Genomic DNA, 72,089 nt, shown 5'->3' on the forward strand with positions numbered 1-72,089 from the left:
TGTCCTGTACCAAGTCAGGAATATGGCCATTGTTATATTATAGTTCGTTTCTGTGTGTGTTACAATTTAACGTTACGTCGTTTGTTTTCTCTTATTTTTGAGTGTAAATTGACATTGCGATAAGACGTGTCACGGTACTTGTCTATCCCAAATTCATGTATTTGGTTTTGATGTTATATTTGTTATTCTCGTGGGATTTTGTCTGATGCTTGGTTCGTTTCTGTGTGTGTTAGTTACATTGTAGTGTGGTGTCGTTGTTCTCCTCTTATATTTATACGTTTCCCTCAGTTTTAGTTTGTTACCCCGATTTTGTTTTTTGTCCATGGATTTATGAGTTTGAACAGCGGTATACTACTGTTGCCTTTATTTATCTACAACTGTTCATTATTTTTTACACTATACAGCAGTTTAAAAATAAAAAAAAGTATTCTTTTTGTGGAATTTTTCATTATAAGTACCAGTGGCAATTCTCATTATATTATCTTTTAAATCTGTTATTCAGTTTCAGAGAAGGAGATCTTTGTTTATATTTCCTTTAGGTTCCTAAGTTAAACTATGTCCTGATGTAACACTCATCTTTGGATTGGGACCAAAACACATAATATGTATTAACATAATCTGATTATTCGAGCACAATATCAATGCAGTCTGTGAAACAGTTAACCGAGAAGTTGTGTGTACGGATATTCACTTCCCATAGACTTCTTTGTTAACTTTAATGACATCTTTCAATTATTGTAGAATTGTATTGCTGCTCTTTATTCTTTTTAATTTGTTCGTTGTTGGTTTTTTGTCCCATGAACACACTACAACATTTCATGTTATTGAAATAAAATAATAGGAAAAACTGCAAATACTTACTTAAAAAATTAATAATTGAGTGTAAAGCTATACCTACCTTTCAAAGGAGTAGGTCCGGTAAGGACCGATTTTGGCCTCAAATTTCAGGTCCATCTGACGAAAGATTTTGACCACTTTTTAAATACTAAAGTGTCTATTTTATTTGAATTAATTAGTTTATGGGAAAGATTTTAACTGATTTAGTCTTTAAAAACGATCCGATTCAAGCTCAAATATGAAAAATCTACCAAATATGGCAAACAATGTCACTTTTCAGATGTTTTTTGGAAAAAATGGAAGTGGCCGCATCCGTGTTCATCCTCAGCCTTTATATATGTTATGTATTATCATCAAATACAACTTACAATTCAATATTAAGGATGAACACGAATGCGGCCACTTTCGTTTTACACGAAACCCGTCTAAAAATTTTCATTAATTTAGCATGACTTAATGGTGCTAGTACCGGATATATATGCATTGTATTGTCAAAAACAGCCCATATTTATGTAGCAGAAGCATATTACTGTCCAATAAATAACTAAAAGTTTACATTTTAACAATTTTATAAAACTGTTATATTTTGGGGCCAAAAAGGGGTTTTACTGAACCTACTCCTTTCTTCAATGTTCTACTGTCACCTTTCATACCAGTTCTATCTCTATCATGTATTTTATCTGTTCATTACAGTTTTTAGTTGTTGATCTATAAGACTTTATTTTCCCCATAGACTTAGTCTGTGTGTTCTGGTGGGATCCATTTTTAGATGCCTATAACAATAGATACTGCATCAAATATTTTGAATGAATTTATAAAAAAGTTGTTTTCCCAACATGCATTTTATGGTTTTATTTATGGACGTAACACTTTATAAATTGTCCTTTGAAAAAGTACATCATTTGATAAAGATTGTATCGATGATTTACAAAATGCTGTCAAGTGGTTCGGAGAAATTGACACATACGTTGGACATAAGGACAAGATTTTTTTCAATATGTGAACACATTCTACTAAGGAAATGTCACCAGAAGTGCAAGTCTGTCATCATAAAGGATAATGTTTATGTGATACAGTAAAAACAATAAAAATATTGATAGTAAAATTGTGCAGGATGTATAATTTTGAACAAATGTGACAGTGAGATTGTTCACGTTTGATCGGAAGCCTCATATAGACAGAGAGTGCCATGATCTCTGCAGGTTAAGAACTATTGCAACAACTCTTTGAGGGGCCGTGAGGGGCCGTCGGTGGCCTTCTTTTCTGAACCTGCAGAGGGGCAAATTCCTGTCCCTATTGAATATGCTTTCATTGTCCAGTGGCAGTCCCAGTTTCTTTGACCTTCTTTCACCCCAGATGACATCTATATATTACAGGACGTACCAATTGTACTCATCTAACAATTGTTTTCAACATGCATGTAATATTTGCCACTGGACATTACGCACATTTTTTAATACATGTACTTTATGAATATATTATTTTATTTAGGAATCTCAGTAGGATTATTTTTAACTATTAGGATAATCCTCTTGAAATAAAGATTTTTTTATACAAAATATAGCTCAATAATTATGTGTCGGTTTAATCGTGTGTCGTTCCAATATGTGGTCGGACTAATAGGGCGTCTAGCTATTTGGCAATAGGACTAATGTGGCATCGGAATCATGGTGCTGCCCCCACAGAGCTCTATGGAGCTTTGAACCAACATAGAATAAATCAATGACCAATAAAATAAATATTTATCTAAAAAGTATATATGTACATGATCTGTTCATATAAATTTCACATGCAGTTTTATTTGCAGTAAGAAAACCAAGACATGACCGGTCCAAACAGGAAGATTTAGAAGGTAAAAAAAAAATAAATGTGCAACTTATAAAAGGTCTGGATGTGGTTTGTTCATTTCTGTATTGTGTAATATTCTATATCATTTTTCACTATTTATTATAAATTTTGCCTGTTATTCTCTTTTCTTTATATTCAAGTACCACACTATTATCGATTATTCATTGCTTCTTTCTACTTTATAACAACAATGAGAATAATATGAAAACCCGCCATTTTGAAGTTGCATTAACTCCGTGAAAAAAAGGACATTGGAAAATTGTTTCTTGGTTTATTCTCGCTTGCCGTTTGGGGCAAAATTTATGACTTTCTATCTCTTTAGTTTGTATATTATTATAAAAGAATATATAACACAAATTTGCCGTCTTAAAACAAATATGTTGAACATTGCGTCTGTTATTTAATCTCCTTTAAAGAGTAGGAAAAAAATAAGATTAAATAATATAATCTACAGTTATAAGTGTAAAAAAAATGAACTAAGTCTTAGAAGGTAGATGCATGATTTTTTTTTATTAGTTGTTAGTGGCTTTGAACTAGCTGTCAGTAACTGCAAGTACTCTCAGATCTGTATTTAGTTACTTTTTTTGTTGGGATATATACAAGTATCCGGCAACGTCCATTATGTTTTTGTTAGATACATTTCTATTTGTATTCATCTGATGAGTTAAATAAGCCTTATTCAACTGAATTTTATAGTTTATTGTTATGTAGTACTGTTACAACTCTGTCCCGGGTTTAGGGTGAATACCCTAACATGTTTATCATTCTGTATATATGTGCCTGTCCGAAGTCAGGAGCCTGTAATTCGGTGGTTGTCGTTTGTTGGTGTGTTACTTATTATTGTTCTTTCTTTTTTGTACATAAATAAGAACGTTAGTTTTCTTGTTTGAATTGTTTGACATTAATTTTGTCATTTCGGGGTCTTTTATAGCTGACTATGCGACATGGCTGTGCTCATTATTGATGGCCGTATGGTGACCTACAGTTGATTTCTGGTCATTTGGTCTCTTGTGAAGAGTTGTCTTGTTTGCAATAATACAACAATTTTTTTATAAACAAATATATATATTTAAATCTAATGTTCTGTTGCCCCTTGTGAATCTCGTTTGAAACTAAATTCTTGAAGGTAAAGACATTTCTTTTTGTATAAATGTCAACAGAATACAGAATCAACATGCATATGAACCAAATGTAGATTTCAACACAGTGACACACTGAGAAAAACATCATACATTGACATTGTTAATATGCCTGATGCTATCTGTGATGAAGCCCGAAGGTCTAGCATGTCTAGGGAGCCTGTAAAAGTTAATACAAAATTCCATGTTCATGGAGGGATAAAAGTTCCATTCTTTCAACTTTAGAAGCAATCTCTATGACTCTACCAGACTTGCATTTTAAACGATTTTATTTAATGCATTTTCTTAATAGTTACACGAAGTGTGTATTTGTGTTCTGAAACTAATTATTGATAAAGCACTCAAAAAAGTGCATTGAAATAGGCCTAGTTTTTTTTTTTAAATAGAAGACAAAATATCCCGGCAAAATATATGATTTGACCAAATGTTCACAAAATAAAACTTGTGATGGAAGAAGACATACATTTGTAAAACATACCTGAACAATAGCAATCCGTATATGATTCGAAAAGGATCTGCATCCATCTCTGACTAGTCGTAACAATCGTCTGTTTCTGTAACTTTAAGACTTTCTGCAAGTGGCTGCCATATTTTCTCTGCTGTTGTCTCAAAATTGAGCTATAATAGCTTCTCATATACGGCTAGCAGCCGTAAGGATTAGCCTCAGTGGGTCTCGTTATTGAAACCATATATGGTATGAGTGCCAATGAGACAACTCTCCTTCCAAGTCACAATTTGTAAAAGTTGACCATTATAGGTCACAGTAGGGCCTTCAACACAGAGCCTTGGCTCATATGGAACAGAAGCTTAAGGGCCCCAAGAATGACTGGTTTAAAACCATTCTCACAGGAAAGTGGTATAAAAGCATGAACTGAACTGCTCTATTTTTAATGTTCCCACCATATCTGAGTCTGTAAGTCTGTACATCCCTAAATTGGTTTCTGTTCTCTAACTTCATTTTGCCAAAACAAAATGTTATAAAACTTATACCCTATGCTTATTACAACAAACACAAATCAAGGCTTCTCTTTTACCAATCTAGAGTTATAATCCTTTACACATGGATAGAAATTCTGATTTTTTTCGTTTTTTGTCTCTAATCCAGATTGCATCAAACAAATGTTAAATGTCATTCATACACAGTGCATCTTTCCACAAAACTCAGATGAAGTTTAAATTTCAGTTGCCTCACTTTTATTGTTCTTAATTTATTCTTATTGTCATTTAGATTTGAAATACTTCTTAAAGTTCTTAGAATTAGATACCTTGGATAAGGGTTATGCTGTCTACTACAAGATATGCATTTTCTATTAAATTTATTATCTCTTATTTAATGGATTATTTGTGAAAAAATAAAAAATAAAATATTTTTTAGGTGTAAAGATTTTCTGCAGAAATAGCATTTCCAGCTATGTTTTTTTTATATTGCTGTACATGCATTTGGTAAGTAGTTTGACTTGTCTTTGCATTCATTTTACAGTTCAATGTTTAGTCAGTGGCTTTACTTATATGTAGATAAAACACATTAGTTTGGTTCAACTCAAACAGGAGAAAATTCATGTACAATTTTCTTATAAACATTTTCCTGCTGTTAATTAATCCCCTGGTGATGGAAGTATGGTTTTTACAAATAGCTACATGAGGGACAACTGATCTCATTAATATTTAACTGCTGTTATAGAATCCTATGGTGATGGAAATATTATTTGTACTAACAGATACATAAAAAGGCTTCATCTGAAGGAGAATACATTTATTGTAGGTTGGTTCAATTCCAATGGGAGACAACTCTTGTATTATTTTACTTATTAACATTTTCCTTTAAGATATTTAATCCTACAGTGATGGAAATATTATTTTTACTCACAACTAACCAGTACATAAAAAGACTTTATCTGAAGGAGAATACATTTATTGTAGATTGGTTCAATTCCAATGGGAGACAACTCTTGTACTATTTTACTTATTAACATTTTCATCAAGATATTTAATCCTACAGTGAAGGAAATATTATTTTACTCACCACTAACCAGTACATAAGAAGTCTTTATCTGAAGGAGAATACATTTATTGTAGATAGGTTCAATTCCAATGGGAGACAACTCTTGTACTATTTTACTTATAAACATTTTCCTTTAAGATATTTAATCCTACAGTGATGGAAATATTATTTTTACTCACCACGAACCAGTACATAAAAAGTCTTTATCTGAAGGAGAATATATTTATTGTAGATTGGTTCAATTCCAATGGGAGACAACTTTTGTACTATTTTACTTATTAACATTTTTCTATGTTATTCAATCCTACAGTAATGGAAATATGACTTTTTACCAACCACTAACCAGTACATAAAAAGTCTTCATCTGAAGGAGAATACATTTATTGTAAATTGGTTCAATTCCAATGGGAGACAACTCTTGTACTATTTTACTTATTAACATTTTCCTTTAAGATATTTAATCCTACAGTGATGGAAATATTATTTTTACTCACCACGAACCAGTACATAAAAAGTCTTTATCTGAAGGAGAATATATTTATTGTAGATTGGTTCAATTCCAATGGGAGACAACTTTTGTACTATTTTACTTATTAACATTTTTCTATGTTATTCAATCCTACAGTAATGGAAATATGACTTTTTACCAACTACTAACCAGTACATAAAAAGTCTTCATCTGAAGGAGAATACATTTATTGTAAATTGGTTTAATTCCAATGGGAGACAACTCTTGTACTATTTTACTTATTAACATTTTCATTTAAGATATTTAATCCTATGGTGATGGAAATATTATTTTTACTAACCACTAACAGGTACATAAAAAGTCTTCATCTGAAGGAGAATACAATTATTGTAGATTGGTTCAATTCCAATGGGAGACAACTCTTGTACTATTTACTTATTAACATTTTCATTTAAGATTTGTAATCCTATGGTGATGGAAATATTATTTTTACTAACCACTAACCAGTACATAAAAAGACTTTATCTGAAGGAGAATACATTTATTGTAGATTGGTTCAATTCCAATGGGAGACAACTTTTGTACTATTTTACTTATTAACATTTTTCTATTTGTTTATTAATGTTTGTAGGAAGGCTGATCCTGTATAAAATGGGATTTATCAGCCTGTGTTTATTAATGTTTGTATGAAGGCTGATCCTGTATAAAATGAGATTTATCAGCCTGTCCTTTGTTAATGGTTGTTATGAAGGCTGATCCTGTATAAAATGGGATTTATCAGCCTGTCCTTTGTTAATGGTTTTTATAAAGGCTGATCCTGTATAAAATGTGATTTATCAACCTGTACTTTGTTAATGGTTTTATGAAGGCTGATCCTGTATAAAATTGGATTTATCAACCTGTACTTTGTTAATGATTTTTATGAAGATTGATCCTGTATTAAATTGGATTTATCAACCTGTACTTTGTTAATGGTTTTTATAAAGGCTGATCCTGTATAAAATGTGATTTATCAGCCTGTACTTTGTTAATGGTTTTTATGAAGGCTGATCCTGTATAAAATGGGATTTATCAGCCTGTACTTTGTTAATGTTTGTATGAAGGTTGATCCTGTATAATATGGGATTTATCAGCCTGTACTTTGTTAATGGTTTTTATAAAGGCTGATCCTGTATAAAATGGGATTTATCAGCCTGTCCTTTGTTAATGGTTTTTATAAAGGCTGATCCTGTATAAAATGTGATTTATCAACCTGTACTTTGTTAATGGTTTTATAAAGGCTGATCCTGTATAAAATTGGATTTATCAACCTGTACTTTGTTAATGATTTTTATGAAGATTGATCCTGTATTAAATTGGATTTATCAACCTGTACTTTGTTAATGGTTTTTATGAAGGCTGATCCTGTATAAAATGGGATTTATCAGCCTGTCCTTTGTTAATGGTTTTTATAAAGGCTGATCCTGTATAAAATGTGATTTATCAGCCTGTCCTTATGAATGGTTTTTATAAAGGCTGATCCTGTATAAAATTGGATTTATCAACCTGTACTTTGTTAATGGTTTTTATGAAGATTGATCCTGTATTAAATTGGATTTCTCAACCTGTACTTTGTTAATGGTTTTTATGAAGGCTGATCCTGTATAAAATGGGATTTATCAGCCTGTCCTTTGTTAATGGTTTTTATAAAGGCTGATCCTGTATAAAATGTGATTTATCAGCCTGTCCTTATGAATGGTTTTTATAAAGGCTGATCCTGTATAAAATTGGATTTATCAACCTGTACTTTGTTAATGGTTTTTATAAAGGCTGATCCTGTATAAAATGTGATTTATCAGCCTGTACTTTGTTAATGGTTTTTATGAAGGCTGATCCTGTATAAAATGTGATTTATCAGCCTGTCCTTTGTTAATGGTTTTTATAAAGCCTGATCCTGTATAAAATGTGATTTATCAGCCTGTCCTTATGAATGGTTTTTATAAAGGCTGATCCTGTATAAAATGTGATTTATCAGCCTGTACTTTGTTAATGGTTTTTATGAAGGCTGATCCTGTATAAAATGTGATTTATCAGCCTGTCCTTTGTTAATGGTTTTTATAAAGCCTGATCCTGTATAAAATGTGATTTATCAGCCTGTCCTTATGAATGGTTTTTATAAAGGCTGATCCTGTATAAAATTGGATTTATCAACCTGTACTTTGTTAATGGTTTTTATAAAGGCTGATCCTGTATAAAATGTGATTTATCAGCCTGTACTTTGTTAATGGTTTTTATGAAGGCTGATCCTGTATAAAATGGGATTTATCAGCCTGTACTTTGTTAATGTTTGTATGAAGGTTGATCCTGTATAATATGGGATTTATCAGCCTGTACTTTGTTAATGGTTTTTATAAAGGCTGATCCTGTATAAAATGGAATTTATCAGCCTGTCCTTTGTTAATGGTTGTTATAAAGGCTGATCCTGTATAAAATGGGATTTATCAGCCTGTGTTTATTAACCCTTTCTCTTTCACACCGGTACAGCTTACCGGTGAAGCCAATTTCAAGAATTTTTGGGTGCATTTAGACTTGTTCCGTCGCCATTTGCTGACGTACAGATGTGGTCAAGGGCTCAAATTAATCCTCAGATAACCAGCAATGCGATTTAAGGTGCATCAAACCTCTATCATTATTAGTTAATAAACAAGTCGCCCCTTACTGATGTGTAATCCTTCTGTAAAAACCATTTATTTTTCTTCGAATTTTGAGGAAAATTCTCAAAAAGAAGGGCAAAGAAAACTGCTCTTTTAAGAGGATTTATGACTTTTCTCAATAACTGTGCAGCGAGTTTTTGAAGAATAGTATTAAACTAATAGTTCTAACTTGTACACTAGTTGCAAATGTAATTTTTATTGTAGCAGCGCAATCACAAACTTGAAATGCGCTAAAAATCCGAAGTCATTTCTAAAAGATATTACGAGAAAAGAGACAAAAACCACTAAAATATTCTAAATTATTTTGGCAAAGTTGAAATAGATGTAACAAAACATGGTTTCGTAAGTGTTGAAGTGTGCTAAAGTTGAAAACAGTTTTGTTTGAATAAAGGAACATGTATATTTCAATGAAAAAATGACATTTTAAAGAGTGGATTCCTCCCAGATTTGCGTAAAAATCATGCATTTGGCAACAAAAAAAATATCATCTGAACACATAATTCCAAAAAGAAAACAAACTGGGTGAGAATTTTTATATTATTTTTTTTTTAATTTCTTCCGTAGTAGTAGACTTAAGTACTTAAATTTCAATAAAATCATTACAATGTCAGTGGCGCAGGGGTACGATGATCTATCCCAAGGCGCTAAGATTGAGAGTTCGAATCTCACTGCCGGAGGTGGAAAAACAATTTCCTATATTAAATGTAACTTAACTTTACTTTCAATTTCAAAAAGAAAACCTATGGAATTTTTTAAAAAGAATGTGTGTGCCAAATTACCCCCCCCCCCCTTTTTTTACCCCCTTTGCTCCATCGGGCTCGGTCAAGGGTGTCCCAGATCAAGCTAGCATTGGTAATTCAATGAATTTTTCCTTGTAAAAACAAAGTTTAGGTTGCTGATTGATTGAACACGAATTAGACAAATAACTAGGGTCCAATTTTGAAATCGGACAAAATTGCCGTCTAAAATTAGTTATTTTGAATGTTACGGACATCTATATTTCAAGGCCTATAGCACTTTATGCGTCTATTTATACCACTATGATAACTTATATGGCTTCAACAGACTCGAGGCATTGTGTTTCCACCAAAACCTGACCCTATTAGCCCACCAATATGTCTCTGCATGACTATTTGCCCAAGGATTTCGTATCTTTTCACCCTTTCTCCAACAGTCACGTGATTTTGGGAAATATACCACGTGACCAAAAATTGACGAATTATCTTCAAACTTAATTTTTTGAAATATTTTACCAATTATCTTTCATTTGAGCCCAACATGGCATGTGTATGACCATTGATGCGAATGCAGTATTCATTTAAACTTCAATAATGTCTTTTCGATAAGTAAAGGTCTAAAATGCCTGAAAGGGAAAGGGTTAATGATTGTTTGATGGCTGATCCTGTATAAAATGGGATTTATCAGCCTGTGTTTATAAATGTTTGTATGACGGCTGATCCTGTATAAAATGAGATTTATCAGCCTGTCCTTTGTTAATGGTTGTATGGAGACTGATCGTGTATAAAATGGGAATAAAAAGAAATGCATGCAATGTTTTAAAACAACGAATTTAAATACCCACGAAAATGCTAGTTTTCTGCAATCCACGAAAATTGGTACCCAAGTAGAAAAATGAATCCACAGTACCAAGTTTAAAAATTAGACAAATTAGTAATATGGCAACTTGACTGAGGAATATACATTCGTATTCACATGACCTTAAATGAGTTTTAAGCTGTGTTTAAGAAATGACAATTTTGCTGTTGATCCAAGGGTAAGGACAACTACACATGAGCTGCACGTTCAACAAAAACTCTGCATTCTGATGGGAAGTAACTGACAGTGTGCTCTTCTTCTTGTCGACTTGTTGTTTTCTTTATATTAGGCGGACTTCATACAAACGCCCGAGCAAGAAAGAAAAAAAGTAAATCATATCTTCCAGGGCTTATATTTCCTTGCTGTTCACAAGGAAGCTATCAAACCACGAGTTCCAAGTGGCGAATTGGAAATAAGCCCTCCGTTAATTCCGTTTGTTCTTCTTCCTGATATTGACCTATCTTCTTATACTTATATTCTGGTTTGCATTTCCTACACAAACAGGACGGGTGCCGTATGTGGACTAGGACCTGCTTACTCATTCAATAGCACATGAGATCACCCCCTGCGTTGTTTTGTTTTGTTTTGTTGGTTTTTTTTTTTTGGGGGGGGGGGGGTAAGTCCTCGGTATTCTATGATTTGTTGTGTGTACTGTTGTTTGTCTGTTGGTATTTTTTTTCTGTTTCAGCCCTGGCGTTATTAAAAAAAAGCTTGTGGTATGATTGCCAATGAGACAACTCTCCACAAGAGACCAAATGACAGAAAAATTAACAATTAATCATACGTCACAGTACGGCTTTCAACAATGAGCAAAGCCAACACTGCAATGCTTAGTCAGCTTTAAAAGGCCACGAGATAACAATCTAAAATCATTTAAACGAGAAAACCAATTTATGTACAAAAAGGAACGAAAAACAAATATGTAACACCGCAACAAACGGTTTATTCTTGACTTTGGAGATTGAAAACCACTTTTGGTATATTAGAACTCTGTAAATTTTTATTGTGCTTTGATTTAGTAATTACTTGCTTTAATTTGCTGTGCACATCGTGTATAATCACACCATATGTATCATATAATGCCAAAAAAGAACTAACGAAATCGCTAATTAAGAAATTAACTAAGCTGTGCAATAATAGTTAATAGCATTTTTTTCGTTTGTTCTAAATATAGTTTTTTACATGAAATATTTGCTACTAGACATCAATCAACAGGCAATAGTGAATTATACAATGCTCGAGTGCTAAATGACCACAAATTCAATGGTGAATCACTGGGAAAACTTACAAGATTAAAGATTACATCTTTATGTAATTTATACGTGTTTCTCGTTTCTCGTTTTTTTAATATAAATTAGACCGTTGGTTTTCATGTTTGAATGGTTTTACACTAGTTAGTAATTTTGGGGCCCTTTGTAGCTTGTTGTTCGGTGGGGGCCAAGGCTCCGTGTTGAAGGCCGTACATTGACCTATAATGGTTTACTTTTTTTTAATTGTTATTTGTATGGAGAGTTGTCTTATTGGCACTCACACCACATCTTCCTATATCTATCCATAAAACGATTTTTACAATCATATTGATTTAAAACAAAAGATCAATGATTCATTAATAAAACCGCTGTAAGCAAATCTAACTTTTTATTGTGCCATGCTTTTTGTTTTCTGGTGTCTGTTTATTTGAATGCAAAAGTCATTGTACAACGTTTACAATATATTGGACATATCTCTATACGGAGCATTACATCTCTCCTCCGGGTGTCCTAGTATAGTCATCTATAGTTGTTTATATTCACTTATTTGAACTCCTATGGTTATATATATATATATATCAAAATTTACTAAATTTTATCATCGGTACAAGTACATGATTCGTAAATTCACATTAAATATTTCTGGGTAATATTCCTAACAAAGCACAAAACTTTCGGCATTCACCTCAAAAGCTAACAAACCTTCAAATTTTGTTTTCGGAAGTGATATGGTTACAATACTGCTGTCACGACTCAGGTCTTTAAGAATTGTGTATTTTGGTGTTAATTTTGATTCACTAATACGGTCTTTGCATTGGAAATAAACACATTGATTCTAAAAACCAGTGGTTGGCATGATGCGGGTTATGTTCCTCTCATATATTTTAAACAACTAATGATGAAGACAAGTTTGATTGATGTCTTCGGCTGGTATGTAAGTAACTGCATGTAGTCATTTGTTGATTTATGTATCATTGTAATTTTGCTTAGTTTTTTTAGTAACCAATTATGACATCGCACTCGGAGTTTTTCTGAGCCTATTGATTATGTGTTTTTTAAATATCATTGGCTAGATGTATAGGGGATGGTTGAGATTTCAAAATCAGGTTTAACCCTGCCGTATTTTTTGCGCCTGTCCCTAAGCAGGAGCCTCGGTTTTTTTAAGTTCATTTACATATTATGAATTTTAGTCTCATAAATCATATTTCCCAGCCGCACTATATAAACTTGATAGATAAACCGATAGTTTGGATGAGCAATTTATAAACTTTGTCATCACTAGGTTATCACATAATTTCTATTTTACAATGGTGTTGCTATGAAGAAGAAAAAAACGACTGTGCCATGTCAATAGTCAAATACTTTACAAAATCTTTATTTCTATCCGGCAACTTGTATATGTTAGCCACAATACGTGAAACTATATGTTTTATGATTTTAAAATCCTTAATCTTAATGCTGTGAAACTGAAGTTAATGTACAGAGAGATTCTTTTTTCTGATATAAGTTGATAATACGTGGATGATGAATAAATGACAGGAAACTCAACAGCACCGTAATGACTATTATATTGTAGTGATACAAATTGGTATACATGTACCTGGGATTATTATACTAAATATAATAATAGTCCAAGAGTATACACTGGTTTGTTTTTATATATAATATTAATATAATAGTTGCATGTATACATAATTTTGTATATCATTCTTATAATAATGCAGTGCACGTGCATGGTGGCCACTCTTCTGTAAAAAAAAAAATCGATTTTTCTAAAAGATTGGATATGTGAAGCCATTCATATTTTCCCGAAGAAAGCAATTACAGAGTTAACGGTCCTTGCCAGGAGTGTCGCAAAAACGTTCTTGGGATATTCTTGCGCAACCTTTAACACAATTGTCGGTACGTGTGCAATATTTTTTTTACTTTTATATTATATATATATCTAACGAAAAAACATTTTGATATTTATATTTGTGATTTTTTTTAGCGTATCCATTGAAAAAATGAATTTGAAACAAGTGATAAGTAGTAATGTTATCTTGCACTAGATAATGTTCTCGGATCTTTAATTTTTATAGATTGGTTGAAAACCCAAAACTAATTTGCATAATGTAAATTTAGTTGATAGCAATACATCGGAATGACCAAACGGTGATCTCGATGTAAAAAGGCATTTTAAAAATTACAATTCATATTCCGCTTCCAAGTACCAGACAGTTCATTTAGAAAAACATAAATTTTGAAAGTGTTCTCATCATTTTCCTTTACCTTACTTGTCAACATCTGAAAGTCTGAATAGGTAAAATACGAAACCGTTTTGAATGTAGAAGTCTATAGTTGCCACCTATTCTGGGTATAACAAAGGTTAAAAGTTTAATCTTTCAGTTGCAACAGTCTTTGTAGATGTACTGCCTTGAGTATAGTCTGGATTCAAATTTAGACCGGAAATATTCAAGAAGGGAAAATTCTTGAAAATGATATTTTTTGGTGCCCTCTTAGAACCAGTTCATATTCATAGTTTGTAGTACCTGCCCAAGGCCTATAGATTGTATCATGCCAAGTATCATGTAATCTATAGCCCTTGGACAGGTACTACAAAAAGAAATAACAACTTTTATTTGTCCACGTAACTCAGTGATGGTTGCATAGCAACCTATTCATAAATTCAAACTTGCAGTGTCTGCTTTCTGTCAAAGAAATTTTTCTCTGTTTTTTAAGGTATATTATGTTTAAAAATAACATTATATCTTAATCTGTATAAGGGTTTCTCTTTCCTTTAAGTTTAAACATCGTAAATTATTGTATTATGCTTATCATCCATACTATTGCAGGCGTTTCATGCATGATATAGCACAAATAACCGTTACATTTAGCGTTAGACAACACCATATTATTGATACATACCAGCTAGTTTGTTCCATGCATGACTTTCAGACAGGAACTTTGCGTAGAAACTACCTACCAACATGGATTTTACAGAGCAACCATACTATTGTAGGCGTTTTATGCATGTTTTTGCAAGAATAACTGTTACATTGAGTGTCTGACAACATGTACATGCTAGTTTTTGAGATACATCTTACTATATCTATTTGCCCCCATTACTTACATTTAGTTTTTGAAAACATGTTATTAATACGAACAAACTGGTTTGTTCCATGCAGCAGTTTCAGACTGGTATTTTGCTTAGAAACTACTTAACAACGAGTGTTTTACATATCAACCATACTATTTCAGGGAAATGAAGTATGCATTTGCATATAACACTTTCATTGTATGACAACATCAAAATATTCCTACATACAAGTTACATTGCCTCTTGATAAGTTTTGATTCAAACTTTCATCTGAAACTTCCTAGCAAAGTTGATTTTGCATAGCAATTAATTTTTGTTATCTCTTTTTGTGTGTAGAAATCATATGATTTATTTCCACATATCAAAGGTATTATTCTTTTATATAAGCTGCAGTAACTTTCCTAATGCCAATGTGTTTATCTCAGGATTTGGACAGCATACTATTATAATAAGTGCATGTTTGTAAAAGAAGATGCATCGTTTCAGCATTGCCTTTCTTTGTATGTCTAGTTTTTGTACAGATGGGTAGAGTAATTGTGATTGTTTGTTGTACATTATTTACTGCAGTAATTTTGGAAAATTCTGTGTATTGTTTCTAAAGTAAACTCACAAAAAGGATAAGTAACTGCAAACAATCAGTCTCAACTTTTTCTGGTAAATAGTTTTTCCTGTTAATTCTTCAAATAATAATTATATTTTACACAAATTCTATATGATAAATAAAGTGTCACATTTTCTATGTTTTCAGCTGACAACACTCTGTTGATTATAAAAATGAAATATTTCATCTCTGTTTCATGACACATTTTTTACGAAATAGATGTCATCCTATTTTTCACAGATTTTATTTGGTACTAAAGAAGAAAATCACAAAACCATAAAATGTTAATAAGTAAAATAGTACAAGAGTTGTCTCCCATTGGAATTGAACCAATCTACAATAAATGTATTCCTCTTGAGATGAAGACTGTTTATGTACCTGTTAGTGGTTAGTAAAAATAATATTTCCATCACTGTACATGCTGTAGGATAAAATATTTTAAAGGAAAATGTTAATTGGTAAAATAGTACAAGAGTTGTCTCCCATTGGAATTGAACCAATCTACAATAATTGTATTCTCCTTCAGATGAAGACTTTTTATGTACTGGTTAGTGGTAAGTTAAAAATAATATTTCAATCACCAGTGGATTAAATATCTTAAAGGAAAATTTTAATTAGTAAAATAGTACTAGAGTTGTCTCCCATTGGAATTGAACCAATCTACAATAAATGTATTCTACTTCAGATGAAGACTTTTTATGTACTGGTTAGTGGTTAGTTAAAGATAATATTTCCATCACCAGTGAATTAAATATCTTAAAGGAAAATGTTAATAAGTAAAATAGTACAAGAGTTGTCTCCCATTGGAATTGAACCAATCTACAATGAATGTATTCTACTTCAGATGAAGACTTTTTATGTACTGGTTAGTGGTTAGTTAAAAATAATATTTCCATCACCAGTGGATTAAATATCTTAAAGGAAAATGTTAATAAGTAGAATAGTACAAGAGTTGTCTCCCATTGTAATTGAACCAATCTACAATAAATGTATTCCCCTTCAGATGAAGACTTTTTATGTACTGGTGAGTGGTTAGTAAAAAGTCATATTTCTATCACCAGAGGATTAAATAACTTTTGGAAATTATTACACCAAATATTTATGTATCTTAATATTGGTCAACATGTTTTTTGTCTGAAAAATCTTGTAACAGGGTACAAAATTGAAGATGTTGAATATTATGTACTTAATCATATTATAACAATTGTTTGCTTTGTGATTTATAAATGCTTTTATTTATCAGAAAAGAGAACCAAATATGTGAATATGATGTCAGTCCTAAAAAACGAAATTGATACACTAATTTTAAATCATCCGGGAAATTCCTTTTTGAGAAAATTTCAAAGAAAAATTTTAGAAATTTGATTCTCTGTCTGTCTTGTTTACATTTGATTGACCTAGATCTTTGAGAATCACAAAAAGTTCATTGAAATAAAAAAAAGAAAAATTTCTAAACAAAATTGCTCTTTAATTTTTTGTTTGAATATCAGATATAGTATATTATTCAATGGTTAGTGTATTTGAATGCTAAGATACTATCTAAAAAACAATCATAATTCGATTATACTGACCTCTTGATCTGATCGAAACCATGCTCTCTTACTTTCGATTAATCAGAAACTAAAAGCTAAACAAAAAACGGTCAAAGTTCCGTTTTCTTTTTCATTGTTAAGTAAAGTAATGCACACATGTTGTAGACAGCTATTACTCTGTAAATTGTAACTAACACGCAATACTATGTAGAATTAAAAAAAGTTTGCCAATGAAATCCTCTGGTTTTATTGGTAATTAACCATACAGGGCAGAACCTTACTGCAATCGTTGTAACATTAAGGGGATTTGTTAACAACTATTATAGTGAAAAAAAGTATCTGAAGTTAAAAAAAAAAAAAAAAAAAAAAAAAAAAGGGATTAAATAACTTAAAGGAAAATGTTTATAAGTAAAATAATACAAGAGTTGTCTCCCATTGGAATTGAACCAATCTACAATAAATGTATTCCTCTTGAGATGAAGACTTTTTATGTACTGGTGAGTGGTTAGTAAAAAGTGATATTTCTATCACCAGAGGATTAAGTAACTTAAAGGAAAATGTTTATAAGTAAAATAGTACAAGAGTTGTCTCCCATTGGAATTGAACCAATCTACAATAAATATATTCTCCTTCAGATGAAGACTTTTTATGTACTGGTTAGTGGTAAGTTAAAAATAATATTTCCATCACCAGTGGATTAAATATCTTAAAGGAAAATGTTAATAAGTAGAATAGTACAAGAGTTGTCTCCCATTGGAATTGAACCAATCTACAATAAATGTATTCTACTTCAGATGAAGACTTTTTATGTACTGGTTAGTGGTAAGTTAAAAATAATATTTCCATCACCAGTGGATTAAATATCTTTAAGAAAAATTTTAATAGGTAAAATAGTACAAGAGTTGTCTCCCATTGGAATTGAACCAATCTACAATAAATATATTCTACTTCAGATGAAGACTTTTTATGTACTGGTTAGTGGTTAGTTAAAAATAATATTTCCATCACCAGTGGATTAAATATCTTAAAGGAAAATGTTAATAAGTAGAATAGTACAAGAGTTGTCTCCCATTGTAATTGAACCAATCTACAATAAATGTATTCCCCTTCAGATGAAGACTTTTTATGTACTGGTGAGTGGTTAGTAAAAAGTCATATTTCTATCACCAGAGGATTAAATAACTTTTGGAAATTATTACACCAAATATTTATGTATCTTAATATTGGTCAACATGTTTTTTGTCTGAAAAATCTTGTAACAGGGTACAAAATTGAAGATGTTGAATATTATGTACTTAATCATATTATAACAATTGTTTGCTTTGTGATTTATAAATGCTTTTATTTATCAGAAAAGAGAACCAAATATGTGAATATGATGTCAGTCCTAAAAAACGAAATTGATACACTAATTTTAAATCATCCGGGAAATTCCTTTTTGAGAAAATTTCAAAGAAAAAATTTAGAAATTTGATTCTCTGTCTGTCTTGTTTACATTTGATTGACCTAGATCTTTGAGAATCACAAAAAGTTCATTGAAATAAAAAAAAGAAAAATTTCTAAACAAAATTGCTCTTTAATTTTTTGTTTGAATATCAGATATAGTATATTATTCAATGGTTAGTGTATTTGAATGCTAAGATACTATCTAAAAAACAATCATAATTCGATTATACTGACCTCTTGATCTGATCGAAACCATGCTCTCTTACTTTCGATTAATCAGAAACTAAAAGCTAAACAAAAAACGGTCAAAGTTCCGTTTTCTTTTTCATTGTTAAGTAAAGTAATGCACACATGTTGTAGACAGCTATTACTCTGTAAATTGTAACTAACACGCAATACTATGTAGAATTATATAAAGTTTGCCAATGAAATCCCCTGGTTTTATTGGTAATTAACCATACAGGGCAGAACCTTACTGCAATCGTTGTAACATTAAGGGGATTTGTTAACAACTATTATAGTGAAAAAAAGTATCTGAAGTTAAAAAAAAAAAAAAAAAAAAAAAAAAGGGATTAAATAACTTAAAGGAAAATGTTTATAAGTAAAATAGTACAAGAGTTGTCTCCCATTGGAATTGAACCAATCTACAATAAATATATTCTCCTTCAGATGAAGACTTTTTATGTACTGGTTAGTGGTAAGTTAAAAATAATATTTCAATCACCAGTGGATTAAATATCTTAAAGGAAAATGTTAATAAGTAGAATAGTACAAGAGTTGTCTCCCATTGGAATTGAACCAATCTACAATAAATGTATTCTACTTCAGATGAAGACTTTTTATGTACTGGTTAGTGGTAAGTTAAAAATAATATTTCCATCACCAGTGGATTAAATATCTTAAAGAAAAATTTTAATAGGTAAAATAGTACAAGAGTTGTCTCCCATTGGAATTGAACCAATCTACAATAAATATATTCTACTTCAGATGAAGACTTTTTATGTACTGGTTAGTGGTTAGTTAAAAATAATATTTCCATCACCAGTGGATTAAATATCTTAAAGGAAAATGTTAATAAGTAGAATAGTACAAGAGTTGTCTCCCATTGTAATTGAACCAATCTACAATAAATGTATTCCCCTTCAGATGAAGACTTTTTATGTACTGGTGAGTGGTTAGTAAAAAGTCATATTTCTATCACCAGAGGATTAAATAACTTTTGGAAATTATTACACCAAATATTTATGTATCTTAATATTGGTCAACATGTTTTTTGTCTGAAAAATCTTGTAACAGGGTACAAAATTGAAGATGTTGAATATTATGTACTTAATCATATTATAACAATTGTTTGCTTTGTGATTTATAAATGCTTTTATTTATCAGAAAAGAGAACCAAATATGTGAATATGATGTCAGTCCTAAAAAACGAAATTGATACACTAATTTTAAATCATCCGGGAAATTCCTTTTTGAGAAAATTTCAAAGAAAAATTTTAGAAATTTGATTCTCTGTCTGTCTTGTTTACATTTGATTGACCTAGATCTTTGAGAATCACAAAAAGTTCATTGAAATAAAAAAAAGAAAAATTTCTAAACAAAATTGCTCTTTAATTTTTTTGTTTGAATATCAGATATAGTATATTATTCAATGGTTAGTGTATTTGAATGCTAAGATACTATCTAAAAAACAATCATAATTCGATTATACTGACCTCTTGATCTGATCGAAACCATGCTCTCTTACTTTCGATTAATCAGAAACTAAAAGCTAAACAAAAAACGGTCAAAGTTCCGTTTTCTTTTTCATTGTTAAGTAAAGTAATGCACACATGTTGTAGACAGCTATTACTCTGTAAATTGTAACTAACACGCAATACTATGTAGAATTATATAAAGTTTGCCAATGAAATCCCCTGGTTTTATTGGTAATTAACCATACAGGGCAGAACCTAAGTGCAATCGTTGTAACATTAAGGGGATTTGTTAACAACTATTATAGTGAAATAAAGTATCTGAAGTTAAAAAAAAAAAAAAAAAAAAAAAGGGATTAAATAACTTAAAGTAAAATGTTTATAAGTAAAATAATACAAGAGTTGTCTCCCATTGGAATTGAACCAATCGACAATAAATGTATTCCCCTTCAGATGAAGACTTTTTATGTACTGGTGAGTGGTTAGTAAAAAGTGATATTTCTATCACCAGAGGATTAAGTAACTTAAAGGAAAATGTTTATAAGTAAACTAGTACAAGAGTTGTCTCCCATTGGAATTGAACCAATCTACAATAAATGTATTCTCCTTGAGATGAAGACTTTTTATGTACTGGTTAGTGGTTAGTAAAAAGTCATATTTTTATCACTAGAGGATTAAGTAACTTAAAGGAAAATGTTTATAAGTAAAATAGTACACGAGTTGTCTCCCATTGAAATTGAACCAACCTACAATAAATGTATTCTCCTTCAGATGAAGACTTTTTATGTACTGGTGAGTGGTTAGTAAAAAGTCATATTTCTATCACCAGAGGATTAAATAACATAAAGGAAAATGTTTATAAGTAAAATAGTACAAGAGTTGTCTCCCATTGGAATTAAATCAATCTACAATAAATGTATTCTCCTTCATATAAATTTTTTTTATGTACTGGTTAGTGGTTAGTAAAAAATAATATTTCCATCACCAGAGGATTCATTAACAGCAGGAAAATGTTAATGAAGAAAATAGTTAATGAAGTCTCAATATTTATTCTAAAACTGAAATCAAAACCAGTAATGTCAGTCATATTTACAATTGTTTTTACCTTTAACGTCTTCTAACATATGTTGTAGTCTTGCATCAAAAATGCTTTGTACTGGTTGTCAACAGGAACAATAGCATGCATTGACTTAAATAGACTATTATAAATTTCTGGTCCATTAAAGTGAAGATTTTCCTGACAAAATAAAGAAATATAAATACTATTCTTTCAATGCTATTATCATGATTATTCATTTTACAATGATATTTTCAAAAACTTACAATTCAGCTTGAAATTAAAATTCAATCAATTGTGATGTATATTTGGGATGTAGGTTACCACAGTTTTGGCTATAAACTATAAATAACTGTCATACAAGTGGGAGGTTGAGTTAGCATAAAAAAAACATTTACTTGTACATGTTGTACTAAGTAAGAAATATGATACATTTTTTGTTGTATATATATTGTGAAACATTTAATTTGTCATATTTTAACGGACAAAAAATTAACATTGGAATTGGGAGTTTTTAATAATCACTTTTTCATAAATGAAGTTAAATTGTTATTTTCAGTCAAGTTAGATTATTTCAAAATCCCACATAACAACCTTGATAGAACAAACAATAATAGTAAGGTTGATAATGGATCATTTTAATCCGTAACAGCCTTGATAGAACAAACAACAATAGTAAGGCTTATAATGGATCATTCCAAACCATAACAGCCTTGATAGAACAAACAACAATAGTGAGGCTGATAATGGATAATTTCAAGCCATAACAGCCTTGATAGAACAAACAACAAAAGTGAGGCTGATAATGGATAATTGCAAGCCATAATAGCCTTGATAGAACAGACAACAATAGTGAGGTTGATAAGGGATCATTTTAAACCATAACAGCCTTGATCATTTGATTAAACAAACACTGGTTGTGTGTGTTTTTTTTAATCATTGAAATTTCCTTTGGAACATGTCCAACTGGGATGCTGAGAAAAAGACACCAAATCTACTTTAAATAATTTTTTGGCATTTTATATAAATAATTTACAAAAACATTTCAATCTTCTTTTTCCTTTTGATTTGTCAGCTACAACCTCTTTTTCCAATCCACCATTGAGCACACATTTCACCTTTCTAATAACTGTACAAAAGTAAAAAAAGCTTCAGTTCAGTTTGTGTCCAAAAACTGTTTTTAACATTCAAATGGGCTAAAATGTTGCCAACTTTATACTTGATAAAATAATGTTGTTAGTATAGGCAAATGCATATAATTTTGTAATACTAAGATTAATAAAATTAGTTCTTGGTGATTCTGTGCTACCAAAAAGAGACAAATAACAAAGATTGGTATTTAGCTCTTTGATTTCATATTCTTTTCACTTTTTATACTGCAGCTAGAACATGTAGAACCCTTCATGTTGTCTTTAGCTACCAAATATATTTACAAAGAGATATTTCATGCTCTGTTGATTTCATGTCACAATATCATGTTATTTTAATTACAATTTAGGGTTTGTTAAGGGATCAACCATTATATCTTTGTGATAACATATTCATAAACAATAACTTGTTTAGTGTCTTTAAATATCAAACAGGTGTAATGCAAGCTTTAGCAAGCTATTATTCCTGTTTCGAGCAAGTAAAAAAAATACAGCTAATACAATGTATTAAAAGACACTAAACAGTTATTGTCTTTATCCTGCAATTAATTCTGTATATTGGTTGTGTTTTGAAAGAAAGAAAAAAAAACTCACATTTTCTGCATTTATTTTTCGATTTGAAATACAGTGAGGCCTGCGAAGTAATATTAAAATCACATATTCATCTGGAGACGATTTTGCAAAAAAAAAAAGATTATGGAATGGTCAATAATAATACATTGCTCAAGGTGAATAATTATCTATTTTGACATAACAATTAAATTCAACAGTAAAAACAAATATCAAAACATTGTTCAATTTGAAACAAAAGTGTACGAGTTGTCCCACTACCCTTCAGACTTGACATTCACTAAACATGCATGCTGAAATTGACATGGTGATTTGGTTACACAATCATACACATTCAAGTTTTGAAATCTGCAATTGTCATCGTAGAAACGACTGCTGTTCGTGTATGTATGTTATCAGAAAATTTGTGTAATTCTTGTAGCGTTAAAGAAACGTTTGAAAACAAACAGAACCTATCAAAGTAATTTTTATTTCCCATAAGGTCAAACAATACATCATTGGAATGTGACTGCAATACACATTCTGAGATGGTTAAACGACAAACTAGTTTATGAGGCTCCCTTACAAGTAGACCCATGTTAGCAACACTCTGAAACCCATTGTGGATGGGCGAGTGTCATATGCTGCCTAAATGTCTGAGGGCTATATGTATTTAGCTTTAGTGCAGAATGATTCAATGATTCATCTAACATAAACACATCGTTCTGGTTAGCCAACTGCCCAGCTTATCAACCTTGCCCTAAAAGCAGCTGTTGTGGAGTCCATATGAAAAAGAAACATCAAAATAGTAAAAAAACCAAACCAAACCAACTCACAAAACTAAGATGGCAGCCTACAAAAATGGCATCTTCACCTGATAACCTTATTTAAATTCAAACTCACCTGCCATTGTATTGCATAAAATGCAGAGAGACGTCAATTGTGTCAATGTTTGCAAATGAACACAAAGAATCTAGCCATAATCATATGAGAAACAAAAATTGTGTGAACAGCTAATCGGGATTTTTTAGAAAATGTCATGATTTACGACTTTCAGTTTATTTCATGTATCTAAAGTGAAAGAATACAAGGTACAGTACAGAAATTGGACAAACATGCCACTGATACATATGTGTATGTGACAAAACAACATCAGCTTGTACTGCATTACATGTAACAGTATCGTCCATATCGATTTTAATCAAATAAATTCGTCTCGCAGGCCTCCAGATTGGTTTGAAAATTAAGTGTTCACCCCAAGAAGCTGAACTGAAATTAGGTGAAAAAAATTCTGGATCATTGGCTGGTGCTAAGTATAGTCTATAGATATGTTCCAGACTATACATGTTATACACCTTGTCGCTAATCCCGCTAACCCGGCCGCTTGAACTGTTGACGCATACAACAATCGCTTTTCCATTGTAGCGTTAGATGTTTTGTTTTATGACGTAAAAATTTTACGGGAACCTGTGTGATATCCAGTAAAAAATAAATTTGGTGTTTTTACTGTCTTCTGGTTGGTTACAATTATTAGTTTTATTTTCAATGTTGTCAATTTTGCTGGCGACACGCCCACTCTGACGTTGTGTATTCATACGTCAACATGTGTGTACGTTGTTATTGTTAATATAAAAAATATAAAAAGTTCTTTGAGCCTTATTTTTGATAGAAATTTATTTATAATGAATGGCAATAATTTATTTTGATTTTATTGAACCATAAAACTAATTTTTGACTCTTCACATTTTACATAATCCGCTTCGCAGAAGAAGTCAAAAATTAGTTTTATGGTTCAATAAATTCAAAATAAATAACAGCCATTCATTAAATGGCGTTCAAATAGCGATAAGGTTTATTGGATCATATGGTTTAAATTCAAAAAACATTTAACACATTCTTTATTTTAAGTTTTATTTAAAATATCATAAAAATGTCCTGTACCAAGTTAGGAATATGGCCATTGTTAAATTATAGCTCATTTCAGTGTGTGTTACATTTCCTCTTATTATTGAGTGTGGGTTCACATTACCGTAAGACGTGTCACGGTACTTTTCTAACCCAAATTCATGTGTTTGGTTTAGATGTTATGTTTGTTGACGTTGTTCTCGTGGGATTTTGTCTGGTGCTTGGTCCGTTTCTGTGTGTGTTGCATTTTGATGTTGTGGTTGTTCTCTTGTATTTATTGCGTTTCCCTCGCTTTTGTTTTTTTTCCATGGATTTATGAGTTTTGAACAGCGGTATACTACTGTTGCCTTAATTTAAAAATTGTTATTATTACAAATTTTATGAGATGGAGAAAATGAACAAACGAACAATTGAAATTAAATATTTGTTAAAATGTAAATCTGAATCCTATTTCATGTATTTAGGTACTCTTGCCAAAGGTGACACAAGTATAGCACAACCATTTCCTGCATAATATACCATGTAGTCCTGAAAAATCAGGAGACAATATTTTCAACCTGTCGTGTCTAAATTTGTTAATTTTTAGTACAGTGGTCAGTTTATTCATTTGCTCAGAGACATATATACATATATGTGTATATATGTCTCTGATTTGCTGTATTGAAAATATATGTAGCCTTTCTACCTAAATTTGTAAATATTAACTATAACCTATGAAATAAGTGTTCTCATTTAGCTATCTACAGCTAAAGATTTATACAAGCAAGCATTTGATTGGATGTTATTGCCTTACTGAGAAAACAATTCTTATTTTTTTTTTATTTATAGCACAAATGAATAGAAGGGGGACAACTCATTTTTTTCAAAATATTTTTTTCATTCAAAGAGGAACAACTCAATGTTTCACTCACCACTTTTATTACTAAAGTCTGTTTCATGCATGTTCTTGAAAAGAAAAGAAAATACAATTAAAATACATGTATATAAACAAATTTGAATAATATTATTCTGTAGTTAAATGAATTCTTCAATTGGGTCAACATTAATTACCATTATAGATGTATTACCTTATCAATTTGAAAATTAAACAGTAAAAGAATAAACATGCACATGACTTGACGTACATCATGAGACATTGTACTTAAATTAATCATAATACCTTCAAAAACAAAATATCCAGCAGTAAAATCTGTTTTCATCTCCTCACAAGTCAATTCGTACAACTCTGAATCTTGGTTAAATTTGCCATCTTTATCATTATATTGAACCTGCAAAATTAAATAATAATATATAGCAATATATTTTATATATGGTTGAATATTGATATTTTCAATATTATTCTTGAAATATTCATATCGCTGAAGACATTTTACAATCATATGTGTGATGACAGAAAGTGTAAATGTTCTGTTTTTCTGCTCATTTAAAAATATCCAACACCTATCCTTTCAACATGTTCTATTGGTACTCTGGCTCCCTCCACCTCCAAAACAGATCACCATTATATTAATATCATCATTCAACAAAACTGCTTCCCATGATATAACTTCCAAATTAAGGAAAACTTTATTCAATTAAATAATCTTTTGATTAACCTTTATCGTCTTCATACACCAAACAAGAGAATAATTTAATTAATTGCTATTTAAATAAATCATAAAAGTTCTTATAATATGAGTGCACTTAATCATACATAAAAAAAATACATGCAACCCATACTGTGACCATCAATACACCAAGTAATTGTTAATATTATACCAGACACAAGTTGTTTCCTTTTTCCTTTTTCGATATTCAAATTTTGAAAAATATTACAAGTCTAAACTGATTTTTTTTTTCCCCTCAAAATTTTTTTCACAAATTTTTTTTTCCTAAAATATTTTTTCCTTAAATTTTTTTTTTTTCAAATTTTTTTTCACAAAATTTTTTTTCCTCAAAATTTTGTTTTCCTCAAATTTTTTTTTCCTCAAAAATTTTTTCCTCAAAAATATTTTCCTCAAATTTTTTTTCCTCATTTTTTTCGTTTCCTTATTCGTTTTTTATTTCCTTTTTCGACTTTCATTTCCTTATTCGGTTTCTTTTTCCTTATTCGGTTTCTATTTCCTTATTCGATTTTCATTTCCTTATTCGGTTTCTATTTCCTTTTTCGATTTTCATTTCCTTATTCGGTTTCTATTTCCTTTATCGATTTTCATTTCTTATTTGTTTTCTATTTCCTTTTTCGATTTTCATTTCCTTATTCGGTTTCTATTTCCTTTTTTGATTTTCATTTCTTTATTCGGTTTCTTTTTCCTTATTCGGTTTCTATTTCCTTATTCGATTTTCATTTCCTTATTCGGTTTCTATTTCCTTTTTCGATTTTCATTTCCTTATTCAGTTTCTTTTTCCTTATTCGGTTTCTATTTCCTTATTCAATTTTCATTTCCTTATTCTGTTTCTTTTTCCTTATTCAATTTTCATATCCTTATTCGATTTCTTTTTCCTTTTTCAATTTTCATTTCCTTATTCAGTTTCTATTTCCTTATTCGATTTTCATTTCCTTATTCGATTTCTATTTCCTTATTCGATTTTCATTTCTTTATTCGTTTTCTATTTCCTTTTTCGATTTTCATTTCCTTATTCAGTTTCTTTTTCCTTATTCGGTTTCTATTTCCTTATTCAATTTTCATTTCCTTATTCGGTTTCTTTTTCCTTATTCAATTTTCATATCCTTATTCGGTTTCTTTTTCATTTTTCAATTTTCATTTCCTTATTCAGTTTCTATTTCCTTATTCGATTTTCATTTCCATATTCGGTTTCCTTTTTCCTTTTTCGATATTCAAATTTTGAAAATATTACAAGTCCAAACTGAATTTTTTTTTCCCTCAAAATTTTTTTCACAAATTTTTTTTTCCTAAAATTTTTTTTCCTTAAAATTTTTTTCTTTCAAATTTTTTTGCACAAAATTTGTTTTCCTCAAATTTTTTTTTTCCTCAAATTTTTTTTTTCCTCAAATTTTTTTTTCCTCAAGATTTTTTCCTCAAAAAATATTTTCCTCAAATTTTTTTTTCCTCATTTTTTTCGTTTCCTTATACGTTTTCGATTTTCATTTCCTTTTTCGATTTCATTTCCTTATTCGTTTTCTATTTCCTTTTTGATTTTCATTTCCTTATTCGGTTTCTATTTCCTTTTTTGATTTTCATTTCCTTATTCGGTTTCTTTTCCTTATTCGGTTTCTATTTCCTGATTCGATTTTCATTTCCTTATTCGGTTTCTATTTCCTTTTTCGATTTTCATTTCCTTATTCTTTTTCTATTTCCTTTTTCGATTTTCATTTCCTTATTCGGTTTCTTTTTCCTTATTCGTTTTTTTTTCCTTATTCGATTTTCATTTCCTTATTCGGTTGTTATTTCCTTTTTTGATTTTCATTTCCTTATTCGGTTTCTATTTCCTTTTTTCATTTTCATTTCTTTATTCGGTTTCGTTTTCCTTATTCGGTTTCTATTTCCTTATTCGATTTTCATTTCCTTATTCGGTTTCTATTTCCTTATTCGATTTTCATTTCCTTATTCGTTTTTTATTTCCTTTTTCGATTTTCATTTCCTTATTCAGTTTCTTTTTCCTTATTCAGTTTCTATTTCCTTATTCGATTTTCATTTCCTTATTCGTTTTCTATTTCCTTTTTCGATTTTCATTTCCTTATTCAGTTTCTTTTTCCTTATTCGGTTTCTATTTCCTTATTCGATTTTCATTTCCTTATTCGGTTTCTTTTTCCTTATTCAATTTTCATATCCTTATTCGGTTTCTTTTTCCTTTTTCAATTTTCATTTCCTTATTCAGTTTCTATTTCCTTATTCGATTTTCATTTCCTTATTCGGTTTCTATTTCCTTTTTCGAATTTCATTTCCTTATTCGTTTTCTATTTCCTTTTTCGATTTTCATTTCCTTATTCGGTTTCTTTTTCCTTATTCGGTTTCTATTTCCTTTTTCGATTTTCATTTCCTTTTTCGATTTCATTTCCTTATTCGTTTTCTATTTCCTTTTTGATTTTCATTTCCTTATTCGGTTTCTATTTCCTTTTTTGATTTTCATTTCCTTATTCGGTTTCTTTTCCTTATTCGGTTTCTATTTCCTGATTCGATTTTCATTTCCTTATTCGGTTTCTATTTCCTTTTTCGATTTTCATTTCCTTATTCGGTTTCTTTTTCCTTATTCGTTTTTTTTTCCTTATTCGATTTTCATTTCCTTATTCGGTTTTTATTTCCTTTTTTGATTTTCATTTCCTTATTCGGTTTCTATTTCCTTTTTTGATTTTCATTTCTTTATTCGGTTTCGTTTTCCTTATTCGGTTTCTATTTCCTTATTCGATTTTCATTTCCTTATTCGGTTTCTATTTCCTTATTCGATTTTCATTTCCTTATTCGTTTTCTATTTCCTTTTTCGATTTTCATTTCCTTATTCAGTTTCTTTTTCCTTATTCAGTTTCTATTTCCTTATTCGATTTTCATTTCCTTATTCGTTTTCTATTTCCTTTTTCGATTTTCATTTCCTTATTCAGTTTCTTTTTCCTTATTCGGTTTCTATTTCCTTATTCGATTTTCATTTCCTTATTCGGTTTCTTTTTCCTTATTCAATTTTCATATCCTTATTCGGTTTCTTTTTCCTTTTTCAATTTTCATTTCCTTATTCAGTTTCTATTTCCTTTTTCGAATTTCATTTCCTTATTCGGTTTCTATTTCCTTTTTCGATTTTCATTTCCTTATTCGGTTTCTATTTCCTTTATCGATTTTCATTTCTTATTTGTTTTCTATTTCCTTTTTCGATTTTCATTTCCTTATTCGGTTTCTATTTCCTTTTTTGATTTTCATTTCTTTATTCGGTTTCTTTTTCCTTATTCGGTTTCTATTTCCTTATTCGATTTTCATTTCCTTATTCGGTTTCTATTTCCTTTTTCGATTTTCATTTCCTTATTCAGTTTCTTTTTCCTTATTCGGTTTCTATTTCCTTATTCAATTTTCATTTCCTTATTCTGTTTCTTTTTCCTTATTCAATTTTCATATCCTTATTCGATTTCTTTTTCCTTTTTCAATTTTCATTTCCTTATTCAGTTTCTATTTCCTTATTCGATTTTCATTTCCTTATTCGATTTCTATTTCCTTATTCGATTTTCATTTCTTTATTCGTTTTCTATTTCCTTTTTCGATTTTCATTTCCTTATTCAGTTTCTTTTTCCTTATTCGGTTTCTATTTCCTTATTCAATTTTCATATCCTTATTCGGTTTCTTTTTCATTTTTCAATTTTCATTTCCTTATTCAGTTTCTATTTCCTTATTCGATTTTCATTTCCTTATTCGGTTTCCTTTTTCCTTTTTCGATATTCAAATTTTGAAAATATTACAAGTCCAAACTGAATTTTTTTTTTCCCTCAAAATTTTTTTCACAAATTTTTTTTTCCCTAAAATTTTTTTTCCTTAAAATTTTTTTCTTTCAAATTTTTTTGCACAAAATTTGTTTTCCTCAAATTTTTTTTTTCCTCAAATTTTTTTTTCCTCAACATTTTTTCCTCAAAAAATATTTTCCTCAAATTTTTTTTTCCTCATTTTTTTCGTTTCCTTATACGTTTTCTATTTCCTTTTTCGATTTTCATTTCCTTTTTCGATTTCAGTTCCTTATTCGTTTTCTATTTCCTTTTCGATTTTCATTTCCTTATTCTTTTTCTATTTCCTTTTTCGATTTTCATTTCCTTATTCGGTTTCTTTTTCCTTATTCGTTTTTTTTTTCCTTATTCGATTTTCATTTCTTTATTCGGTTTTTATTTCCTTTTTTGATTTTCATTTCCTTATTCGGTTTCTATTTCCTTTTTTGATTTTCATTTCTTTATTCGGTTTCGTTTTCCTTATTCGGTTTCTATTTCCTTATTCGATTTTCATTTCCTTATTCGTTTTCTATTTCCTTTTTCGATTTTCATTTCCTTATTCAGTTTCTTTTTCCTTATTCAGTTTCTATTTCCTTATTCGATTTTCATTTCCTTATTCGTTTTCTATTTCCTTTTTCGATTTTCATTTCCTTATTCAGTTTCTTTTTCCTTATTCAGTTTCTATTTCCTTATTCGATTTTCATTTCCTTATTCGTTTTCTATTTCCTTTTTCGATTTTCATTTCCTTATTCAGTTTCTTTTTCCTTATTCGGTTTCTATTTCCTTATTCGATTTTCATTTCCTTATTCGGTTTCTTTTTCCTTATTCAATTTTCATATCCTTATTCGGTTTCTTTTTCCTTTTTCAATTTTCATTTCCTTATTCAGTTTCTATTTCCTTATTCGATTTTCATTTCCTTATTCGGTTTCTATTTCCTTTTTCGAATTTCATTTCCTTATTCGTTTTCTATTTCCTTTTTCGATTTTCATTTCCTTATTCGGTTTCTTTTTCCTTATTCGGTTTCTATTTCCTTTTTCGATTTTCATTTCCTTTTTCGATTTCATTTCCTTATTCGTTTTCTATTTCCTTTTTGATTTTCATTTCCTTATTCGGTTTCTATTTCCTTTTTTGATTTTCATTTCCTTATTCGGTTTCTTTTCCTTATTCGGTTTCTATTTCCTGATTCGATTTTCATTTCCTTATTCGGTTTCTATTTCCTTTTTCGATTTTCATTTCCTTATTCTTTTTCTATTTCCTTTTTCGATTTTCATTTCCTTATTCGGTTTCTTTTTCCTTATTCGTTTTTTTTCCTTATTCGATTTTCATTTCCTTATTCGGTTTTTATTTCCTTTTTTGATTTTCATTTCCTTATTCGGTTTCTATTTCCTTTTTTGATTTTCATTTCTTTATTCGGTTTCGTTTTCCTTATTCGGTTTCTATTTCCTTATTCGATTTTCATTTCCTTATTCGGTTTCTATTTCCTTATTCGATTTTCATTTCCTTATTCGTTTTCTATTTCCTTTTTCGATTTTCATTTCCTTATTCAGTTTCTTTTTCCTTATTCAGTTTCTATTTCCTTATTCGATTTTCATTTCCTTATTCGTTTTCTATTTCCTTTTTCGATTTTCATTTCCTTATTCAGTTTCTTTTTCCTTATTCAATTTTCATATCCTTATTCGGTTTCTTTTTCCTTTTTCAATTTTCATTTCCTTATTCAGTTTCTATTTCCTTATTCGATTTTCATTTCCTTATTCGGTTTCTATTTCCTTTTTCGAATTTCATTTCCTTATTCGTTTTCTATTTCCTTTTTCGATTTTCATTTCCTTATTCGGTTTCTTTTTCCTTATTCGGTTTCTATTTCCTTTTTCGATTTTCATTTCCTTATTCAGTTTCTTTTTCCTTATTCAGTTTCTATTTCCTTATTTGATTTTCATTTCCTTATTCGGTTTCTTTTTCCTTATTCGATTTTTATTTCCTTATTCAGTTACTTTTTCCTTATTCGGTTTCTATTTCCTTATTGGATTTCTATTTCCTTATTCGGTTTCCGGGAGAAAATCGTTTCGTAGTGCCGGGACACTACAACTACCATGGCATGCAGTCGTTTTGTATACTCATTTTTCAATTATATTTGCACAAAACAATTAACAAGGGTTAGTACCATCAAGGACGTATATTAGTTATACGTCCTTGGTACCATGTAATTTTCAGTATGTTTTTATCAATTTAATATTGAGTTGATATCAATTATGACACAATTTGTCCACTACGAAACGGTTTTGTAAACTACTAAACTCATCAAAATGTCCACTAAGTAGCATGAGACTAACTCATCAAAATGTCCACTAAGTAGCATGAGACTAACTCATCAAAATGTCCACTAAGTAGCATGAGACTAACTCATCAAAATGTCCACTAAGTAGCATGAGACTAACTCATCAAAATGTCCACTAAGTAGCATGAGACTAACTCATCAAAATGTCCACTAAGTAGCATGAGACTGAGTTGTTTCTTCGTATGTAAAATACTGTCTAATGCGGGGTTCACACATTGCCGATTATTGCTCCCGTTTGAGATCAGACAGCGATACGACACGAAAAGTGAAAAAGTCGGATTAGTATCCTCAATTATCTGGAATGTCCTATTATTGTCTGAACGCAGTCGTTTTAGTTCGTAACAGATTCCTACTGGTCGGGAAGGGTCTGAATAGTTCGGCAAAGCACCCCGACAGTTAGGTGCGTCCCGTAACATTCGGGGAAACTCAGCCGATTTTGTCTAGTCGGATTACAATCGTGCCTATGTCGTGACAGATTCTGCTGTATCGGATCGAATTCCTAACAATGTTCTGTGTATTCGGGACGGTGTCCTGTGGAACGGGAATGATCTGGAGAAGTCCCAACAATAACAGAATACAATACGACTGAGACCAGACAAAGCCGTTTGCAATGCGATAGAGCGGACCGTGATAGGATTACGTTCCGACAGTACCTGATCATCCCGATTATGCCGACAGTTTTCGATCGGATAACTTCCGTCAGCGTCGGTTCACTGTCTTGTCACTATCTGATCTCTGTCGGATTACATTCGGTAGAATCGGGACGCAGTCGTGACAGACTCGGTCGAATTTTACCTGGCGAAAGATACAAATCGAATTTCCATCCACGATTCACAGGATCTTGATCAGACTTTTGACAAATTTTAACCGGGAATGGTCCTGTCAAGGACGGCAGTAAAAATCGTGAATGTGTGACCCCAGCTTAATACCGCAGTCCCACTAGGCCACGATAGCACTACGATCTGTGAAAAAAATGCAAATTTTGATGATCGTAGTACGATCGTGTAGATCGTAGTAAGGTCGTATCACGGTCGTGGTGAGGTCTTCAAGATCGTGATGAGCGTGGACAACTTTGAACATGTTCAAAACAATCGTGTTGCGGTCGTGGCGAAATCATGTCGTAGTAGAAGCGTAGTGAGAGCGCGCTAAGGTCACAGTAAGATCGCAAAGGTCGCTGTACCATCGTAGCGAGAGCGTGATTCTATTCGGAGAGAATGTGCTACGATCTCACAGCGACGTTATTACGACATCACTACGACCATCACGTTCTCACGGCGACTACACCACGTTTACACCACGCTGTATAAGACTATAGTACGATTCTAGCACGCCCTTGTCGTACTCACCACGCTCTTCTTACGACCTGACTACGTGCATACTACGACCATCATTCTCGTTGTCATTTTCACATAAAATATATTAGATCTCTCCAGATTTTGTTTGTCTGTATGTGATTAGGACTTCTTGTCCATTTTCTCTAACGGCTCAACCATGCTTCTCGTTTCTATCTAAATTAGACCGTTGGTTTTATACTAGTAATTTTTTGGGCCCTTTATAGCTTGCTGTTCGGTGTGAGCCAAAGCTCCGTGTTGGACACCGTACCTTGGCCAATAAAGGTTTACTTTTATAAATTGTTACTTGGATGGAGAGTTGTCTCAAACGCACTCATACCACATATTCCTATATCTGTTGACACATCTGTGTCATCTCTGGTATCGTTCACTAAAATATCGTCATTTGAGTTTTATGGACCAGCAATAGGTCGTAACTTGGGTTGGATTGGTCGGTCCGACATCTCTGCTGGATCAGGATTTGTTACTATTGGAGCTCCCTCTGCCTCTACATCAACCCCTACCACCACGCCCACGTGTTCTAGTAAATTTTGGCGGCATGACTGTATTGTTTCCGCGAAATCTACGTATTAATCAGAAATAGAAGGAATGAAACTGTATTGATATGGAACACGATGTTGACGTTATTGCTGAGAACATAGTAAGATCGCGGTATGAGCGTAGTATAATCGTGGTAAGAACGTGCTATAATCGCAGTAGAAGCGTGGTAAGATCGTGTTGTAATCGGATAACTCGTGGTATGGTCGTAGTGAGAACGCGATGAGCGTAGAAAGATTTTGATAAGCGTAGTGAGGTCGCAGAATAAGCGCGGTGGGAACGTAGTATAATCGTAGCGGGATCGTTGTAGAAGTGCAATGAGGACGTAGTAGCATCGTGAAAGCAACGGAAATTTACATTTTCATGCCACTCATACCGCGACCTCACCACGATCTGAATTTATTTTAGATCGCGGTGAGCGTGGTGGGATCGTGGTCTAGTGGGGCTGGGGCTTAATCTTTATCGTTTAAAAATGATTCTCCAATTCAGAAAAAAATGAGATCTTTCTAGTATACAATGAAAAACGACCTGGAAAGTCTATATGAGACATTAAAATGATATAAGATGTGCATTTAGAAGCTGTTTCGTAAGAACAAATTTCCACTACGAAACAATACATGGTAGATTATGAAATACCAGCCGGTATTCCCGATTTTGGTATTAATACATGCCCCGTTTTTTTACTTCTTTTACAGAAGCGACAAATAACAACCTCAGTAGCCAGGTCAATAATTTCCTATATATAGATCGGAATTCCTTCTAGATATTAAGACTCTGATTAATATGGTTAGGGACATTTTTCCGGAACTTTATATAAATAAAAAGAGAATAGGATATAGCAATTATCGTTATTAAGTGATGAAAACATCGGGTTACTCAATGAAATATGACTTATAGTGGAGGGGGCATCAAGTTTTGCTAGCCTTGTCCGTGTGTATGTCTGTACGTCAAGAATTTAGCTTTCGTTCTTTTATCTCGAGTTTGCCTCAACAAAATGTTATAAAACTTATACACAATCCGTATTACAAGAAAATACATATCACATTTGATTTTGATGGCGTCATTTATGCCATTCTAGGGTTATGCGCCTTAACAAATAAAAAAAAATACTGAATTTTTCGTTTCCGCTTTCTTACCTAAGTTTGCCCGACACCAAAATCAAGACATATACAAAATAAATTTGCAGCAAAGAAACAGCGTCTAAGACTTTATTGCTGTTCTTCATCTTGACAAAATACAGTGAGATCTTCAACACAGAGAAATCATTCTCGTCTCAATAAAAGTTGCAAGACAGCCCTAGCACCGGTTTGAGCAGAATTGTAAGTCAATATCGTCACAGTTGTACGTGGCATAGAAGACACACAGATTTGAGGCAATACGAACAATTTAATATGAACAGCTGACAAAGAAAGACTAACAAATCTGTCATAGATTGCCCGACAATTTTACTTATACATTAATATAAAACGAGACACATTTAAAGTGAAATACAGGGTAAGTTACTAGAGGTTGTATATATATATATAATCCCTCAAAAATGAAGTTTTATATGGTATGTATATATGATTAACCAAGTGTGGTCCGTCCTGTCTGTCGATTTGTCCATTAAGCCCTTATATAAGTTGAATATTTGTCTTTATGTAGTATAGAATTTTATCAATAAAACGACATCAAAGATTCATCAAAGATGTAATTTAATATATGATATATAAAACAAAAACAAATACCGATCACTCCAGTGACATTTAGAAATATATAAATAGAAATATTTATGAAAAGCCAAAAAAGAAATGTACAGTGAAAATCTACCGCTTAGGACCGCTTAAATGATGTTGAGACCCCGGTCTTTCAATGTCCTAAATTTGACGAAATCATAGACTCTGTAATATATAAAACTTATACCAAATGGATGTAGATACACAGTGATTAAAAAGGAACTTGGGTTCTGGGTATTGTATTTATGTTAAAGAGCAACTTTGAACCTCTGTGGTGGCCAGACGGGCCCGGATCTCAGAAAAATATCTAAGTGGGAAATAGCCTAGGTCAATACCTTTGAAATGAGCTAGGTCCGGTTCAGAACTTTGATGTAGGGATATGCCGAGTAGTACCGAATGTGTGGTTAATACGGAAAATTACGTTAAGGGAGCCTTTGAACCGAGCTCTGTGGTGGCCAGACGGGCCCGGATCCCCAAGAAATATTTCAGTGGGAAATAGCTTATGTCAATACCTTTGAAAGGGATTGACACAAGCTATTTCCCACTTAAATATTTTTCTGGGATCCGGGACCGTCTGACCACCGTATTGAAAAAGAAACCGAATACGGAAACAGAAACCAGATAAGGAAATGAATTTCGAATAAGGAAAAAGAACCGAATAAGGAAACAGAAATGAAAAAATGAAATGAAAATCAAATAAGGAAATAGAAACCGAAAAAGGAAATGAAAAAGGAAAAAGGAAAAAGAAACCGAATAAGGAAATGAAAATCTTATAAGGAAAAAGAAACCGAATAAGGAAATGAAAATCGAATCAGGAAAAAGAAACCGAATAAGGAAATGAAAATCTTAAAAGGAAAAAGAAACCGAATAAGGAAATGAAAATCGAAAAAGGAAATCGAAAACGAATAAGGAAACGAAAAAAATGAGGGAAAAAAAATTTGAGGAAAATATTTTTGAGGAAAAATTTTGAGGAAAAAAAAATTTGTGAAAAAAAATTTGAAAAAAAAATTTTTTAAGGAAAAAAAAAATTTTAGGAAAAAAATTGGTGAAAAAAATTTTGAGGGAAAAAAAAAATCAGTTTGGACTTGTAATATTTTCAAAATTTGAATATCGAAAAAAGAAAAAGGAAAAAGGAAACAACTTGTGTCTGGTTAATATTATCTGCATGCAGGTCTGATTTAATAAGTTAAACTGGGTTTCACATTAATGATTTACATTGTATGAATTTTATTCTTGGAAAATAGAGTAGGGTAGAATTTTTAATGTGTCCCTGTAGATTTTAATATGTGATAAGATCAATATCGTACATGTAGTTATACATGTAAGATTAGAGACAGTGACAAATAGTAAGATTGGGTTTGTTGAAAAGGATTCAGAAGAGAAACAAATCTGGGAATGTTTTGTGAAATATCTTAGTTGGATAGTGTTATTAGTCATCCAATTATGAACTGTCATTATAACCTCAAATAGGCCTCCATCATAAGAATAAATTTTTCCTCTCCATTGTTCATCTTGTCCATTGTCTGTCCATGTATGAATAAAGGATTTTCCTACTAGTAGGTCGGGTTTTAGAAAAATATCTTCTTGCATGACGGTTGTTGATGGTGTATGAATCTGCTGATTTTGGATGAATTCTAATAAATTTAAACTTAATTTTGAAACGTCGAATGCTTTTCCATGACTGCTAAATTGAAGTAGGTGTTTTAAAGTTTGATTGACGGGAAATAGTTTTTTACACATCGAAAGTTGGCTTTTAAGAGCTATAATTTGATCCTTTTTTTTGTTGATTTTCGCAAGTTCTTCCTTTATTTTTGCATCAGTGTTCCAAATTCCATTACGGTTAAAGACATCTAGCGCTGTTTGCATCTCAACATTGAGTTTGACCTGTCTGTTACTTTCGTTTATTTGTCTCTGCCTAATTGTTTCAATATTTTGATCAAATAAATCTTTTTTTCTACATTTAATATTGGATAAAAATTTATTATTTTGCGTTCTTGCATTGGCAATAATTTCAGTCGTTTCAGCATCCGTTTTGTTATGCAGCCATTCTTGTGTTATATAATTTTTAAACATGATTACACTTTCCATAGAATTAGTGTTATAAGTTGGAGCGTTTACAATACAGTTGTCCAATTTAGCCATCAAACGCTCAACAGAAATGTTATTCGATGGACATGATTTGCATATATTTAAAATTTCATCATTTGGTTCATAATATTTTCCAGTAGGCATAAAATCTTTAAAAAGTTGCATACATTTTACTTTTAGTTCAGAGCAAAATTTAACTATAATACCCTTGGTAAAATCATCTACATTACATGGTTTTAATAAATATGAATAAATGTCATCATCTGGAAAATCTGGTCCATAAAATAATTTAATTCCATTTTCTATTAAAACAAGCTCTGGATTTGCAATACAGATATCTAAAAATTCCACCAATCTGTTATAAATGTTACCCATTCCTAAGGCTGTTTCTATTTCACCACCAGCTTTTTTCCAATATGCATGGTTCGGTAAAAATTTTAGAAATTAAACCTAAAGCTCTTAATATAGCTAAAATGTTGTCATTTGACAGTGCCCGAACAATATAATCCTGAATATAAATCAAAGTTGATTTTGATGTTTTCAAATAAGTTATTAAATGTTTGTGTAAAAAATATGTTCCAGCTGAATTATGAAATAAATAGTTAAAACGATTGCCACGCAATTTCATTATAGGTATGCGGTTTATATTTTGACTCTTGATATATGAAGTTACAAGTGCTGGGTCTCCTGTGCCATCTTTAAAAAATAATTTGGAAACACATTTTAATAAAAAGGATGTCGAACACATATTACCAGATCCATCTATATTAACAGTTTTATCTTTTTCTAATTTAACGATTTGTTTGGTACATACATCACTAAACTGTAATAACGGATGGACTGCACATTTAAAATTGTGAGTTTCAGTATTATTATTTACGTCATGTATTTCAGCAGATAACAAAGTGTTCGCTATGTGCTCTGTTGCACTACGGTCGGTCATGAAAGACTTCACTTTAGGCAAAATTTCATCATTACTTTTTGTAGTTATTTCAATATCTTTGATAATTTCATTTGTACATGACACATAAGTAGATGCTTTTCCATTCGACACTTCTCTCAAGCCAGCAGTAAGAATTTTTTCACCGGTTGCAATCTCTAAACCCACAAAATGTCTACCTTTTTTAGTGGTGGCATCCCTTTGCATAGTTATTTTATCTAATGGAGCAAGCTCATCCTTAACATGATTCCTTGCTACTATTCCTAGTTCTGAAGTTAGTTTAGCAGCTGTTGATATACTAGGTAGGTCATCTAGTGTTAAAGTTATGTCAGCAAGAGAGAGAACTGATATTATCAGTGGTGCTATATGCTCTAGTCCAATTTTTCGGCTACGAAAGCAGTAATATACCTGTCTAAGTCGATCAGTAAATGGTTTACCTTTGGTATTATTTTAAATGTAAACATCTTAGTTTCTTTGGTTAAATTTTCATTCTTTTCCTCTGCTTTGCACTCTAAATGCTCTATACTCAACTTTAAATCTGATATGATATTTTTCATAGAGTTGCACTGGGTGCTTTTATCAAAAAGTATTGTTTTTGAAAATAGGTTTTTCTTGATCTTATGTTTTTCTTTAGATACTTTCAAATCATTAATATATTTACGTTGCCTCTTTATTTGCAGATTCAATTTCGATATATTGATATGCCTGATTTTATCATTTAACTGCTTAACCTTGTATGATAAATGCTTTATCGTTTCAGAACAAGAATCACCACACACACTTTTCTTGTTTTGTTTTGATTTTGATACATCATCTGATATTATTTCATTAGATTTTCTTTTCAAATTTGGCTTTGGCAGTTCAAAGTTTTGTTTGTAGAATGTTTCCAATTGTGATTTGTCACGATTTTTTTTCAATCGTTTTATTTCATCAATAACTCTTTTCGCTTTGTAATGAAGACTGATACTGTTTACAGATTGTTCTGTTGTTTTAAGGAGTTTACATATGTATATACTCTATGTAATTCTTTTACATTTCCAGCTACCTTTATGAAGACTTCATGTAAAATACGGTTTGATAATGACTCCATAATGACAGTTCATTACTCAGATTGTTTATGATATTTACCATATATGCTGTCATAAAATTAAAAAAAAAATATATATATTACATTGAAAAGTGTATAAATATATCACCCCACTACCAACAAAACAATATTAATAGATATAAGACCTAGTTTCTGTCTACAATTTATTACTCGTGACAACCAATACTTCTACCTGTATGCCTTTTACTAGACTTTTTTAGCAGTCTTTATCATCCTAAAAAAGCTTTCACACTAACTAGACATTAACAGAACAAACAAGTAAATGTTAAATTAATACTGAAAACTCAGAAATTAATGCACACAATTATCATTGCGAATTACTTTTTACTTATGACATTGTGTCATCTAAGAAATGCATTTATGAAATTATGAATGCCAATTTTTATTTCTGTAGACCTCAGATTGTTGCAATTCGCATTAGTATCCATATTGCAATAATTTCTGAATTTTAAATATACCAGCTGCAATTGCATACCTCATATATGTTATTTGTCTTGAAACGGACAGTGCTGATCGTCTATTTTCACTCTATAAACCTGCAAAAGCAGAATAATTTCCATTCATTAACAAAATACATCACAAAACCAACTTCAAATCAAATAAAATCAAAATTTGGCTCCATGTAATTTTACAGAAGGTAGCATTTGTATTAAGATAGAGTTATCTCCCATTAGTTATTATCTCTTCATCAACAAAAGAAATCTGCAGAATAATTTACCTTCATTAATGATGTAACATAAATGGTCTGTATTTAGTGTAACTTTATATGCAAGAATGTAAATAAACAAATGTTAGTGAATGAAATTTTAATGATTGTACATTTTGTATATCAAGATATGAGTTATCTCCTCTTAGTAATATACTTAGAGATCTACATATCCCTATAAATGTTCAAAATAAATTTGAACTATACATTCCTTTATTACAAGGGGGGAAAATTGGTGTATATATATTAAATAATAATTTATATGTATGCTCTTTTCTGTTCTTTTCGGTCCTTTTCGGTTCTTTTCGGTTCTTTTCGGTTCTTTTCTGTAAATCGTCGCTCTTTTCTGTAAATCGTTGGACCGTACTTGAAGTGATAAAGGGTCCCTGCAATCTCCGTACAGCGCTCGTTTCCTTTCCGTATACTTGGTACACTACAATAATGACCTCTGCCGTACGTTGTTTTTAGCCCCGCCTCTTTATGCAAAGTAATGCACTACTTTCCAAGTCTCTAAAAAAATATAATTACTAAAAAAAATAATAAGCTTCAAAACTTTTAAATAAAGATAGAGTTATAATTAAAAGTATTTTTATCAATTAAAAATTATAATAAAGATACATGGTAATACGCATAAAAAAGTTGTATGTGTGCTTTGAGAGTAAGGCACTTTGTCGTCTGCAATCATCCATGAAAATGTAAACAGAAAACATAAGTATCATGAAAATCTGTTCGGCCTGTAAAGGAGTGAAGGCATGGAGATACATAAACATATCTGGAGATGAAGAAGTGTTTTACAAAAAAATCTGTTCCTTATTTTGTGTTGATCAAGTCCAAGAGAATGTCATGCTTTGCTACAATTGTAGATCATTTATGACAAGGGTCAACACTTTTGTAGCAAAGCTAAGGTACAAATGTAATGATGTACGCGAGAAAAAAAATACAGAGAAATTTATGAGACAATCTCCTTCAAAATCAAAATTAAATTGCAACACAAAATAGCATCCTCAGGTCACAGTTGTGGCCTACTAATTTTACTCTCAAAAAGTCTTGTACTGACAATACATGAATAACAGTAACAAAGGTACAAATATCAAAAGTGACAACACACAAAACCAAATGATATATATATATATAGATCCATTTTGTTACATCTTGTGATCAATTTTATTTGGCAATCGCCAATGGCAGTCAGCAGGGTTAAAGAACATCAGTTGTTTGACCTGTTAGTCAAATGTGTTTTGTTTAAATATACTTCTTCACTTTTTTGGTCTTTTGGAAAATGTTGTTTGTGCTGTATTTAGACCCTTCTACAACGAAATTTGTTTTACATGCACACGTATAAAAATTGCGGTTTTTATCCAACGAAATCATAAGTTTGAACGTTGTTTTCAATTTAGACTGTATATTATATATATATATGAACAGTAAAATGAAATTATATCATATTTTGGGACAGATACCTTAAAAATGTATTGTGATTAACTGAACTTTCGAAATATCAAAGCTATCCCCTTTCATTTGTAAGATTTATAATGTTTTGAATTATATTTTATCAGGGTGGGGGCAACCACAAAATCAGGAACTATTCATCAAATTAGTAACAATATCTCATTTGAGTTATTATTTAATTATAGTGCTTATAATAAAAGTAAATTTTCTTCCTATGAGTCTTTTCACTTAAAATGGCACAAATGTCCAAAAAGAAACACATTTAACTGCTTCTAAAGAACTTATAATATTTCTATATAATAAATATGAGAAATTTAAAAGCTATTTGCCTTGAAAATTGCCATGTTTTAAAAGTGTTCATAGGCTTGTATCTTCTCAGTATATTGAGATAGGTCTATTGACTCTATTCATCTAATAAAAGATTGCTTCATTTCTTTTATGTCAGAATTAGTGTCATGTGTGTCATATTAAGATAAAAGAAAATTATTTTTTTTAGCTAGTTACCAATGATAACTCAAATGAGGGATTGTTACTTATTTGGGGAACAGTTCCCTATTTTGCCAGTTTTCCCACCCTGAATAACTCACCAACAGTACCTTAAAAGGAGTGAGGTTGTGTATTAGTTAATCCCAATCAAAATTTGTCAAATTGTCACCAACTTGTTAATTAAAAACAATGGAAATCAGATATGACAGGGTGTATTTTTAAATGCCCTTTCATATCAGTCCCAGAGTTTCAGCTAGCATTCTTATTCAGGTACTATATAAAGCATTATTTAATCAATTCAATTTAATTCAAAGTAACACTTTATACTATTAGCATGTGACACAACATAACAAATTAAAAAAAATATATATGTGCGATAATTTTGCCTGTATTTTCAATTTCAAATTTAAATCTTTGGTCGTCCCACCTGAAGATGTTTTAATGTCAGTATTGAGCTTTAAATTCTATAAACAGATTGAAATTTACGGTAATTTATTTAGAGAGTAGATAATTTAATTGATCTATTGAATACATGAAGAGAATTTATGCCCTTCTTTAATCACAGTTCTTTATCCATATGAAATATATACATGTATGTATGTAATATGTTTTTTTTTTTAACTTTATGTCTAAATATAGATCTCCAGCATCTTTACATGAAGCCCAAGACAATGGGGATGGTATACAATGCAAAAGAACTGACAGTGTGTAAGTATAAATTATTCTGATACATGCATTTATCTCTAGTTGATCATTTAATTGATCTATTGAATACACGAAGAAAGATGCCCTTCTTTAATCATAGTTCTTTACCTGTTTAAAATATATATATATATGTATGTACAAATGTAGTATGTTCTTTCTTTTAACTTTATGTCTAAATATAGATCTCCAGCATCTTTACATGAAGCCCAAGACAATGGGGATGGTATACAATGCAAAAGAACTGACGGTGTGTAAGTATAAAATATTCTGATACATGCATTTATCTCTAAATGATTTATAATCATATACACTTTGAAATTTTCCTATCAGTTAATATAAGAAGATGTGGTATGAGGTCTGATGTGATAACTCTCAATCCAAGTTACAATTTGTAAAATTTGACTATTATGGGTCAAAATACGCCCTTCAACATGGATCCTTTTTTCACACCGAACAGCAAACTGTAAAGGGCCCCAAAAATGACTAGTGAAAAATATTCAAACAGGAAATCCAACATACATTTATGTACCACATGAACAAACAGCAACCACACAACATCAGGCTCCTGACTTCAGAGCCATGTTAATCTATCCTCTATTTGTGTACATTACTTTGACTACCTATTAGGGGGACTTATTAGTTTAACCTTGATTTTTTATAGATATTTTGCTTGATTCTAAGATGGATTACAATGGAGTATTCATGTAATGTTAATTATATGTTTTAATATATTCAATATTTATTAGTTATTATTTGATTTATAAGTTTCTGAGGCTGAATTAATAACTGTAGTTTCAAATAGTCTTATATCAAAACACAGATTACCAAGTACCTCTTTACCAGAGCTTAACACACAGGATCCAGTGAATATAACATCTGGAGTAAAAAGAACATTTTGCAGGTAAAAAATATGTGTCATACATGTATTAATTATTATTGCATAGCAATATAATATTTCCCACAGAAAGTAACCAAAATTCAGCTTGCAATAAATTCTGATATTGCACTAGTGCAATAACTCTTCAAAATTCATGACGTCACCAATGACAAAATCTTAGTTCAAAACAATTTTCACTTTCAAATACTATATGGCTATACAATAAAAGGGTAGAACTCACAAACTCGTGCATTATAAAAGTCTACTCGGGACAATATTCCCCAAAATTCATGCAATAACCCTATATTATTGTATAGCAATATAATATTTCCAACAGAAAGTAACCAAAAGTTAGCGTGCAATAAATTCTCAAAATTCATGACGTCATCAACGACAAAATCTTAGTTTAAACCAGTTTATACTTTTAAATATTATATTACTATACAATAAAAGGGTTATTGCATGAATATTGGGGAATATTGTCCCTCGTAGAACATATATTGCACTCGCAAGCTCGTGCAATATAAAATTCTACTCGGGACAATATTCCCCAATATTCATGCAATAACCCTATATTATTATACTGATGCCTAGAAATTATACTGTTAGAATTTGAAAGTTGCAATTAATTTCTTTGGTATATAAAAACCAATATGTTTCAGTATGGTAAAAAAAAATATGTTTTTTTCGTCAGATATGCCCACCTACTTATCAAGATCATTTACAGGCATTATTGGGGTTTTTGTTTGCCAAAAAAAAAATGGACCATAATATTATGTTACAGTCATATATAGAGTTAAATATATAAAAGCAGGAATTTTGGAATGTTGAGTTCTATTTTATATGTATTAATTCCAACTTTTCATGAAATAACCTTTCCATTTTAAAAGAACACTTGACCTTATATCTAATTTGTTCATTACAGTGACCATGCATATTGCACTAGTACTTGCAATTCATTTAATGAACAAGTGCCGGATATCGAAACTGCTCTGGATAGTGATGATGATATTGATTCAGAAGATGACATAGATAATGGTGTAAAAAGTGTGCTTGATGCTGTCAAAGGGGTCAACTTGACACCATCTTCAAGATATGACTTTTAGTCAATTTTGAAATCTTTGACTATTGATGAGCTCCCTAAAATTAACATATTTCTAGAAATACTCAAAGAGATGAAAGAACGGTATTTATGCATAGGCAATGAAAATAATTTAAAAACCATGTACATTAAGCTTTCTTCATATACTTTGTATATTATAGCCCACAAGAAAAATGAAATAAAAAAGATTGAAAATAAACTAAATTATAGCAAATGGGCAAACAGTATGTTTTAACTCCGTCTGTTAGATGAACTTCAGTTTGGAATACTTGTATTAAAAACTGCTCCATTAAAAGATTTCAGTAATTTCATTGCAAAGCAATTATAAGTAAAAGATCTAATTTGAGTTTGATAGAGTTATTGCCCTTGAAAATAAAATAAAATTTCCAAAATTTCCAATTTAACATGGTATCTAAGGGACATCAGAATATTTTAACGTGTATTAAAAAGTTAAAGATTATATGCTTCAATGTTTTATAAAAATATTACAGTTATGATTTGCATGATGATTTATATATTTCAGATTTTGATTCTCAGTTGTATTTTTATTTACTTTAGATGTCCAGATCTACTATATGAAATGATGAATGTTTCGGTAAAGAATCCTTCTGTGGTAAAAATCAGAAATATAACTAGTGTGGTATTGGCATACAGTGCATTAATGTTTTCTAGAAACAACAAAAACTCAGCGTTCCAAAGATGTACCACCTTGATGGCTGTTGCTGGTAATTCAAGTGATGAGGTATCATATTATTCCCCTTTATGTTTATATGTAACATGTATACTAATGAGTTAATTTAGTTGACCAGGAGCAATGTGACAAATCATCGAACACCCTCTCAGGATTTTGCCATCCTGCTGTGCCTGCAATATTTTCTTATAATCAACTAGTGATTTCTGATTCAATCAATAAATAAAAGTGCTTAATTTTTTTTTTATTAACACAGTGAAATTGTAGTTGATAAAAATTAGGGTATATGTACTGAACAAAGTTTTATATTTTTATATTAGTTCATTAGAAGATTAAACCAGATGGGGATATCATTGTCTTGTACAAGTAAGTTGCGTATCTTGGAAAAAGCTGGAGAAACATCAAAAAACCTGTTGGTAGAAAAATTAAAGACAAACCCCAGAATGAAGATAACAGGTGATAATTTAGATATGTATATAAAGACAAATCACCAAAGGCAAGACAATGATAATAAGGACATTCACTGGTTTGCGTCGAATGCCTTTCTGTCACGCCTTGATTACACAGGCCTGTCCTTGGAAAAACCAAATGTGAGATCATATTGACTTTTTTACATTCAATAAAATAATTATTGTTATGCAATGCAATCAGTGACAAAACTCTTGAGTTGAATAAGAGTTTGTGTTTTTACTTTTGTATTATAAAGCATGACGTTCATTACTTTCATTATTCTTTAAATCACAAATATAAAGTATGTTTCTGTAAATAGATATATATATATTTTGTAATACATGTATCGGTTTAAATTAAGCCCGTTATTCTCTTTTTTTTATTTAAAGTTTGTTCTTTGTTTGCATGATTGTTTTAAGTCTTTGTAGTACAAGTGAGTACACTAACGTTTAAGTTGGGAATGTCAGTTCAAGCCTGACCAAAGTCAAGAATTTTCATGCAGACATAAAATATAACTTCAAGACCAAAACAAAAAGATAATTTCTTAATAACTTCTTTAGAAATATGTTGATATCATGTTAAAATAAAAACAGAGATTAACTAGAAATCAAAATGCAAGTGAAAATGATTCACATCGGAAATTACACTTTTGCTGTTAAAAACATGTAAAGATATATTAGTGGCCTTTAGGTTTTTTTACTCCTCGTTGGTCAGGTTGCTGTCTCTTTGACACATTCCCCGTTTCCATTTTTAATTTCATAATTTCATATTGACTTCCATATGTAGTTTTACCTTATCTCGGCCCGTTACAGTAACACTTATCTTATTTTTATGCAATTTAGAAAAAAATTCGAAACTAAGCAATATTTTTTATAAATATGTTTTTAGTTATCTATACTTTTGTATATTTATATCATGATTTTCAATTAAGATGAATGCCATATATACTTGTTATATTGTAGCTCAATTTATGTTGGTGTTGAATTTAGGTTCCACTGGGTGACATAAGTCCAGAATTCTTCATACCTAACAATGCTGAAAAAAGTAAACTGAGAGATGTGAAGAAAGTATTTATTGGAAGAATGATAGTTGACAAAAAAGATTTTGATTGGTTAGAAAAGAAACTTCCAACACACATACCCCACAGGTATTGATACTCACTCAGCCCGCAAACTAGTTTTATTGTAATCACTGTATTTGTCGTCCATTTTCCCTTACCTCTTGAAATCTGCTAGTTGATTGCATTTTATCTTAATGTCATCAAAATAGGCCATAGATAGGCCATTTTATATATGAAGACAATAACAATCAAAACCAAGGAGTCAACATTTTGCATTTTAGGGGACAGCTGTATTGTGTTTACAGCTTTTCAAACGAAATCCTGTTATTAACTGTCATAAATTGAACTGAATCATATACAAATAGCACGAGAATGTGTATATTTATTCCATATGTCTGCATAATATTAATAATGCTTATTCTCAGATACAGTGAATATATGTCAAAGAAGCAGGAAGTGTTCAGTCTTCCAATTATTTTCAAGAACGAGAGTAAGAATGAAGATTGCCTGGACATCATGGATGCGTACGAGAGACAGCTGACAGAAATTTTCACTCTTGCTCATGGTATATTAAAAACTCAATTTTACAATTGCTTAAGAATGCTCCAAAATCTAATAGTTTAGGCTTCGTATTTCAAAAAATCATTTTTCAAGATTCTATCAAAATAGAATGGATGATTTACATTTACTAGCTAAGTATTTGGTGTTTTCTGTTTTATAAAAATGTTAGAAGAACTCGCCACAAGAGTGGAAATGAAATGGAAATTAACAACAATAGATCATTGCAAGGCCTTCCAAAATCAAGATAATGATTTAAAGCTATATCGCATAGTGAGCCATAAAAGACCCAATTATTACAAAAAAGAAACAATTCAAACAAGAAAATGATGGCCTGATGTTTTTCCTTGATGTACTGATGTCCGTCTTGGTGTGTCTTTCTATTGAACTTTGTGTTTCTGTCTTACAGCTGATTTTACCATTTAGAAATACATTTCATTTTTTTTTCTTTTTACTCCACCAAAATGCAAGATGTTTGGCAAATCATTTCAATTAGCATGTGGCAACACAAAAATTTCAAATTAAGGTGGTGATAATTTTTTTATTGGTTTATATGTATTATACAGTGGTAATATCAGAAATTAACATAGTACATCATAATACATAACACACAATCAATGTTGTAGGAAATACTGATATGTTGCAAAAACATGGAGCTGTCCTAGGTGGTGACCAGCTAACAAGGGAAAGGCTACAGAATGTAAAAAACATAAGGTTTTTAGCATTAACACCTGAGGGGAGATTTGAACACCTGAATCCAATAGTAATTGAACATTGGCATGTCAAGCAGGATTTGTTATCTGTAAGACATTTAGTCAGAACTAGAAAACTACACAAACTTGTTCTAAAATAAGGGTTTTAAGAAAGCTATTGAAATAGTATAAAAATGGAAATACAGTATTTAATTTGAAATTTCATACAATGATTACAGTTTTGTTTTTGTTAAGACAATGAAATACTAATAAAAATGAAATACAACACGATAGAACACTGAATAGTTAATGCATGCACATGGAAGAAAGTAAATATGGGAGACAATCACTTAAGTATATAAGATTATTCCCCTTTGAACAGTATCTAATAATCTTTGAAAATATATGGTGATCAGAGTTTGATAAAAAAAAAAAGAAGCTCAAACTGGTTTAATATAAGGGTAGTTTTCTCCCATGTACATACAGCAACCAATTACTAAAAAGTCTGAATATTTGTGTATATAGTATATAAATTGCATGAATTAGATAAGCACCTTTACAAATTTGTCTGCAGTTTTACACATATAGTTCGGCATTATAATATATACATGAAATATGCTTACATTGTGCAATACACATGAATATTGAAATACAAAGTCAAGATTATAACTAGGTTCAAAATATGAAGCACAAATACAAATAAACTCTATAAATTCAAACTATGTTACTGTATATTTCTTTTAGTTATTGTTCATGTGGAAAAATTTATAAAAATAGAACTTTCTTTATTTTTTTTATTTTTTCTGGTGTTAATACATGTATCAATAATCAATTTAGAACATAGAAATGAACTTGATTGATTGAACGACATTGTTTATACTGTTCAATTTGCCACATTAACACTGCTATACAGTAAAAAAATCTGCTACTGAAACCTTTTTGAACAAGCAATGAATTTATATATTCTAATATGCAAACCATTAATGTTAATATTGCTTTGAATTTTTAATTTTTATTATATGAGAGAACCTTAGGCTTAGTGACTCTTCTTCAGTGTATGCTATTTATGATTGTCTGTTAGGTGTTCATGAAAATATATAGGACAAAAAGGTTAAGCAAATCCATTTTGGAGTTAAAGACCTACATCAAACTTGTGCAAAGCTCACCATCAGGTTCTTAAAATGAACAATTTTTTTTTATCTTTTGTAATTACTTATGACAAAATCTATTTACACAGAAAGCATACAAGGCATTGTATACAGCAGAATCATTATGTACACCAGGCACTCTCTTTCATGCCAAAACAATTCTAGAAATTTGAAGTCCTTTTGTAACATTAGAAAACACCTTGATAGGATAATAAATATGGAAGAAATGTTAGATTTAATTAGGAAAAAAGTTAGAAAATTCTTCATTGATCATTCATAAGGAACTGTAGATCAGTAGATATTAATCTTTATCATATGTTTAGTAGTAAATACAGTAGTTTTGCATATGTGATAAATAGCCTGCTGTTTAATCCATATCGCGCAACTTTGATGCGCACCCTTTATCGCATACCCTTTATCACACCCCTACTTTTTTTTTTTTTTTTTTTTTTTTTTACATAACAGTCAGTTTTGGTTTTTTTTTTGCTTAAGAAAATTTTTCCTCAAAATAGGTAAATTTTTTGAATGACGTCATTGTTTGGTATGTGACGTCACGAACGTCGAGTTTTCACATTGTATGTGACGTCACGAACGTCAAGTTTTCATATTTTTTGGCACACTAAATGCTACTATGAAAAATACAAAACACACAAATTAATACAATAATAAACAAAATATTTTTAAAACAACAGCACACAAATTGTAAGGTAACCCAGGTGCTTCGGATAAGTAATTGAGCAGTTCTTTTAAGGCCTTTGAAACAAGACAAAAGTAGAACTGAAGGTAACCCAGTGCTATGGATCAGAAAACAGTTCATATAATATAATACTCTTCTGTTGAAATATATGATAAAGTGTATAATACATGGCAAAATCCGTATCACATGCCGTATCACCCTCGACCAATATCATCCCTCGGGCCTAAAGGCCCTTGGGCTGATATTGATGTCTCGGGATGATACGACATATGATACGGATTTTGCCATGTATTATTCTCTATGTATCGCATCAAGTTTTAAATTAAAAAAATTTTTACAAAAATTTGAAATATTAATCTTACAAACTATTTTAAATCATAATTTTTTACTTTGAGAAAATATGTTATTTATCCTTTTTATATGATATTTTGCTTTTCTTGATGAAAAGCTCATAGTTCTGTGATAATTTGTGATATAATTATACCTGTGATTCTCTCTTATATAAGTGTGTGTGGGTGTGATACAAATAATTTCAATTTCTAGTTTTTATAACATTGTGAACTTTTTTTTTGTAATTTTTCATCTATATTTTAAAAAGTTTTAGGTAGTTTTAGACCATGTATATAGCTAACAATGTAAACAGGCGAAGAATAAAAGAATAAGAAGGAGGGGGTTTACTCTTTTTATTATCATTCTTTTGAAATTTTGAATTCAAAATGTTAAAATTTAACAACAAAAGGAACAATTTGGGTAAGAGTCTTTCTTATAACAGAAGTATTTGGAATTGGTAAATTTAATGTTAAAATTATTTTCAAAGTAGTTTTATTTAGTGGCTTACCATTTTATTTTTTTGGGTGGTGGTAAAGGCAAATTGATTATCTCTCTTCTTTAAAAAGAATTGTATTTCACTTCTTAGTAAAGGGTGTGACAATGTTTTAAAGAATATATGAAGGGTATCAATGGGAAAACTATAAAATTTTTAAAAATCTATGTATAGCAATGTTAAAACCTGTATTATATTCAATGAGCTAAATAAATGCCTCTCCGAATTAATTTCATTCTATGGGAAAACTTTTGAAAATTGAGCTTATTGGTTATGGCAATTGGGCTTTACAGGTATGCTGGTGATATATTTTTGATATCTGCAACAAAAGATGGTTTACAGGAAAATACATTGTCAATTTGCACAGAAAAATGAGGTTTATCTGTCATTACAAAGTAAAACATAAATGTTACATTTGGGAAGGGTTGAATTGTATGACCTATTAATTCACTGGTTTATGACAGTCAAAAAATTGATGTTTTGGAAAAAAAATATTATATAGGTGTATTATCAAATTATAATAGTAAATTTCTTAATGTACATAGATATTTTACAGAACAAGGTAGAGGAGTTCAGTATGGGGAGAACTACCTTATCCCTATGTTTCAATAAATTTACAGTGATAAGTGTGTTTGATACTTATGTTAGTTAGTAGCATATGAATGTATAGGTGTGAGATATGTGGGTTTAACATTTTTCCTATGATAGAAAAGGTTGATTTGGACTGCTGTGAATAGTTATTGATTCACAAGAGAACAACCAGAAATGTGAATGAGGTGAATTTCCACTTCAGTATAAGTGTAATTTTCCAATATTTTTTTTTGTGGATGACACCTGTATATTAAAGGTGTTGTTATAAAGAACTAACTGAACTTGTGTTTAATTGTTCAAAATGTATGAGTTGGGCAACATATATAAAATGATTGTTACATAATCTTATTTCGAATTATTATTGGGCAAATCAGTAGTTGTTGAATTTAGACAGCTCAAATTTATCTTTAATAAGAAAGTGTCGTGTTGATTAAGCTAAACAAGAATTAACATTTTTTTATAAGGCTGTTCTGCAAAGTGTAAAATATTCTATAAGTATGTGGTATGAAATGTATTTTTTCAATTGTATCTTAAGAAATTAATTCCTATACTTTTGGTTGTTTAAATAAGTCAGTACTATAATAAATGAAAGAAATTGTATTTTTTAATGATTTAAAGGTGATAGAGGATGAGTTTCATTTCATTCTACAATGTAGCCAATATACTTTTTTTTGCATAAAAAATATATAAAACAAGAGGCTGTCACAACGACAGCAAACCGGATTTATTAATATTTATTTGTGTCCTGGCAATGTCACAAGAACCATTACTGATGAATGGTGAAAGTGAAAATCGTCAATATCAAATTTGACCTCCATTTTGTCATCAGTATCAACATACTAAAATTTGAAAAGCTTAGATTGAATGGTTCATGAGTAAATGCAACAACGTGAATGGAAACGCCATTTTACAATCTTTCAAGAACCATAACGCCTGAACGGTAAAAGTCAAAATAGTCATTATTTAACTTGACCTCTATTTTGTCATCAGTAACAACATATTAAAATTTGGGAAGCTTTGGTAGAACAGTTCATGCGTAAATGCACGGACACAACTGGAAACTCCATTTTTCAATCTTTCATTGCACGGACAACATTTGATTGCCGCCCGCCCGCCCGGCCGACCGTCCGGCCGCCCGCTGTACATCCCCAAATCAATAACCGACATTTTTGTCACAAAAATCCGGTTAATAATGTTACTGGTCTATGCCATCATCTATTTAATAAAAAATTTGCATTTGAATGTTAAAGATTGCATAATTGTTGTTATAAATCTATGCAAGAATTTGACTGTTAAACGCAACCAGTAAAAATATTATTTAAATTTGTTTTGCTGTTGTTTTCTTTCTGCATGATAGAGAGAACAAAATCTACATCACATCAGATTTTGAAATTTCAGCAAAAATTGTTAAAAAGTATGGACCAACAGGCGGTATGGGCTTTGCTCATTGTTGAAGGCCGTACAGTGACCTATAGTTGATAATGTCTGTGTCATTTGGTTTATTGTGGAGAGTTGTCTCATTGGCAATCAAACCACATCTTTTTTTTTATATTGAAGCTACTCCTTTACAATTCAATTCTTAAAATCTCACATTCAATACATTTGCAACTCTCCTTACAGTACATACAACATTCATGATCAATAATGTCTCCTTTCTCAAAACCAAACTGACTTAACATACATGTACAGGAACGTAAACATATATCATCATTACAGTATTGCACAATATTATTTTTAATTTCTGGTACATTATTTGATATGTCCCTTTTACAATAAAATAATATTGACCTAGCTGGTCTGCCATCCCTACCAGCACGTCCTATTTCTTGAACAAAATCAGATAAATTTCTGGGAGGCTTTGTATGAATGACACAATCAATAGATGGGGAGTTGAAACCCATACCAATGACAGATGTACAAAATACTAATCTGATTCTTGGAACCTTTTTACCTAAATCTGTTACAATAGTGGCTTTGACTTTTTCGTCTTGTCCACTACACAAAGCACCATACAAACAGTTGTGTAAATTAGAATTTCTAAAAATAAATCTACAATACGCAATTGCACTGCCCATGTATTGATTAGGAATATATACAAGTGTAACAGGAAAATTTTCCTTCTTAACAAATAAATCATCACAGAGAGGCTTATATATATTTTCAAACATTTCAAAAACATCATTTAATGAACCCTTCAGATTTTTTTCAAGATAAATATTTGTTCTGTCAGGACTTTCTTTGACTATACATGGAGTTTTCATACCTAAGGCTTTCACTATATCTTTCTCTTCTTGAAGAGATACTGTTGCACTTAAACCAAGTCTAACTGCGTCTGGCAGAAAAGCTGCTATGTCATGAATATGCTTAAAAGTAGTACGGAATGATTTTCCCCTGAAAAATATGATTTTTTTTCTTCACTTTATATTAATCAATCATATTGTATACATTATGATACTCCTCAAATAGAACACTTAGTTATGATCTTAATTACAGCCGATTGCATTGAGTGTGTAGGCAAATGTAGTATCCTTGGATTATCTTGCTTGCTAGCTGAACCGTGAAGTCACTATTAGTTTAGGTAAACTATCCGCCTTTAAGGGTAGACTAGTCGACAGATAACCAATCTATCTGTCTGTAGAACTAGGCTACCTAGACAGGAGGGTAGTATACCTTACCTTAAAATGACTCCACGGTTCAGCTAACAAGCAAGCTTACCAAAGATATTACCTTTGTCTACACACTCAATGCAATCGGCTTTAAATTCTATGAACATGAGTTAATGAGTCTTGTATATAAGCAAACTTAAAGAGAATCCAAACATTTACAAATACTTGGTCATGTACAGACAAATCATGTTGATTAACTACAGGTGCATTAAAGATGTGCAACAGACCTGGTTTATATTAAAATGGGTTTTTATTTCTATAACATATCAGATCCCCATTATCTTATCAAACACTGATCATCAATGCGTTTTCATTTGAAATTGTTTTTTTTTTAGCATGGATTCTACCTGGTACAAATTTATCATATAAATCAATATTTAATCATTAACAAAGATATTGAAGAGTAATGTCCACTTACCTTTTGATAAAATATTTCTCCTTCTTAACTTACCAACAGTATCATGTAATGCTTTTAAGATATTCAAGACAGGAATTAAATAAACCATGAAGAAAAGGAAAGACAAGAGAAAAATGTTATTGAGATGCTACTTTATAATGAACACATCCCTGATAACATGTAACTTTTGTCAAATTAACTGTAACTTGTAAGAACAACTTCAATCTTCAATTCAGCAACTGTAAAAGAAACTAATAAAAAATTAAATCAAACAATGAAATAAACACATGTACAAAAATATATGTATATGATGTATAGTGTAATAAATAATACAAGACAAACACATCAATGCACAAATTTAAAAGTCTACGTACCATTCATGAACCTTGTGACATTCATCAATTACAACAGCTTTTATTCCAGATTTGAATCTATGCGTGGTAAAGAGAAAGTATAATCATGTAATAAATCCATTATCATATACTATGAAAGAAAGAGAAAGAATAATTCTGATATTGCACAAAGGAAAATACATTAATATGATAAGAAAATCATAATAAACATTGTAATGATAACATATGTGGATGTCTGGTATTATAACTGTGTACATAAATATACACATTTACATGTTTGAAACTCCAGAGACATTTCATGACTAGAATATATTGGTATTTTAAGTTACAGATAAATTATTTGACAGACCGATATATGTTTAACCATTTAGGTACTCATAAAACAATTCCAGAATGCCTAATTCAGTGGTTGCGGTTTGTGTATGTGTTACATATTTGTTTTTCATTCATTTTTTAAACATAGATTAGGCTGTCAGTTTTCTCATTTGAAATGTTTTACATTGTCATTTCAGGGCCTTTTTATAGCTTACAATGCGGTATGGGCTTTGCTCATTATTGAAAGTCAAAGGGTGACCTATAGTTGATAATTTCTGTGTCATTTTGGTATCTTGTGGACAGTTGTCTCATTGACAATCATACCACATCTTCCCTTTTTATATATATATATATATATGATATTTCTCAAATTCTTTAATACCTGTCGCAGTCTAGCAGTTTTCTTCCCTTCATTGTATTAAAAATAGCCTCAGGGTGTGCAAAAATCAAATTGGTATTGTAAATTTCTTCTAAAGGGGTACTTGACTGCATATCTACCATTTCGTCTTCTATACATGTATCAAGGCCTGTGATAATTCTACCCTGTATGTAACATAAATATATATTATAACCTGGCATTTTCATATTAGACCCCTAATCAGTCCTACATTGTAGATCATATTATCAGCTGGAGAGCCAACAGGGTTAAGGCAATTCTTCAAATTTAATAAATAAATATATGTACAAATAAGTTTTCATGGGATACATTTATACTGTATTCAGATGGAAAATTATAGCTAAAAAACTAAGGAAATTGACAACGTCGTCATAGGTTTAATAGCGATTAACAGATTATCATTGGTCATTTCAACTCGATTGCTTTTCTCGCTTTCGCTGTACTGTAATTACATTGGATAAAATATGGTGATCTGTCACCTGTGCATCTTGTTATTAAAATTGATATGGTATTTGCGCCTGACAGTACCTCAATATGTATTTATTTTTCTATTATGCCTTTATTGTATTAAGGTACATGTTGTACATATCTGACTGTGCTCAGATACGTTTGCTATACAAAAATCTAGAGATTTAGCACATAAATACTTTATGTTTATTTGAACACAGTGAATTTAGAACATATAAGGTTCCATATACAACTTATAAGTTTTCTTAATACATGGAAATTATAGATGATGAGTTCTAATGCAATTATTTTGTATCAATGGTTCAGATTGGACCAGTAATCGTACAATTATGCATCACCAGGTAAACTGAATTTACGACAGTAAAACTGCCAAAGGATGTCCACAAAGCTTCAAATACATTGATCTCTTTAAGACTTAAATATTTCTTTTGAGACCAAAATATAGTCAATGAAACATTGAAGAGAAAAAAATGTAAAAATCCAATTTTAGAACAATCATGACAATTACAAGAATGTGTCTATAGTACATAAATGCCCCAATGGCACTATCATTTTCTATGTTTTGAGCACCGTGAAATTGGCATCCGAACTCTTATTTGGCATTAGAATTAGAAAAATCATATCATACATGTAGCCTGATGGTGAACATGTGTACTTAGTTTCAAGTTGATAAGACTCAAGCTTCATCAATAACTACATTGTACCTTGACCAAAACCTTTAACCTGAAGTGACAGATCGATCAAAGGCCAAGCTGTTTACCAATGTTTGGCAGGTTGGGAACAAACCCTCTTTATGGTGATTATACCTGTATAGAGGGGTATTTTTGTTTAGACTGGATTTAATTTTTAGTAATGTGCATATGTTGATGCATATAATGCTAGAGATTATAGCCAATATAACTAGAAAATGCCATTCTGCTCTTATTTGCTTTAAATCCAGTGCAAACCTAAAACAAAAATACCCCTCTATAGAGCGATTATTTTATCCCTTTAAAGAAGGATTATCCCTTTATACAGGTATAATCACCCTACAGGGGTTTGTTCCCAACCTGTTTAGTACAATGTACATTACTTTCTTGTTTTTCATTTAAAAAATCTACTACTGGATACTATCTAATGATGAGGGGGGATAGGACCTTTATCGGGACTCCGGGATCAGGTGTTTTTAAGCTCGGGATTTCGGGATCCGGGAATCCTTTTTTTCGGATTTCGGGATGTCGGGATTTGCTTTATTTAATTTTGGGACCTCAGGATTTCGTTTTTTTAAGTCCGGGATTTCGGGATCAAGACCCCTCCTATCCCCCCTCAATGATCATAGACAGGCTTTTGTCCAAGTTTGATACAAATCTAGGATAGTTTAAGAAAGTTATTTAAATTTAAAAACTGAGTAAAAATATGTACGTTCAAAGGTTATTACTTTCCTATACATTGCTATATGTGGGATTTTACTTTTTTCGTAATGTCAGAGTGATTGAATATTTGAAACATTATGTAGGCCTAACTACAATTTACGGTCACCTTCACCAGTCAGGGGACTTACTTATACAAGTGATTTTCTAAATCACTGATTCAAGTAACATTATTTCCATAAAGGTTGGAAGTTAGAGTTGTCTTTCTTTAATAATCACCTATTTAAGTAGTACAAATTAATCACTAGAAGAAGTGATTTAATATTAGTGTAGCTTTAAATATAGAATACTAATGATCCAGGGACTAATTATGTTTCTAAACTTATCAGAACCAACATCTGTGTTGTCTAGGATGACCAGGTCATTTCAGGTGATGACCTTGTACTGAATCTAGGATAATGACATAAAAATCACTTGTTTAAGTATCAGACCTCAATTTCCTTCCCAAAAATCACTTCTTTAAGTATCATTCTTTTATTAACCCCACTAATTTCAACACCCCCGAACAGTGAAATTTTTATCGCGAATAGTAGAATTTTATTACATACAATCTGAAAGATGAAACCTTGAACTTCACAGGAAAAATACTCCCACTGCTGTGAAAAATCTTTTAAGAAAGTATCAGTTCATTATGTAAAGCCATTATTATAGCATTTTTTCAACTAAAATAGAATTTTCAGGTAAATGATAGCATCAAAGGCATAAACCTTGTTACTTAAAAGAAGCAAAAAGTTCATATTTTTTAATTTTACTAATCATGCTAATTAAAAGATGTTATTTAAACCTATGTGTTTAAAATTTTGAAAAAAACTACAAAATCCCAATTTGTGACAAAACCTCGAATTTGCTACTCAAATAAGTGATTTAAAAATCACTTATTTCAGTAAGTCCCCTGACTGTTCACGTTTAAAATACAAGTTTTGAGTGGTGTTTCTCTCAAACGCTGATACTGTTCCACTTGGATTGATGTAAGTGGAGAAATCACAATAACAGTCCCGCTAAGCATAAGTGGTGCAATTTCATAGATCAAACTTTTCCCATAACCAGTGGGTAAAATTCCAATTATTTCTTTCTTTCCCTTCTGTAACATATCTAATATTTCTAATTGCTTTTGTTTTAAATTAAAACTTTCTTTGTTAAGTACACGAAGGTACGATTTGTAGTCAGCCATCTTTATGAACTAGGTTTTATGTAATCTTGAGCGTTGTAAATCGGTTTGGAGACAAATTCCACACAACGTGTGGCAGAGGTCATATTTAGTGTAGTGATACGAAGTAAGTACGGAACGGATGTGAGCTCTGCGCCGGAGATTGGGGTCCCTGGTGGTAACATTTTTCATAAAGGCTACCTTTTACATTATAAAAAAATATATATATACCTTAAATATCTTGAAAAAATAAGGGTCTGTGTTAAGCAATCCAATCTGTTTTCATAGCAGTCATATATAACTTTGAAGGAATAATATCTGAAAAATAAACAATTTGATAATTTGGTTTGTGACATGTACCCTTAAAACAAATGCTGTAGTGTATAATTTGACAATTTATATCTCAATAAATCTTGTCCTGAATATGCATGATATATGGGCCAGTATGTGAATTAACCAATGATTAGATCAATCATTATTTTAAAATCTTCTACTAGCATTATCCAGATATGTATTACGAGGATTATGTCTCATACTAGATGAGTTCTGATCAAGAGATTAAATGTAAAAAAAAATGTTTTCAAACTTCTTTAAACCTAATTAAAGTATTCTGTTTAATTAAATACTAAATCTTGCTTTAGGCACAAATAATAATAATGTTCACTTTGCTCTGATTATTTCTAGCTAGTACATGTAGTATTAGCTAGTATTAGGATATAAGTAGTTGTAAAAAGAGCACAAGGAGATAGCCAGTAAGTGTTACATAATAAGCAAAATTGGTTCTTAATATTGAATTGAAATGACGAATGTTTATATATATATATGTTTACCTTAAAAAGACATACTAAGGGTGTTTGAAATTGTCTTGTTTTTCCTTTAAATTGCAAATATTCTCCAGCAAGCTTGCAGTAACATATAAATGTATGTATAAGTTTGGTTTCCAAATGTGTGAAACTGCGTGACATTGTAGGTAACACAAATAAATACCCTATTTCTAGACCTGTGTCTCCGATTGCATGATTTTCGTGAATGTAAGATTGTGATTGCATCGATATTTCAACTTCCGGTAAAAAAAGAGTTATCTACCTTTGAAACTCTAGCGGCTTGTAGGGAAAACGGTAGTATTTAATTTTCCCAGCATTAGGTTGGCCTTTTGTGTACCCAAGACAGGGCGTAGGAAGTCAACTTAAGAGCGCTGTGATTGGATGTAAGGGTACAATATATTTTTTATTTATCTATGAATAACTGCAGTGTGTATATTTACAATATAAATTTTGAAACCTATTGAAATATTTTCTAGAGAATTATTCGAAAAGACTTGCAAAATTTCATAAATTTGGTGCAAAATGACGGTGGGCATGGATAACATAAACAAGCTCCGTTGGAAGTTGGTCATGATACTATTTGGCTTTAATTTTTAAAACACAATAATAAAGTACTAACACAACATATAACTGTTTTATCCAGGTTTTTATCTTAAAAAGTGGTAAATTTAGAAAATGTTAATATTGTCGCCTATGGCAGAATAAATAGTACCGTTTTCCCTATACCGAAGATAGCAAGGGAAATCAAAGTCACTCAGACTTCAATTCTTTTATACTATTTTGAAGCTTTTGATTTGTACGTTTGATTTTTATCACAAAGAATAGAAATTTTTCACTGAGAACAATACTGTGTTGAGAAAAATGCTGAGTCATCATAATAGGTCAAATTGATTGGTAATGATATAAAACTTTATTCTAGGATGTCAATACTAACTATATTGTGTAAAATGCACCATATTATAGTTCTTTTGTATTTGATTTCACCTTTCGCAATGATTTTTTCAATTGGAAACACCAGAATTCAAGTCGCGACAAATATTTTTTACTGAAATGTTTGCCTTTTTGCTGCGTAATTCCCTAAATGTATCATTTGGGTATTTCTGTAAACATTATATATTAAAATGGGAAATTGTCTGGTTTAGTTTGTACTGTTTATAGAATTAGGCATTATTTGGTCACATTGGAATCATTTTCAGTGTTAGAATTGTTCATCTAAGAAAAAGAGAGGCCCACTTGAGGCTAAATTTACATAGAATTTATACTCTTCTGTGTAAAGAATTGTTCACATTCTTGATAATTCATGCAGCAAATATTTCAAAAGTGCTTCATTTTGTAGTTTCTTTCTTTTATTATATCAGACATAAATAATTTTTCATTTCCTACTGTTTGAAAGGACTTTTGTTGGAAATTAATACTCCCAAGGGACATAATTCAGCTTTTTCATTGATTAATACAGGCAACAAAGGCAACTTTACAGCTGAGTATTTTGCATATTTAATGTTTAAAGTGTCTAATATCTTTGTTTTCATCATCTCAAGACAGAATAATAGATTTTATAACAAGCTCTGAAATTTTTAACCACAATATGGCATATACTAAAGCATGGAATGGAGATTAGTATGAAAAATCTTGAATTTGTGCATTTGTTGTAAATTTTTGATGAAATGAATACAAATTGAATGGAACTGTCCATTTTATCTGTTTAAATGAAACTATTTATCATACTTTTTAAATAAGATAAGATATGATGGGATACAGGTTGTTTATTAAGGCTTTTCTGAAAGAAGTAGAGAATGAGGTAAACCAGCATGTAGGGGTGGGGACATAAAATGATCTATGTTTCTTTAAGTACTGGAGACATACAAGTATTTATTATAGCCAAGGTTTTCACAGTAACCCAGTATTGCATTAATAATGTCATAAGAATTCTTTATATCTTTATGTCACAGTATAGGGAAAACGGTAGTATTTAATTTTCCCAGCATTAGGTTGGCCTTTTGTGTACCCAAGACAGGGCGTAGGAAGTCAACTTAAGAGCGCTGTGATTGGATGTAAGGGTACAATATATTTTTTATTTATCTATGAATAACTGCAGTGTGTATATTTACAATATAAATTTTGAAACCTATTGAAATATTTTCTAGAGAATTATTCGAAAAGACTTGCAAAATTTCATAAATTTGGTGCAAAATGACGGTGGGCATGGATAACATAAACAAGCTCCGTTGGAAGTTGGTCATGATACTATTTGGCTTTAATTTTTAAAACACAATAATAAAGTACTAACACAACATATAACTGTTTTATCCAGGTTTTTATCTTAAAAAGTGGTAAATTTAGAAAATGTTAATATTGTCGCCTATGGCAGAATAAATAGTACCGTTTTCCCTGTAGAAAGGCTAAGGTCCAACTTGTTTCACAAAGGATTGTCGAACGGCTAACGGTGTACGCCGTATTTTGACTCAAAACAAGTAAACCGGCATATCATCCAACATTAGGAAAATAATAATTCAGCCTTTAAATCTGCATTTTTGCATAATTACATATTTTAAGGAGTTTTATTAAAACATTGACGAAAATATTCATGCTTTAATATTTTTATTATCTTAATTTAATTGTATTTTAGGTTGTCATTGCTTTGTTTTTAAAGAAATTTTCTGTTTCGTAATAGGTTTAGAGATAAATTATTATGTTTTAAAAAAAGAACGTTTTCTCGTCACAATCTTCGAAGTATGAAGATAAATTGCACATAACAATAATATTTTTTCGTTTACTGGTTGTTTTTCAGTATTTGTAACCTTTAGTTTTTCTCACTTACACTCTTTCCGCCATCTTGAAATGAAAATGTGTCGCCTTCGCCTGAGTCCTGAGATAGGCGAGGGCGGCGTAAGCCGTTATTGCGCGCGCATCCAAAATTTTGTGAAACAAGTGAACCGGGCGTTCGCCACCGGCGAAAGGCGTACGCCTTTTTCCGGAAACAAGTAGGACCTAATATATGTCTCTGATTTGCTGTATTGAAAATATATGTCTCTGATTTGCTGTATTGAAAATATATGTCTCTGATTTGCTGTATTGAAAATATATGTCTCTGATTTGCTGTATTGAAAAAATAACACAATAATATACTACTTAATCTAAAAACCAAATCACTACAAGCATGGTCTTTGTCTCATCCTTAAAAGTGTTTTCTATGTTCAAGTGTCAGTGTCAGTATGTAGCCTGTAGGCAGTCGTGCTTCCCAAAAGTATTAAATTGTCTTGATCACACATGCGTTTGACTGAAAACTTATTCGAAATAATTTCTCCCTCAATTTGTTTATTCCGATTTACAGAATAAGGGAGCTACCATTTGATTTTTATGGGGGGGCTAGGATGAAATTTGAAAAAAATAGGCAGGACAGGAGTTTTGAGTAAAAAAAAAAGGCAGGATGCGACACTTTGCCAAAAAAAAAGGCAGGATGACAATTTAGGTAAACAAGTCAGGATAAACTAATAAAAAAAAAAGGCAGGACCGAATAGAGTGAAAAATAAAAAGGCAGGACAGAGATTACAACTAAAAAAAAATCCAGGACAAAATTTTTCATCCTAGCCCCCCCATAAAAATCAAATGGTAGCTCCCTAATGTCAATTTTTTTATTTGAAAGTAAAAAAATAACACTAAATTAATTTTAAATAGTATTTCAGTTTAATTAAGGTTCATCATAAGGAATTGAAAAATATGGCCGTGTTTACACCTCCAAAATTACTATGAGTACAGACAAACTGGTACATCCAGGAAAGTTTTAAGGCATGGCAGGAACTAGATATATAAAAGTTATATGAAGTCTACGTTTCAGAAAATTAAAACCTTACCTGGATTTTGATGTTCATTTTTTTCCAGTCTGCAAAAGATAGCGAAATAAACAAACACCCGAGTTTCATTTGATACGGTCCACTCAGTTACACAGTTTAAACCTGTTAAATCACCTATTGTTTACAGGTGTCTATTGTCCATCTATTGTCCATTTAAATCAATACTACTCACAACATTGATTATATGAGGGGAGCTTCAGGGGCGGATCCAGCCATTTTAAAAGGGGGGGGGGGGGTTCCCAACCCAGAGTAAAGCGGGGTTCCAGCTATATATTTCCATTCAAATGCATTGATCGGCCAAAAAAAGGGGGGGTTCCAACCCCCGGAACCCCCCCCCCCCCCCTCTGGATCCGCGCCTGAGCTTCTCAATCGTTTTCACTACTTAGTTAATTTTTGCACCTTCTGCAGGAACGAAAAAAAATGGATAGCAAAATCTAGAAAAGTTTATAATTTTCTGAAACACAAAATGCATTTAAAATTTATATATCTAGTTCCTGCCATGCCTTAAAACTGTTGCAGGTGTATAGGTTAGTCTGTACCCAGAGTAAAATTTGGAGTGTAAATACGGCCATTTTAGCCAAAAGGTTATGATGAACCTTAATATAAAAATAAAATTGTTTCCCAACCATTCTGAATGTTTTGTAATGGAAACAAACGAAGGCTGATCGCTAAGGTTGATCGCCATATACACCTTGCTCTAATACCTGCAAAATTTTGCCGTTGATGTTATTATCGTAATCACAAAAGCGCGTCAATGTGGAACATACAATTGCCTATTGTAAAACGTTTATGTGATTGGATGTAGACATGACGTCATTCATTGTTTACAAACGTTATTTTTGCACTCGCACTGACATTTCAACAGTTCAACAGTTCACACTTCTCCTGGATTGAACGTAGATCAAGGTATAGTACATTGAATATTTTAAAACTGAGAAAATTGCAGCATAGCTAATTTTAAACATAAAACGTTAGCCAAAGTAGGAGAATAAGCGTGACACAGGGGGTTTCGGGGGTTGGAACACCAAATTATTTTGGACGTTCAATGCATTTATTGACATTTAGTTGGAACCCCCCCTTTTTAGCTCACCTTGCCCACAGGGCCAAGTGAGCTTTTCTCATCACTTGGCGTCCGGCGTCCGTCGTCGTCCTGCGTTAACTTTTACAAAAATCTTCTCCTCTGAAACTACTGGGCCAAATTTCACGAACTTGGCAAAATGGTCAGTTGACCACTTTAGGAGTTAATGCCCTTTATAGTCAATTTTTAACCATTTTTCGTAAATCTTAGTAATCTTTTAGACAAATCTTTTCCTCTGAAACTACTGGGCGAAATTTAACCAAACTTGGCCTTAATCATCATTGGGGTATCTAGTTTAAAAATTGTGTCCGGTGCCCCACCTAACCAACCAAGATGGCTGCCATGGCTAAAAATAGAACATAGGGGTAAAATGTAGTTTTAGGCTTATAACTCAAAAACCAAAGCATTAAGTGCAAATCTGACATGAAGTAAAATTGTTCATCAGGTCACGATCTATCTGCCCTGAAATTTTCAGATGAATCGAACATTCCGTTGTTGGGTTGCTGCCCCTGAAATGGTTATTTTAAGGAAATTTTGCTGTTTTTGGTTATTATCTTGAATATTATTATAGATAGAGATAAACTGTAACAGCAATAATGTTCAGCAAAGTAAGATCTACAAATAAGTCTACATGACCAAAATGATCAGTTGACCACTTTAGGAGTTATTGCCCTTTATAGTCAATTTCTAACCCTTTTTCGTAAATCTTAGTAATCTTTTAGAAAAATCGTCTCCTCTGAAACAACTAGGCCAAATTAAACCAAACTTAGCCATAATCATCATTGGGGTATCTAGTTTTAAAAATGTGTCCGGTAACTCGGCCAACAAACCAAGATGGCCGCCATGGCTAAAAATAGAACATGGGGGTAAAATGCAGGTTTTGGCTTATAACTCAAAAACCAAAGCATTAAGAGCAAATCTGACAGGGAGTAAAATTGTTGATCAGGTCACGATCTATCTGCCCTGGAATTGTCAGATGAATCGGATAATCGGTTGTTAGGTTGCTGCCCTAAAATGGTAATTTTGAGGAAGTTTTGCTGTTTTTTTTTTGTTATTATCTTGAATATCATTATAGATAGAGATAAACTGTAAACAGCAATAATGTTCAGCAAAGTAAGATCTACAAATAAGTCAACATGACCAAAATGGTCAGTTGACCACTTTAGGAGTTATTGCCCTTTATAGTCAATGTTTAACCATTTTTCGTAAATCTTAGTAATCTTTTAGAAAAAACTTTTCCGTTGAAACTACTGGGCGAAATTTAACCAAACTTAGCCCAAATCATCATTGGGGTATCTAGTTGAAAAAAATGTGTCCGGTGCCCCGCCCAACCAACCAAGATGGCTTCCATGGCTAAAAATAGAACATAGGGGTAAAATGCAGTTTTTGGCTTATAACTCAAGAACCAAAGCATTTAGAGCAAATCTGACGTGGATAAAATTGTTCATCAGGTCACGAGCTATCTGCCCTGAAATTTTCAGATGAATCGAACATTCCGTTGTTGGGTTGCTGCCCCTGAAATGGTAATTTTGAGGAAATTTTTGTTGAAGAATTTCAATAACATTTTCCACAGAAAATACTGTTATAGATAGAGACAATTGTAAGCAGCAAGAATGATTAGTAAAGTAAGATCTACAAACACATCACCATCACCAAAACACAATTTGGTCATGAATCCATCTGTGTCCATTGTTTAATATTCACATAGACCAAGGTGAGCGACACAGGCTCTTTAAAGCCTCTAGTCTCTTTATCCAGAATGTTTGGAACCCTCTTTAAAAAAAAATGGGTGGATCCGCCCTTGAACATATGATTGGATAAAGAGAGGTGGGGTACACCCATCGGCGTATCAAGGGGGAGGGGTCCGAAGGTGGGACCCCCTTTTTAACGATAAATGCATAATTTTGAAAATGGAAATTTATTTGGAAACCCTAACTCAAGATTTCGAACCACCTTTTAAAAATGTGGTTCCTATTTTGACTTGATTTCTTTATACCGATACTTCATTTTATTTGGGAAACATTTTGATATATAAGTCCAACATTGTCCCAGGTGCCTATATATATAGTATACAAAATTATTTCATCTCGCCACATTGACTGCTGTGTGTAGGGGGTTGCTGTTAAGTTGTTGCTGTATATGGGCTATTTCAAAAAAAAATGATGCCTTTCCTTTAAACCTTTGTCAGTCTCTTGTATGATACTATATCTGTAATGTTTTTAGGTCAGATAATGTATTATGATTAGTTGGTCCTAACTACCAAAGATAATAGCAGTATGTGCTCTGTTTAAAAAGTATTGTCCAAAATTGTACCTCAAAATGTCAGGAGTGTAACGCTTTTAGTGTGACATTTAGAAGAAAGCATGTGCATTCATTGATGATATAGAATAAATAAGGGCAGATACAATACCAAACAATATCTTTCATCCAACTATTATATCTTGACTATGATTTCTTGTTCAATTCTTCCATATATTTACATTTTTATGAGCCTCATAAAGTAAGTCAAATAAGTTTGTGTAAAAATAAAAATGTTAGTAAAAGTCAATATGCTGCCAGAAAATGTCTTTGTAGGTGAAATAACATATTTCTGTACATCTTGCACGGTTTATTTTTTTTGCTTAGTATCATAGCTTGGCACAGGTGCATCCAGTTGACCCTGAAGTTCTACTACTGGAATATTATGGTTACAATAAGAGGACTACCCAGGTCTGTCAGGAGTGTAACAACTGGGTTAAGATGTATTTTTTTTAGAAACAATGTTGTTATAGTTGTTGTTTTTTCTTGAATTTCAGTGAACATTACCTGTTACAGTTTATCAGTAACAAACATGCCATTATAATGGCCTTCTATGGAACGCCATGACTGTCTTCTAATGTTGATTGTTTAATATGTTCGGTGCTTTATGCATTATGTTCAGTAGTATGTATATTATGTTCAGTAGTTATTACATTATGTTCAGTAGTTATTACATTATGTTCAGTAGTTATTACATTATGTTTAGTAGTTTTTACATTATATTCGGTGCTTTGGTTATTATGTTCAGTAGTTTCATTATTATATGCAGTGGTATTTAAATTATGTTCGGTACTTCTGACGTTATATTCAGTACATTTTTCATTATGTTCAGTACTTTCGACATTATGTTCAGTAGATTCAATATTATTTGCAGTACATTATGTAATACCTTCAGTAGTCCCGCTTTCTTTATATTCAGTAGATTATTCATTATGTTCAGTAAAAGCATCTGTATTATATTCGGTTCGTTCAACTTTATGTTCAGTGGTTGTATCATTATGATGATGTAGTAAAAGTCGGGAAGTCAATAACGGAAATTGTCGGAAAAAAACGAACGCGGATATTTTTGACGGACGTTTTATTCATGAACACCTTTACGTGATTAAATGAAAATGAAAGAAATGGAAGCAGTTTTAAATCGGTGTGGTTTACGTTTCCAAGTTGGCATTTTTCACCAGGAAAAATAACTCCTGACTTAATTTGTAAGTTGTCGCTACAAGATTTCGCATATTTAGGTATGAACGACAGGAGAAAAATAATCGAATTAAGAATTATAGTTTGTGTTCATTTCAGCAGCAATATTTTGACTAAGATAGCTCGAACAAATGCCTAACGGATAACTTTTTTTCAATTCGTTCATGTCCGCTGGACGTCCGTTCTTATATGTTAGACGTCCGTCCATATCCGTTGCATGTCAGTTTAGCGTACGTTTAATCCGTCGACGTCCGTTCTGTCTGGTGGAAAATTTTGAGCATGTTCAAAACTTTGAACTAACGTCCATTGGATGAAATGTCCGTTGAACGTCCTGTAGGCGTCTGTTTTGTACAGTACTCGTCCGTTTCACTTCCGTTTTGTATCCGTAACGTGTCCTTTATACATCCGTTTGAGGTCTGGCAGATAAATTCAACAACGGACTTCTAACGGACGTCTAACGGATAAAACGGATGTTGAACGAATGTGAAACGGACTTCTACCGGACGTATAACGGATAAAATGGATGATGAACGGATCTGAAACGGATAAATGCCAATTGATAATTTCGTGTCAGGATTGTCAATTATGGGTACGTCAGATTTCTTGAGGTTCGTGAATTCTTATTATTCATAATCGATCTTAGAGTAAGGCGTTCTCCGGCGCAGAGATCACATATCCGTTCCGTTCAATACTTTGTAACACTACACTCAATATGACCTCTGCCATACATTTTTTTGCGTACTTTTTTGTTCCCAATCTCTAATCAAAATCTACATTACTGTTTATTTAATTAAGATACTTTTTATGGGAAAAAACATAGAAATTCTCATGTTTACGAAGATAAGTTATCAAACGGAAAATTTTGCTATGTTTAATAACTTATACTTAAAGTTGCATTTCCGTTAGAGATTAAATGTCTTTCGTAAACACAGCTGGTTGTGAAGGGACTATTTTGTTACCGTTATTACCATCTTTTACTATTTCACATTAATTTTATATTAATTTCTACCTATAATTGCAATTACTATTATGTTCTGTAATGCTTGTAATTGTACAGATTCCCGAAGACATCATTTTAAATTTTGACCCTGCCACGTTGTTTTTTTTTTGTCGCCGAAAAAACAACATGGTGCTTGTCATGGTGAAGTTTGATGTAACCCCATGTTTTCTGACATGAGCCCAACCTGAAGAAGATGGAGCAAAGGCAACATGTATTATACAGAAAATGTAAATCAATATAAGCCATTTGATAAGCAGAATACTTATTGGCAGGGCTTATTTTTACCAACTTAGCATCAGTTATCAAATAATGGGGGGGGGGGGGGGGGGTAAAAGTATACAGACAACACAGTATTTATAACAACAATAATTGTTCACCTGTATAAAAACCACCCTGCTAGCCACTAATAGGTCTTAAAAAAAATACCCCACATCCATAAGTGCATGACTTCAGCTGGCCTCTACATGTACATGTATGTAAATAATATCTGTATTTCTGTTGATACATTTGTAAATCAAGATATATGTAGGTTGTCACTTACTTTAAAAGTAAACAATTTTTATTCTTTGATATAACTTTAATATCCACATTCATACCTACACAATTTAGTCCTTATAACTACGATGTCTTGCAAGTATATTTTTTTTTTTTTTCTGACAGGATGAAGATGTTTTTTAATAATCATTTTGACTACTTTCAATACCCATAGATTTATTTTAACATCAGCTAGTGTACCCACACTTATGAAAATTTCTGGATCTGCCACTGATTATCATATTTGTACTTAAAGTCTACCATGTTGTACAGTTTGTCCAAAAAGAGTCTTCAACAATTTTTTCCAATTAAGTTGGTTCAGCAGGGGATGCAAGTACGAGGGCCTGGATGGGGGGTGGGGGTCTGTAAACATTTAATTTTCACCCCTTTTCTCTATTCTTCAAAAAATTAACACCTTTTTTCTCTAATCTTCAAAAAATTAACACCTTTTTTCTCTAATCTTCATTTTTTAAGGGCATTATTCTTTAATCATTTAACCCTATCCAAACCCTCAAGTACAACCGACAAAACAAAGTAAGTAAAGTAAAAGTACTCGCATATCATTCTGTTTTCTAGCAAGGACTAGAGAGTTAAGTGTTTAGAAAGCGACAAATTAAATATGATAGTAATAAATTGTTAAATGATAGTAGATGCATAACTAAATCAACACTTATATCTTTCTTAGATTCACCATAGTTTGTTTTAAAGTAAATCTTTTTCTGGTACAAATGTGGTAGTTTAAATACTTTGTGCACTAATATGTATTAGTTTTGCAAACAAATGCACACAAAGAAAGAATAGATAGGGACATAGGCTCATACAAACAGCTGGTGAAAGTTTTGCCAATTGATTTGAATCTGTTTTTTTATTATTCATTTATAAAGGTAGAAATCATAGTTATGTAGTTTATGTCAATGTGACATTATCAGACACTAAAAAATTATTCCCTGAATTTTTACAAAGGCCAAATGATACCATGATGGATTGCTTGACTGTAAGCTGTCAAAATTATCTCCCTTTGACCAAAACTTGAAATTAAAATTTTTTCATTATAGTAAACTTTTGAAAAAAGCCTATTAATTTAAAAGAAAGCAGTATAAACAAAACATTAAATAAACTTAAAAATCTGTCTCCTACAGAGAGTAAGGAATTTTGGAATATCTTAAAAGGAATTAATAAAAGAGAAACAAACTCAAATGATTCACCACTTTTTGATCTTAATCTGCTAGCTAAACACTTTAAAACACAAGGAGAACCAGATAAAATAAATGAAAATTTCAAAAATTTAATATCTATAGAGGTAGAAAACAGGGAACAAAAATTAAATGAAAAACAAAGATAACCCTATTAAAATATCTGATTTGAATCTGTTTAAACTACATAACTATGATTTCTACCTTTATAAATGAAATAAAAAATGTTATAAAATCACTAAAGCATGGTAAAAGTACTGGCCCAGACTTAATTTGTTATGAAATAATAAAACACAGTAGTCAAGTAATGCTAACTTCATTATCAAAATGCTTTAATCTAATATTAGATAGTTCAATTTTTCCAGATCAGTGGAATAAATCATATATAATACCTATTTTTAAACACGGAGACTTACTTGATCCAGCTAATTATAGGGATATTTCCCTGATGAATTGTTTAAGTAAGATATTTAATTCTGTTATAAATAACAGGTTGATAATAATTTTTGAAGATAACATGAATCCAGCACAGTTTGGATTCCGAAAGAATAATAGAACTTCAGATAGTTTGTTTATTTTAAAAACAGTTATTAATAAATATATAAATAATAAAAACCA

The 72,089-nt window shown here is 31.2% G+C and overlaps 1 protein-coding gene and 1 long non-coding RNA gene across 2 annotated transcripts; one reads left to right on the plus strand and one right to left on the minus strand.

Annotated features, from left to right (window-relative positions):
• Positions 1 to 25,746: 25,746 nt before the first annotated feature.
• LOC143043434 (uncharacterized) lies at positions 25,747 to 59,818 on the minus strand. Its single transcript, XR_012968384.1, has 4 exons — positions 59,731 to 59,818; positions 40,788 to 40,848; positions 26,005 to 26,113; positions 25,747 to 25,790 (listed from the first exon to the last, which is right to left on the minus strand). It is a non-coding gene; the product is annotated as an uncharacterized LOC143043434 (long non-coding RNA).
• On the plus strand, positions 41,725 to 50,409 carry LOC143042924 (uncharacterized). The gene is made up of 10 exons (XM_076215430.1): positions 41,725 to 41,923; positions 43,593 to 43,661; positions 43,841 to 43,909; positions 44,479 to 44,559; positions 46,196 to 46,379; positions 46,649 to 46,918; positions 47,768 to 47,925; positions 48,264 to 48,403; positions 49,023 to 49,198; positions 50,326 to 50,409. Exons 1-10 carry the CDS (start codon positions 41,736 to 41,738, stop codon positions 50,407 to 50,409), a joined length of 1,419 nt encoding a protein of 472 aa, XP_076071545.1. The 5' UTR covers positions 41,725 to 41,735.
• Positions 59,819 to 72,089: the final 12,271 nt, after the last annotated feature.

Source organism: Mytilus galloprovincialis, chromosome 8 (assembly GCF_965363235.1).
Source record: "Mytilus galloprovincialis chromosome 8, xbMytGall1.hap1.1, whole genome shotgun sequence".
In the NCBI taxonomy this organism is placed as follows: domain Eukaryota; kingdom Metazoa; phylum Mollusca; class Bivalvia; order Mytilida; family Mytilidae; genus Mytilus; species Mytilus galloprovincialis.

Bases quoted from the DNA above. Each gene is read 5' to 3' on its own strand.
- LOC143042924 (XM_076215430.1), top strand. From the start codon at position 41,736: ATGAAAATCTGTTCGGCCTGTAAAGGAGTGAAGGCATGGAGATACATA. The intron at 46,380-46,648 runs GTATCATATTAT...TTTTTATATTAG, and splicing joins CTGGTAATTCAAGTGATGAG to TTCATTAGAAGATTAAACCA. The intron at 47,926-48,263 runs GTATTGATACTC...GCTTATTCTCAG, and splicing joins CCAACACACATACCCCACAG to ATACAGTGAATATATGTCAA.